The following is a 53,978-nucleotide window of genomic DNA, read 5'->3' on the forward strand; positions in this document are numbered from 1 at the left end:
GCATGATTGAAATAGTTATTAAGAAAAATTAATCCGAAAAAATAGATAACTCTGAAACCTTAACTGCTTTCTCTATATCTTATTCCCAACTTATTTATTTGCTTTTCTCCAATATTCTTGATATTGTTTAATGTCTTTGAACTCCCAACATTATTTTCTGTTTGCCTGACTAAGCCTATCACTCAATTATTGTTGCTTGATCCATCAATTCTCATGGGATCGACCCTCACTCACCTGAGGTATTACTTGGTACGACCCGATGCACTTACCGATTAGTTTGTGGGTTATAATTTTTTCACCATCTACCATTATCAGTGATAATGTCCATAGGTAACCCATATTGGTATATAATAAATTTCTAAATTAAACTTTGTACCTTGTCTACTGTTATTTTGGCGAGTGGCTGAGCTTCTATCCATTTCGTAAAGTAGTCAATTGCTACAAGTAGGTATTTTACCTGGCCTTGTGATACTGAAAAAGGACCAAGAATGTCAAGCCCCATCTGTGGAACGGCCATCCGATCTCTGATGTGTGTAGCATCTCGGCTGGGTTGTGTATTACTAGTGCACACTTTTGATAATTGTCACACCGTTGGACCTTGTTCATGCAATCTCTCTTGAGGGAGGGCCAATAATATCTTGCTCTTAGTAATTTTGCTGTTAGGCTTCGACCTCCTATGTGTGTGCCACAAATGCCTTTATGTGCTTCTGACATTGCTAGGGCGGCGTCGTCGTCTCCCAAGTACTTTAGCAGAGGTCGGGAGAATCCTCTTCTATATAGATAATTTCCAATAAGAGTGAAAAACTAGCTTTTTTTCCTGAAGATCTTTGTATTTTCCACTGTTGTTGGTATGGTTTCGTTTTTTAAATAGTTAACATATGGAGTTCTCTAGTCTTCGTCCTGTGACAAACTTAGAACAAGGTCGTTGCATATACTAGCTTGCTCCAGGGTTATCTGTGATAATTTTGGTGGTGTATCTATTTTTCTTAATGTACCTAGTTTATATAACATATAGGCCCAATTGTTTTCATGCCTATGAACATGTGTGTAATTTGAAAATTTTGAAATTATTGAATTAAATGTTATATCGGTGTTAGATATTGTTCTAACAAAGGCTCACATATCTGGAAGATATTGTTTACCTGTTGAACCACGAGTAAGGAGCCACAATAGACCTTGATGTGATGAATTCTGCTTTCTTTGGCTAGGCGTAGGCCGGCCAAAAGTGCTTCATATTCAGATTGGTTATTGCTTACTAGGAACATGTACTTTATTAATTGCTTAGCAGAGATCCCTGCTTTGTCTTTGAGCACAATTCTAGCTCCCCAACCATCTTCATTTGAAGCACCGTCCACATATAATTCCCACTCTGAATAGAGCTCGTCTATTGGGATGAATTCTGCAATGAAGTCGGCGAGTACTTGGGATTTAAGGGAACCCTGAGCTTGATAGTTGATAGCGTATTCAGATAACTCAACCGACCATTTTGTTAACCTTCCTACCAAACCGGGTCTTGCGAGTACTTGCCGCAATGGCTAGTTAGTTCGTACCACGATCTCATAGCTCTGAAAATAATGTCATAGACGCCGTGCTGTAATTAACTGAGCATAGGCTAGTTTTTTAATAGTTGGGTATTGTGTTTCTGCATTCTGAAGCATTTTACTAATAAAGTAGACTGGGTGCTGCTCCCCATCTATTTTTGTTACAAGCACAGATGAAATTGAATTAGCAGAAAGTGAAAGGTATAGATACAGTGGTTTACCATGTATTGGTTTTTTCAATATCAGAGGTGATGCTAGGATTTTCTTGAACTCGGTGAAGGCTGTTTCGCACTCGTCCAACCATACAAATTTGCTAGACTTTTACAGTGTGTTAAAGAAATGGCTTGATCATGTTTCTAGTGTTGGTAGGAATCTTGATAAGGCTACCAATATTTCTGTTAACTGTTGTACCTCTTTGATCGTTGTTGGCGACTTCATCTGTATGATCGCATTGCATTTTTCGAAATTTGCCTCAATTCCTCTGTAGGTTAACACGAACCCTAGGAATTTTTCTCCTCCCCCAAATGCACACTTTTCGGGGTTTAGACGCATGTTGTACTTTCTCAATTGCTTGAATACTTCTTTGAGATCGATCAGATGAGCTTCTTTATTTTGCAACTTGACGACCATATCGTCTACGTACACTTCCATATTTCTTCCGATCTGGTTCTGAAAAACTTTGTCCATCAAGCGTTAGTAGGTGGCACCTGCGTTTATAAGGCCGAAGGGCATTACTTTGTAGTAGAAATTCTCATCTTCGGTTATAAAGGTTGTTTTGTCCTCATATAAAGGGTGCATAAGTATCTGGTTATAGCATGAATAAACATCCATGAAGCTTAAAACTTTGTAACCAGAAGTGTTGTCCATGAGCTTGTCGATGCACGGTAACGGGTAGGAGTCTTTTGGACAAACTTTGTTTAGATCGGTGAAGTCAACACACATTTTCCATTTTTCGGAATTCTTTTTTACCATGACAACATTTTCTAACCAAGATGTAAAGCGGATTTCTCGAATGAAACCTTCACTTAGTATTTTTTGTGTTTCCTTGACGGCAACCTCTGTCTTTTCTTGTCCTAGGTGTTGCTTCTTTTGTTTTATTGGGCGAGCTTTTGGATCTAGAGTGAGTTTGTGGCATATAACTTCTGTGTCTATTCCTGGCATGTCGGTCGGGGTCCAAGCGAACAGGTCAGCATTTGCTTGGAGTAGATCAGTAATTTGTTGCGTATATCCTACAGACAAAGCGGAGCCGATGTTAGTGCTTTGGGTTTCATTGACGGTAATGCTTACCTTATGAAAGTTGTCGATCGGGCAGGTCGCCCCTCTATATTTGTCCGAGGATCTAGCTCGGCTAATCCTGGTACATCGTTGGTGTTGTAGACCGAATTGATTCTCGACATTGGTGGTTGCTTAATTTTGAGTCCGGCATTGTAACATTGCCCTGCTTCCTTTCTATCAGAGTGTACTGTTGCTATGGTTCCGTCCTGTAAGCAAAACTTAACACGGAGGTGAATTATAGAGACTATAGCTTTGAAAGCATTTAAAGATGGTCTCCAAAGTATGATATTATAAAGACTAAAGCAACCGACAACTAAATATTGAATATCTAAAGTTTTAGAATAAGGATACTCCCCTAGGGTGGTCCTCACCTAAACATAACCTGTTATTGACATTCTTTCTTCGGAGAATCCGACTAATTCGTCCGAGGATGGTTGTAACACCTTTTCACTTAGCTACATCTTTTTGAAAGTGGATAGGAATAAGACGTCGGCACTACTTCCTGGATCCATGAGGACCTTTCGGATTGCTAAATCTACTGTTGTTACCGAGATTACAACTGGGTCGTCAAGGTTAGGATTTTTGGATTGAAAATCTTTGTTTGGAAACGTGATTTTTGGGACGTGAAAAGTAGATATTTGTGATGTTGGGTCATCTTGAAATGTTAGCATAGTCCGGTATCTTCTTTTCCTGGCCGAGCTTGTGTCGCCGCCACGTGCAAATCCTCCCGATATGCAGTTGATGACTTTCCTTGGTGGGTGAGGTTGACTAGTGTTCTACCACTGGTCCTTTTCTGGGTTTGGTATCTGATGTTCTGTGGTTTCCGAGGTTGATGAATCTTATTGCATTTGGCCATTGACGTATTTGTCCAACAATCCCTGGCATGCTAGTCGTTCTAGAAGATATTTGGCTACCACACATTCATCAGTCGTATGTCTGAACTTCTGATGAAATGCGCAGTGCTTGGTCTTGTCCACATATTTTTGGTCCTGGTAAGTTCCTGCCTTACTTGGTGGCTTTATGAGTTTATTGTGAAGGATTTCCTTGATTATGTCCTCTATTTTTGTGTTAAATTGTGTGTAGGAGTTAAACTTCGGTGTCAGCTTGAAAGGCTTTTTGAGATCCTTGTTAGTTTGAGATTTGGGCTGCCTTTCTTCATCTCGGTGGCGTTGTTGTTTCTCCATTCGCCGAGCTTCGAGGAGTTCTTCATTCTTCATTCGGCCCGAGGCTTTTTCTCAGAATTTTGCTAGTATTTTTGGCTTGGTCACAACCTTAGTCTCCTGAAACTTCCCAGGGCGAGGCCACTTTTTAGTGCGTGCAAGTGCACCTCGGGACTAAGGTCGGGAATTTCCATAGTCGCTTTAGCAAACCGTGTCATGTAGTATTTCAAGCTCTCATGCGGACCTTGCTTGATGGTACTAAGGTAATAAGATCCGTGCACATAGATTTTTGAGGCCGCAAAGTGGTCAATAAAGAATCTCACCAACTCCTCAAAGCAAGAGATTAAACTTGCAGGTAACTTAGAATACCAAAGTAAAGCAGCACCATTTAAAAACGTTGGAAAAGATCAACAAAGTATAGATTCAGAAGCACCGTTAAAGAACATCATTGATTGGAATTTTGTAACATGGATACAGGGATCTCCGAACCCTTCGTATGACTTGAGTGTAGTGGGTAGTACAAAGTTCTTTGGCCTCTAGAACTTCACAATATCCTCTGAAAAAGGGTTAAGTATGGTTTTGGTCCCAAAGGTTTTCAGCCAGAATTCAAACCGTCTCTCATCTAATTTTTTCTTTAGAATCGTCATTAACGTTTTTTTTTTTCGTATTAAAATTGTCCTTTTAACTTTTTTTGGACAAAAATGCCCTTCACTACTATGAGCACCTTTATTTTCATCACCACCACCACTTTTGCCTCCACCACTACCACTGATACCTCCACCACCAAGAAAGATAACATTTCAACAAATCAAACAATCAGAAATTCAACTCAACAACCAAATCAACACACAACAACAATAAAATCAAAAAACAAATCAAAATCAGAAACTGAAGCAGTCACAGAAATAGAAGCAGAGGCAGTAACAGAAGAAGAAGCAGAGGCTTAAGAAGAAGAAGAAGCAGAGACAATCACAGAGGAAGAAGCAGCGCCGGCGGGTCCCCCTCCAAGCTTAGCCAGCACCGTCCCCCTCCCCCTCCCCCCTTCCCCCTCTTCCTTTCCCCTTTCCCCTCTCCCTCCCCTCCCCCTTCACATTTCCTTTGGGCTCCCCCTCGCCCCAACCCCCAAAACGCGTTTCCTTCCCCCCACCCCACTCTTTCTTGTTGCTGCTATAATCTGTGCTCCTTGGAGAATCAGATTAATTGCTTCCAGTAAACAAGTCTCAGTAATTAAAATCTAAATTCACTTTATCTACTATGAGTTAAAATTTTAGATTCAGAAAATTGAAGAAAAATATGAGGTCTAACATTTCAAGCAGAAGCAGAGAGAAAGGTTGAGTGAGAATAACAGAAAGAGAAGTTTTGAGAGCTTGAGAGGGAGACAAGAGGTTGTCTTCCCTGGAAAGGAGGCAAACAATATCAACCATGCACACTTTGCCAACGCATCTACAGCACTCTCCTCCTTCTACTTCTCCTTCTTCTTCCTTCTTGCTGCAATGATCGCAGGTCCAGACACTGATGTTGTCTTCAGAATTGTTGAGAGCAGCCAAGGCGTGTGCGATGTTGGAGGAAGCAGAGAGGGGCCTCAACGGTGGTTTTCCAAGGCAGAGGTTGTTCCCAAGGCAGAGGTCAGATACCTCGCGTTCCTGCAGAAAGCTCACTGCCATGCACGACGGAGCGAACGCGAGAACGCAACGGTGAGGAGCAACGGCAGAGGAGCAGTCGTGAGGAGCGCCAGCGCCGCCCCCCTCCTCTTCCCCCTTCCCCTTCCCCCTTTTCCTTCCCCCCACCCCCGCGTCCTTTCCCTTTCTCCCCTCCCCCTCATGTCTTTCTTTCTTTTTTTTTTATTTTATATTTTTTATTTAAAATAACAATTTATAAAAGAAGGATAGTTTTGTCATTTAGAAAAAAAATTTATTAAAAAGGACGATTTTAATACGAAAAAAAAGTTAAGGATGATTCTAAATCGGAAATTAGATGAGGGACGGTTTCGATTCTGGCTGAAAACCTTTGGGACCAAAACCATACTTACCCCTTAGAGAAATGAGAAGATTATATTGACGATGAAAGTGGGGTGGTGGAGGTAGAGTGAGTGGCGGTGGAGTGAGGAAGATATAGAGAGAAGATGTTGATGATGATGATGGAAGTGGAGAGAAATTATTGGAATGAGAAGAGATGAGAGAAGATGATATGATGTGATGATGAGTATGTGATAAAGATATAATTAAAAGAAAAGTTTTTTATTGAAAAAAATTAATATATTTTTAAAATTAAAATTATTTTAAATATTAAAAATAAAATTAAATCAAATTAAACGTTAAATATATTTTTAAAATTTTTAAAAAATTTAAAAGATAAAAGTATACTTTATTTTTTTAAAATATTATAATTAAGTGAAAATTTACCAATTTTCAATTACAATTGAAAAATGTAATACTTTTATATATGCGGGAACAAAATAACACACTAGACCAAATTAGAAGAGACCTAATATTTTTCTTTCTAATTTATTTTAACACTCACTGGAAATTAGGGGTGCACATGGGTCGGGTGAAGCCGGGTTTGATGTGACCCAGACCCGACCCGAAATATATACCGGGTCTATTTATTAGACCCGAATCCGGCCCTAGACCCAATGAAACCAATACACTTTCGGGCCACAATTATACCGGGTGAAAACCGGGTAAAAACCGGGTCGTTAACATTACATTACGTTGATACCTTCTTGTAAGCTAACATGTAAAAAAATTCAAATTTTCAAGGCTCCAACTATTAGTTAACATGGTAAAATTCACTTAGAAAAATATAACAAGAACCAACCCTTCTTCAAAATTAAAGCATAACCACAATCAATACTAAAGCATAATCACAATCAATACTAATATTGTCTAATAATACCAAATATTTAAATCAATACAAATAACACAATATTATGTATTAGTCTAAAGTCTTATACATTCTAAACATAAAACATTAATTTATAGTCTTATAATGACTAATAACACAAAATATTAAAGTTTACAATACTTAAATTCCACATAAGAATAGTCATGATCTATCACTAATAACACAAAATATTAATTGTGTATGATGACCGGGCCGACTTCGGATGACCCGAGCTATGGCCCGGACCCGACCCGAAATAATGACCGGGTCTATTTTTGAGACCCGTACCCGATCCTAGACCCGATGAAATCACACCAAATTAGTCCCTAAAGTATTCGGGACCCGGCCGGACCTTCGGGCCGGGCCGGGTCTGTGCACCCCTACTGGAAATCTCCCTATACTCACTTGTGTCTCTCTCCTCTCGAACTTCTATGCTACAGATAAAATTTTCTTATCCTGTGTTTACAATTCACTGTCACAACATGAATCACAAACTTGATTCTTAGCACATACACTATGGCGCACTACAACATTTTTTGTCTATTGCAACATATATTCAAAACAACACTTTAAAAATGTTGTCTAAAATATATATAGACAACACTTGATACCATTGACAAAAAAATAGAACTATAAAATATTTTAAATCAACACCTATAAGTGATGTCTTTGATAAATTAAAAAACACTTATTAAATGTTGCCCCATCAAATATACAAAAGCAACTATTATAAAGTTAATATCTTATTTTTTATACGAGTTGTCTTTAAATTTATTTTAAACTTTATTTTTTAAGTGTTGTCTAAAATTTTATCTTTAATACATATTTTAACTTTGATTATCATTTTCTAAAACAAATCTAACTTAATAACAAAAAAACAATAAAACACAAAGTTAATTAGGATTAGAAGATCAGAGAACACCACAAAAAGAGGATTAGGGTTCTCCATTGGACGGGAAAAAGAGAAGACAGAAGAAAAAAATACACGGTGAGGGAAGAGAGACAGAGAGTGATGAAGAGAAGAAAAGAAAGGAAGAACTGCCATCAAAGGAGGAAGAAGAGAAAGAAGGAGAAGAAGACGACGGAGAGAGAAGTTGCCACCGCCACTTTCTTCACCTCCAGCGCCGTCTCTGCCTTGCGCTGTTGTTGTTGTTTCTACCTTGCGCTGCCAGATCTGCCACTACTGTAATCCCTCGTCTCTGCTCGCCGTCGTCATGTTTCTCATTGCTCGAGCTCACGCCTTGTTCTGCTATGCTCCGTCGTGTTTTTCTGCTCGCGCCGTTCTGAAACATGTGCTCTGCTCCGCGTTCTGAAACCTTTGCTCTGCTCCACCGTGGTGCCGTGCTCTATCCTCTCAGGCAAATCGACAACTCTCCGCTGTTCACCTCTTTCACTCAAGCCTTTCGCCTCAGCCTCGGCCCTCAGCATCTCTTCCTCCATCGTCGTCGTTGAAGGCTTGTAGATTGATTTTACATACTACTTGATTAATTTAGTTGAATTGTTGAATTAATAACAATAGTTCCAGTATACATCTCTCTATCTCCATGCACATCTCTTTCAGTTTAATCGATTGAAGAAGCTCACATAATCATTTTCTTCTTTTCATTGTTTTTGCAGTTTCGAGTTCGATCATGTCGAAGGACAAAGACTTTACCGATGTTTCGCTCACCTTCAAATACCTCTTAGGTTTGATTTAAATTGTTGTTTCTTTTTTGAGTAATCACAATTTAGCAATGTGATTATAGTTTAATTGTTTCATAATTTTTATAAAATAGTATTGCATTCTTAGGTTTGTATTTTGTTGTTCTGTTTTGTGTTTGGGAGTGCTTAGTTGCCAATCTTTGAACACAGGCATCTTATGGCTCTGTGTTTTCCTCTGAAGGTTATCAAAGAAGTGTTACTAATGGTAAGCTTCAAAAAAAGATGAATGATGAAAAAAAAAAGATTACAAGGTGCTGCACTTGCTCTATTCTATTTATTTTTAAGAACATTGTCTTACTCCTCTACACAATCAGTGGTTTGAGTTATGTTCAGTTTATTTATCAATAAAAAGTTTGCAAATATTGATAGTGCACTAATTATATATAACTAATTCACATGAATTAATTTTTATGGGATAATCGATTTCCCTTTGTTCTTCACAATGCACATTCATGTATGGCATTTTACTAAGCTGATGAAAAGCTTTTTTGTTAGTTGAATCAAAATGTATTCTTATTTCATTTATTTATGTATTTTTTTCACTTTGTGTCAAAATATGGAAGATTGTGCATGTTGTTATGGTTATTGAAATTTTGTGTTGGACCATAGCAGCAATCCAACTCTGAAGCCCGTGGCCGACTTTGTCCATCTCCTCCGCAAACAAAAGCACTTACTTGTCTGGTCTGATTTTCATGTAAGAGACGGCATTGCCATATACATTTACAAACCTTATAAAAGAATGAAAATTGATGCTAGAAGAAAGGCAGAGGCATCAAGCAATAGCCAATTTCTTGCAAACATGAGGTTGATTTTCTCAGTTTCAATCTTATTGATTATACTAAACTTGTGTCTAGATTTTGGTATCTACTTTTGTTTTATCAAACATGTAATTAGGATCCTTCTTTTTGGTGCATTGCAGCCATGAATTGAGGACACCTATGGCTGCAATAATTGGGCTACTTGACATTCTTATGTCCAACGACTGTCTAACCAACGAACAGTGTGCAACGGTTACTCAGATAAGAAAATGCTCGACGGCGCTGCTCCGGCTTCTTAATAACATCCTGGATCTCAGCAAGGTGACATATTTAATTATTTTGCTCAAGAACATTCAATTATAAGTTCCTTGAAAAAAATATGCACTTACTTGTTTGGAAAAACTTTCTAAAGATTCATAGAATATAGGTGGAATCAGGAAAGCTAGTTCTAGAAGATGCTGAATTCAACTTGGGAAGGGAACTTGAAAGGCTAGTGGATATGTATTCGTTACTTTACGCGAAGCATATTAATATTTGCCATCATGTTATCTTATATTGTATTACATAAAGTGTTAAACACCATCTTAAATTATTGAAAAGCACCGTTAAAAATGTGATTTTAACATCCTTTTATATATTTCTTTTATTTTTTTTAAGTATGTTATACAAAGTGTTTTCTATAAATATACGCAGGCTTTAATAATACACATTATAGTTCCTGTATGTGGTCTTTAGACATGTTTTGTCATTTCATCTTATCTTTAATTTGATCTCCTTAATGCATCTAGATGTTAGTACCTGTCATACTTTGAGACAATTTTCATTAAGTGTTGCAGATTGGGCAGTAGTTTTGCTTTAGATCAAATGTTGATTTTGCTTATATCATAAAATGAGAGGGTGATAAATTAAATCTCTAATTAACTTGACTGTTGACAGAGTTGATGTTAGTCTATGTTGAGAAGGTATTTTGGCACTCATCAATAGATTATTAGCAATTGTAGTTTGTATTTATACAAAATATACAAATTCATATATATTACTCAAATATACTAATTTGTGAAAGATGAAAGAAGCAGCAACATGTTGATAGCTTGAGTAATTAGTAGAAAGGAAACCTTATCTGATATGAAGTGAGGCACAACCATGCATTGTGTAGACAAATAGTGTTAAGTATCAAGTTTGACCAATCAAACTTGGCACATGACGTCAGTTTGTAGGTTAATTAATGGTCCAAAATCCTTGTGGAGAATATCATCTCATAGAGGAAGAGAATCCAATCCGTTAAAATAGTTAGAAGCTCCTATTAACTCATGTATCCACCCTTGGTTTTAGTTTCAGTTTGAAGATTCTCTGAACCCTTGTGCACTGTGGTAGGTGATGGCCTTATCAAGCTCACATATACAAAGGTTCCTCTTGGGCAAGCTCCATAGTTTCAGTTCCAACTTGATAATTCACTATATGGTCTGCAGATACTTAATAAGAAGTGGATCTGTTGTTTTTTAAATTTTCTAAATGGAATCCTATGTGAATGAAAACACCTCATTTATGCTGATCCTGTTTTGAATGTTGGAAAACATAAAGTTTTTAGTCTTGTTCTATTTCAGGTTCTTTTGTCAATTTGCTCAATGTTGACGGATCCCAACTCTGATGATCCTCTTGTCCCTGAAATTACGCACATGTACAAGACTGACAGGGCTAAGTATGAAGCTACTGCACGTAGCTGAACACTAAGTGCAAATTGTGCATATAGAAAAATTGTTGCGGCATGACCTCGTAAGATATTTCTATCTTATACTTATTTGCTTTTATATGTTTATGTTATTCTTTTGCAATTTTTTATGTAACAAAATACTGATTGTTTAATTAAAAAAAAAAAGAGAAAAATTTAATATAGCAGCAACGTTATTTCCTTCCACACCAACAGTTATGTAAGTGAAGTCTCTTCCTGTGAGCTTGTTCCTTCTGATTCTATGATTCTAAATAAGAACTACTAAGCTAATACCTTTTTGGAGCAATCATCATTCTCTAAATTGCATTTCTATTTCTCAGTTTACTCAGGTACTTCATCAAACACATACCATGCATCATTTTCCGTTATTGCACCTTTTATGTTTCAATTGTTTTTTTAAATGCAACTTTAACTAAACCCCAATTCATTTATGTGTTTGTTTTTCATTTGGGAACTTCCGCTTTCATATGCTGTAACTTTATAAGTTGTTTCAATGGATTCTACACTAAAAAATTGAAGTATATGGATCCTGAATTATTTTGTTCCTTTGATTTTATTCTATTAGTATTGTTTTGCTATTTTATGGATAATCATAGAGTTAGAACTTAGAACAATTTGGGAGTTTTCTAACACCTGTATTTTCAGCTGACACAGGTTAAGAATTATTGATTTAATAGGGAAGTTTGATGTTACTCGCACATAGTTATTAGGGGAGTATAACAATGGCTACTGCAGCAGTTATTGGACTCAGTGGAGGCAAGAGGATTTTGAGTTCATCATACCATTACTCTGATGTTACCGAAAAGCTTTCATTTGGCACTGATTTTAGATCCACACACTATCAGATTGTTCCAACAAAGTTAAGCATGGATATAAAATATGCAAGTAGATTGACATCTTTTTGATAAATATTAATTACTATTTTGTTACGATAATTATTGTTAGACAAGAATTTTATTATTTTGTTGAGAATTATTGATGAACATGTATTTGAAATACTAATTGAACTTTTTAATATCTATTTTAATTAGAATTTTATTATTAGTTATTTTGTCTCTTTTATAATTTTTTTCTATTGTGCACAAATTTATTTATTAATTAAAATAATTACACATGTATGAACAAAAAATTTTATTATAAATTTTATTTTTTTGTATTTTTATTAGTTGCATATTTTGAATATTAGACAACACTTGTATGGTTGCATATCTACAAGAAAAAGCAACACTTGTATAGATTGCATATCCAAAAGAAAAGACAACACTTGTATAGGTTACATATCCAAAAGAAAAGGCAATACTTTAAAGGGTTGCATATTGAAAACTAATAGGCAACACTTCAAAGAATTGCAAATTCCAACTTATAAGCAACACGTAAAAGAGTTGCATTTTATTGCAAAAAGGCAACACTTTTTAGTAGTGATCAAAATACGAGAGAAGAGACAACACTGCAAAAGTGTTGTCTCAAACACACCTTCGAAGTGTTGTTGTTTTTCAACCAAAGGCAACACTTACCAAGTGTTGCTCTCAAAAGCGTTGCTTTTGAAACAAAAAAGTGTTGCCTTGATCTAAGGCAACGGCTGCATATGCAACACCGCCCAAAAATGTTGCCTTAGGTCCAAAAGTGTTGCCATAGATCAAAAGCAACATTTTGTCAGTCTTTAGGCAACAATTTTTAAATGTTGCCTCAACTTAAAAATGTTATAGTGGCGGTGCATGCAGAAGATGATGATTATTATTATTATTATTTTATTTTATTAGTGACATAATTATTATTCGGAGGTTTGATTGCGTTGCTTTGATTATTATTGTGGGTTGTCTTAAAAAAAATCTTCCGCCAAAATCCCATAGCTGGCTAAATTTTTTATTTTTTCACGTGAGATTTATCAACATATTAAAATTTGTTGGTAAATTTTGTCAATATATTAGTGAAAAGGAGAAATTATTAGTAATCAATTGAATAAAAAATACACATTTTTTTAAATACAAATCATTGGTACCGATTAGAATATTTAAAAATTTGATTTTTTTAATATAAACAAATTAAAAAAATTTGTGAAATTATAAAAACGTTTGTCACGATTAATATGAGGTAATAATAATAATAACCCTTCAAAATAGTTGAAAACTCTATTAACGATTTCATGAAAATTCAAAGGTAGTGTTTGGTAAATAGGACTGACTGAAAATTTGAGATTTAATATTGTATTTGGTAGTAAAAAATTGTAATTAAAAATTTTAGTTTTAGAACACAAAATTTAAATCTCTTAAGCACTGGAATGGCTGGTACAAAGTCCTCCAGCTTTTCATACTTTTGGAGAACTTCCAGCTATCAAGGAGACGAAAAGCTATGTGAAGTAAAAGAAGAAAAGGTCGCCGACTGCTACTAAGAACCTAACAGAACTTTTCCAAATTTGGGTTCCAACGAAGAAGAGTTGAGGACCAACTTCGACCTAATTTTAGAGTTAAGAAAGCAAGCACAGTTCAGAATGGCTACTTACCAATAGAGGATAGCGAGGTACTACAAGGCCGGAGTGCCATTTTGAAATTGGATCGAGCTGAGCCGGAGCAGCTCCTACTGACTATGACTGGACAGCAGTGGACTCTTTCTCAAGACCCTGCCACCCATCTTTGATTTGAGGAAGCAACCATCACTGAAGCAATGGATTTTGTAGCCAGCTCAACTCCATTTAACAGGTTAGTAGCGAAGGGTAAGGCTTCATTCCCGAGTGCCAAAAAGTGAGGACACAGAGGATTGAAAGTTTTTAGGACGATGACTAAAACATTAATAACATTTTATTCCTAAAATATCCTCATCCAAAATTTCATATTCCAAGTCTATCATTCACTTCCAATCTCACCCCACATTTCACTCCGCCACCACACCTCTACCACCAACAACAACAATATCGCATAAATCAGATTCAACAACAACACCACCACCAATCTCATAATAACTTATCGAATTCCACCACCAACAACAACAATAATACCAAAAATTACAACAATCTCGTAAACATATGTAAAAATCAGATTCAACAATCATAACATAAGAGAATTTTAAAATCAGAATAGAAAAGAGAAGAATAGAGGTGCTGCAGCAGACACAGTAGAAAACAAAGGCGGCACCGCAAACCACTACAAGAAAAGAGAGCTATTTTAACATGATTTTTTTTAACAGCCATAGTTAAGTGGAAAAATTAATATATATTTTTGACAAATATCACAAATGTCAAATTCTCTATTTTTTTTACGAATAATTTGATTGTAGAAAATTACTCCTCAATTTTGACACTCATTTGTTTTCAACTTATTCCATTATTCCTTTTCTTCGTTGAGCTCCGTCAATTTTGGCATCACACTGCTCTCAGTTTGGGATCATACTACTCATTCTTCATCTTCAAAATCTCAGTTTATTCTTCAGTTTCAAGATCTCATCTTATTCTTTGTTAAAAATTTTTGTTGAGAATTTTTTATGGTCAATAAGTGTCAAAATAAATGGTATTTTTGACGGTTAATAAGTATCACAAAAAATATATTCTCAAATTTTTCTAGCAAATTATTTTTGACGGTCAATATTTATCAAAATAAGATTTAAACTTTTTTTACAATTACTTATATGTTAAAAATACTATTTTTGACAAAACTTTTATTAACATATTTTCATAGTTAAAATAGTGTCAAAATTATTTTTTTGACGAATTTTATTTTTTTGACACATAATAATCCTAAAAAATAGTTTATATTGTTGTAGTGAACCTAAACAAAGCGAAACGGTCCGAATAGAGGCAGCACAGTGGCACGACATAACAGGAAATGGAACTCGAATATGACGGCACTCAGCAGACACGATGTCGTCGCTAGGTTGGAACTCGAACATGACGAAGAGTCTCAACAAACACGATGTCATCATAACTCGAACACAACAGTCGTTGTTGGGTGCTGGCGGAGAAAGAGGAGGACAGAGATGAGAGAAAGGGGGGAGAGAGAGAAGAACTAGGAAAGGGCAAAGGCCAGGGGAGGGGAGTATGGGGTGGTTGGGTGGCTGGGTCTGGATAGGGTTTTGTTTAAATTTTTTTTATTTGGTGAGGGTATTTTAGTAATTTTATATATTTACATTTTTATTTTATCTTAAATCAAACAAGATACTGAAACATAACTCAGTCATGTACACTTTATATCAAATATAATATAGAGGCTTGATTTAGTCTCTATCTTTGAGTCTTTGTCTCCTTTTTAAATACTACCAAAGAGTTCAGTTTGATGAAATATGTCCATATGCTTTGTTTTATTGTGGTCTTGATTTTTATTATAGGGTGATTTTATCTTTTTTGTTGCGGTAGAGTAGTAGCTTCTTTGAGTTTTTGGTTTGTGTACCAAGAAAGTGGTGGGGTTGTGTTTTTGTTTTTGTTTTGTATATTTGTAAATTATAATTATTGTTGCCCTCATGTCCATAATGAATTTTAGGGGGTGCTTTTCTTATAAGAGCTCTGCTAGGTAGACAACGGAAAATCTAAACAACGTGAATAGCGGGCAGATTTCTTGGTCCAATGAAGATAAAAAGAAAATTTACCCAAATCAAGTAACAAAAATCCCTTTTACCTTACCTTTTCAAATTTTAACCATCCGCCGTTACTGCCTCCTCAAGAAACCCTATCAGCGCCATTGCTCCCCAACCAGCCCCCTCACTAGCATTGGTCTCTCCTCACCGATTATCATCGTCGCCCTCTGACTTCTCAGTGCCGTCACTGCTTCCGTAACCAGCCCCTACACAAGCGTTGCTCTCTCCCTAGCCAGACATCATCAACGCCACCGAGCTCGTGGGTACCGTCGCTACTTCGCTAACCATCCCCCTACTGACGTTGCTCTCTCCCTCACCGGATACCAAGCTCATCGCCGAAAGGTTAGTTGATGGCTGGGATTTAATTGATAACCATCCACGTAACTATTAAAATGAACATCCAACAAATTTCATTGTATCTACTTAAATTCAATCCATATTAAATGAACACCCACTTTAGAATGAAAATAACTATCCACATAACTAGTAAAATGAACATCTACATCCAAAAAAGGGGAAGAAGAAGAGGAGGAGGAGGAGGAGAACCATGGTGGCGGATGGAGGACGGCGATGAGACAACGCGAAACAACCGCAGTGGCACATGGGGAATGCGTGTGATGGCATCATTTGCGTGGCAGTAGCCGACAGCGGCACCGCAACAACTCCATGAGAAAGTGACCTGACACCATAGCAATGCTGCCAGGGAAGAGGGGCATGAAAACAGCAAGACAACAACTGCAGCAGCAGCGCTCCTATACACGTGAATGAGAGAGACGGGAACAACATAGGAAGGTGATTGAAACAGACGGGTGTGGCTACACTGCGTCTACCCGGGCTGCGCGGGGGAGGGGGACAACGACGTTCCAGAGTTTTGTCACAGTTAAGGATGGCCTTTTGGTCTATGCCACAGAGTTGTGTTACTTCCGCCATTACCCAAGTCACCTTTTGAATCATGGTTGTCCCGTAAATTAAGAACAAACAATAATGTGAATAAAAAATTTTTTAAAAAGATGATTTAATTTAATTAATTCAAACATTGATTTTAAAATCTGATAATTAATTAATTAATTCAAAATTTGATTTTAAAATTAATTTTATTCTTCTTTTTTACTCCATTGTTCACATTATTTATAATATGCATTGTTCACCTATATTTTCTCCTCTTATAAAAACTAAAACGTTCTACATGATGAAAGAAGAGATGAGAGTGAATGTGTTTAAATGAAAATTAAACTATGTAGAAAGAGCAAATCGTAATTCACCGTTTTCATGTGCCATCTAGTCGTTACCCATGATTTTTTGTTGCACAAGAACGTAATTAAATCATCACTCACAAATCACAATTTCTTCCATAGTTATGTGTACTACACCATTCTAACCTAACTCATATTAAAATATTGTATCAATTTTACAGTCATTAAAAATAATTAGCGAGTTGCTGCCATCTTGATAGCACAAGAGTTTCATGCCTACTTGAAGATGCTGAGAAGTGTTCAGAAAGTGAAGAGGTTAGGCTAGAATTAGTGAATGAGGTGAGAGATGGCCCAAAGAGAGTGAGAAAAGTCCCAAAATGGATGGAAGACTATACTAATTGAGGGAGTACACTATACTAATTGATGAAGTACACAGTAGGAGATTACACTTGAGAGGTGAGATGGCTAGTTTGTTAGAATGATTGGAATTTATGATAAAAGGAAGGAACTATAGATTTTGAGAATAATTTGGAAATCATTGTGGAATCTATTAGGAGTTTCTCCCTCAACTCGAAGGAGGGATTTCTTTAGATTTCTTCATTCTTAAATACACAGTCCATTCATTCATTCATTTCTACCAATTGTTTCTTTTATACATTAATTTACATACAAATTATTATACAATTCTTCTTCTTCTTCTTCTTTGTAGTGTCCCTCGTGAGTTCAGAAGGTTGTCATAAGAATGACCTCCTCACTCATATAAATCAATCTTAGAAAAATAAGCCGCACCAAATAACTCATCTAATATCTCTTCTATGGTGGGAATAGGAAATTTATCCTTCACCGTGATTGCATTCAAGGCACGATAATCTACACAAAATCTCCAGCTCCCATCCTTTTTTTTTTTACCAACAGCATAGGGCTAGAAAAATCGCTCTGGCTCTCTTGAATCACCTCTGATTCTAGCATTTCAGCCACCAGTCTAGCCATTTCTTTTTTCTGAAAATGGGGTATTTGTAAGGTCGTACATTCACTAGCTTTGCTCCCGATTCAAGAGTGATTTGGTGGTCAATATCTTTAGTTAGGGGGTAAGCTGGTGGGTTCCTCAAAGACCTAATGAAACTCCTCTAAAATCTGTTAGACTTCATCCACCAGTGCAGTTACCTCGACTTTCCCTTTTTCCTCTTCCACCACTTTCAAGTGATAGAATCCGTCAACGACCTCGCTTGTCACCATCTTCTGCAACATTCTGTTACTAATTCCCTCTGATTAGAGGAGTCGCTCACCTTGCAAGGTCACTGAAACTTCATTAACCACAAAATGCATAGTGAGAAGTCCATAGTAAGTTGTCACAAATCCCAAGCCCATCAACTATTGCACCCCTAACACAAGGTCCGCACCATGTAGGTCTAACACATAGGCACCAATGTTAAATTGATAGCCCTGCATCACTAGAAACATATTGTCACATCTGGCCTTACACCCAATAACGTCTCCATTACCAATCAATACTTGAAGTGGTGTTACTTGTTGCATCGGCAAGCTGAGTTTATTGGCCACACTAGCCTTGACAAAATTGTGGGTGCTGACGCCGTCAATTAAAATCATAACAGGCTACCCCAAGTATGTTCTCTTTAGCCAAAAGGTGGTGGGATGGTATTGGCCCACCATAGCATTAAAGCTTATCTTTGGTGGGTTGGCTGGACGATGATCGGCTTCTCCGAATCAGTTGGTGCAACCACCGCTGGTTCTGGTTCTCGCAGAATTTTATGCATCTCCTCTTTTTCCACCAGTAAGTAGCAAGTTGTTTTGCATCAATGAGTGGGAGACCACTTATCCTCACAATAATAGCATAAACCCTTTTCCCATTTTTGTTTGATTTCTGCCGCGGTAAGCTTCTTGAATGGGTGGGATTGGTTTAAGTTTGATGGCTGGGGGTTATGTGGGGCTAAATGTCTAAGAGCGCCTGATTGGGGTGTCAATCTAACAGGCTTCAATGGTTGTTTAGGTGGTTATGGTCTATTAGTAGGCATTGTGTGATTGGGGTTATGGGTACTCATGATTTTTTCTGGGTTGATCTTTGAGGTTGCTTGGTGTTTTTGTTCATAAAGTTTAGCAAGGGAGACAACTGTGACATTGAAGGTAGGTTTAGCTAAGAGTAGCTCACACTTGAGGCAGTCTTGTAGTCCAGTCACAAACAAAGAAATTAACCAATCTTCGCTTAAACCAGTCACTTGATTTGATAAATCTTCAAATTGACTCTGATATTCAGCAACAGAATTCACCTGCTTCAACTCTTTAATAGCAGCTTTAGGGTCATAAAATACATTTTGGCCAAATCGAGTAATTAATGCATCTAAGAATGAATTCCAAATATATTGAATATTGTTATTGACTCCCTATTTGTACCAATTATAGGCAAGTCCAGTGAGATGGAAAGAGATCATACGTACCCTCATCTCTTCCGGAATCATATACCACTCAAAGTATTATCGGACCTTGAATGCCTACTCTTCCACTCCATCACCATCGAACAAAGGTAGCTCAACCTTAATTCCTTTCAAGGTCGTCAGCGAGGGTTGAATTGGCGATCTCGATGATGATGTAGTCCATTCCCATGGTGAGTCACACTTGACCTCCTTCAGCTTAAGAGCTCCCTTTAACGTAACATTGAGCTCTTTCAAGGCCTCTTTCATGGCAGACAATTGATTGTCATTGGATGTAAATTTGCTGCTCAGCTCGATGTGACTTCGTTGCAAGGCGCCAATCTCCGTTTGTGAGAGGGTGAGTTCATTCGAGATTCCCATACCAGAATCTCTCAATGAAGCACCAAATGATGGTTCTGATTATGTAAAGAAGAAGAAGAATTGTATAATAATTTGTATGTGAATTCAAATGTAAAAAAGAAATAATAGGTAGAAATAAATGAATGAATGGACTGTGTATTTAAAAATGAAGAAATCTAAAGAAATTCCTCCTTTGAGTTGAGGGAGAAATTCCTAATAGATTCCACAATGATTTCCAGATTATTTCCCAAATCTATAATTTCTTCTTTTTATCATAAGTTCCACTCATTCTAACAAACTAGCTACCTCACCTCCCAAGTGTAATCTCCTATTGTGCACTCCATCAATTAGTATAGTGTACTCCCTCAATTAGTCTAGTCTTCCATCCATTTTGGGGCTTTCCTCACTCTTTTTGGGCTATCTCTTACCCCATTCACTAATTCTGGACTAACCTCTTCACTTTCTGAACCATTTTTAGTATCTTCAAGTGGGCCTGGAACTCTTGTTGTGCTTCACGTTTCAAACATTATTATTATGATTTTTGTCTTTCATTGTATTTTTCAAAGATAGTGATGCGTGAGCATCTTGTACCATTTTTCCTTTATTTTCTAGTTGTTTTTAGTTGGAATTTATTAAGTTTTACTACATTTTAGTGCAAAAATCATCTTTGGATATTACTTTGAGTTGTTTTGGTATTTTTATTATTTCAGGTGAAATTTGGGCAAATTTGGCAGAGTTTTGTGCAAAAACAAAGGAAGAAAGTAGATGCTGTCAACCTTGATCTCTGTACATTCCAATGAGCATAGCTTGAGCTATAGAGGTTCAATTGATGCGGTTTCAACAGCGTTCGAAAGCCAACTTCCAGAGTTTTCTAACAATATATAATATTCTATAATTTTCTTCTGGAATCACTGCCAAATCTGCCACTAAACGCCGAGCCTGGCGTTTAGCGCCCAAAGAGGACAAAAAAAAAATGCTAGAACTTCCCCTTGCCAGCGCTAAACGCCATAAAAACGCCAGAATACGGGTCAAACTCACCCAAGAGAGCTTCTTTAGTGGGATTTAGATTTTAATTATTATCTTTTATCTAATTTTTGTAATTTTTACTTAAAAACAAAATATTTTAGATTTAGAATTGAATATTTTATTTTAGTTTCAAACCAAATTAGGTTAGATATATAAAAAAAAGATTTACCTTTGAGAGGGGCATCTTGGCTCTCTCTTCCGCACGTTTTTCAGAACCCTTGTTTTCTCTGTAAGTCATGAGCAACTAAACTTCTTCGGTGAAGGTTAGGAGCTCTGTTTATTTCTATGGATTAAGACTATTACTTTTTTATTTTAATTAATGTATTGATTCAGTTTCAAGGATTGTTTTCGTTCTTAATCTTATGAATCTGGATGGAACGAAAGTATGACTCTTATTCAACATGTGTTTTTGTAATTCTCGACAAAGCTATCACGCTTGAACAACAGCTTGAAAACAAATTCCTCCTAAGTTGCTAATTACATGAACTAATTGGGATATATGACATATAATCCTGTCAGCTTTGGGTAATTAGGGGTTTTGTAGCCATAAATTAGTTTTGAAGTTAACCCTCTAATCGGAATTAAGTGACTACGACGGTGGCGGTTAATGAAGGTTAAAGAAGACTAAATTACTAAGACATTAGGGTTTAGTCATTTACAGTTTGCCATGGAATGAATCTTGCATGATTAAAATAGTTGGTAAGAAAACTTAATTCGAAAAAACAAGCATCTCTAAAGCCTTAACTATGAGTAAATAGTCAAATTGGTCCCTGAAAGATAGCCCGATCTTCAAACGAGTCCCCGTAAGAAAAAGATAATAAAATTTGTCCCCGAAAAATTTAAAATTGGTAACGTTAGTCCTTCCGTCAAATGTTTGAGTAACGGCGTGAACATATGCTGACCTGGCCGTTAGTATAACACGTCAGCAAAGGCTGAAACGGCGTCGTTTTCGTTGCTCCCCGTTACAACGCTTGGGTTTTCATCAGAACCCCTGCAGTCCCTTCGTCTTAGTTGTTTCCTCCAGGAAGACGAAGCATTGAACGGCGACGACCAGGCTTGACCGACGACGACAGTGTGCTGGAGTTGTTGGTGACCGGTTTGCGACCACGTTGGTCAACCAAAAAGGGCACTCCGTCGCCTTGCATAAGAGGTAGGTTAGCTTTCTTTTCTTATTTTGTGAGAGTGATTGTGGTTTTATCTCCTGATCAATGTGGTTGTGTTATCGTTGGAAATCCATCTGATGAAAGAGAAAAGCAGAGTGAACTGATTGGCCTACTTTGTGGTTGCTTGCAAGTAATTATTCAGAAGCTAGGGTCTTCAAAGCCCACCAAATATGTCTTCCTGCAGTATGCTGATCAGATAATGGGGCTTTTCTACAAGGTTTTTGCTTGCAGAAACGCCACAGCACATAAAGAAGCCATGCTAGCCATTGGAGCCCTTGCCTATGCTATAGGCGCCGATTTTGCCAAATACATGCCTGAATTTTACAGGTTTCTGGAGATGGACCTTCAGAATTTTGAGGATTATCAATTTTGTGCCGTCACTGTTGGTGTGGTGGGGGACTTGTGCAGGGCATTGGAAGATAAAATACTGCCTTACTGTGATGGGATTATGACACAACTTCTGAAGAATTTGTCAAGTGATAATTTGCACCGTTCTGTGAAGCCCCCATTGTTCTCTTGCATTGGTGATATAGCTCTTGCAATAGGAGAAAACTTTAATAAATACTTGATGTATGCAATGAACACACTGCAGCTTGCCTCAGAGTTGTATGCCCACACATCAGGTTTTGATGATGAAAGGACGGAGTACATTAATTCTTTGAAAAATGGAATATTAGAGGCATATTCTGGGATTTTCCAAGGGTTCAAGAATTCATCAAAAACCCAGCTGTTGATTCCTTATGCACCTCACATCCTCCAATTCTTGGATAGCATATACATGGAAAAAGACATGTAAGAAAGTGAAAAATGTTACCTTGAGTGTTTTTGCTTTTTTTTTTTTAATACAATAACCAGTTTTAATGGCTTTTGTTGCCTTCACTATGCAGGGATGAAGTGGTTATGAAAACAGCAATTGGAGTCCTTGGAGATCTGGCTGATACGCTAGGAAGCAATGCAGGTTCTTTAATTCAGCAGTCTTTGTCAAGCAAAGAATTTTTAGATGAATGTTTGACCTCAGAAGATCATTTGATTAAAGAATCTGCTGAGTGGGCCAAATTGGCTATCAATCGTGCTATATCTGTTTGAGGTTCATCTGAGTTGCATATTCTTTTTCGTAAACTACCTGCATGCATTTGGGTGTCAAAATCGGTATTGGGAGATTGCATGAGTCAAGTTGTCACTAACACTTGCATCATCACCAATGCATCACTGACTTTTGCATGAGCACCATCGAGTCCAGTTTGGTCAAGAGGAAGAAGGTAGCAATGAGTTTGCAAATGCGGGTGTGGGTCTTCATGGGACACATAATTGGTTGCATGGCCGAGGGGAGGCGGTAACTGATCCATGATTGAAAAATTAAGATACCTTTGATGCTGGGTCTGAAGTTGGTCTTATTAGAAGATAAACCCATTATAGCCTGACAATGGTTTTCCCATAAACTAGCCATGGGTTGTTAGAATGGTGGAATTCACAGGGTTGAACTGGTTTTCATCAACACCACCAAAGTGCCTTGTTTCAAAAGAATCTCTTCCTGTTTCTGACTTTTAACACTGCATCTAGTTTTTTTTTCTCTTTAACATTGTCCCTCTGCACAACATTAGGGTACCAAATTGTCAAAATCCAACTCACTGTCTTCAGCCCACAAAAGCAAACTTGGTCGGAATTCTTCCTCCGCCACCGCAGCGAAGAGCTCGAGGCATGGCTTCCGTGTGATTGCGACACTTGTCCACTGCGACCCCCACCTATGCTACCCATCGTGCAACCGGTCATGAATTTTCGGCCTCTGCAGAATCAAGCTCAAGCTGCAGCAACAATGGCAATTTAAAACGAAGAGGGGATTAGGATTTACAGACCTAGGACTAATTTGACATACATATGGAAACATATCTTGTCACCAGCCACTCTGCGCCAAGTTGGCATGCTCATATGCCACACTGACAGCCACCTAAGCAACAGTTAACGGCGTCACTGACGGAATTGACGGAAATTTGACGGAAGGACTAACGTTACCAATTTTAAATTTTTCGGGGACAAATTTTATTATCTTTTTCTTACGGGGACTCATTTGAAGAATGGGCTATCTTTCAGGGACCAATTTAACTATTTACTCCCTTAACTATTTTCTCTTCCTATTTTTGCACCAACCTTTTAATTGCTTTCTTTATTCTCTTATTTACTGTTTTATGCGTTTTAACCATCAACAACCATTTTCTATTTGTTTGACTAAACCAATTAGGTAATTATTATTGCTTAGTCCGATAATTTTTATAGAATCAACTCTCACTTACTTGAAGTATTACTTAGGTGGCCCAATACACTTGTACGAGTTCACAATTTACGCACCAGATAGTAAGATTTTGTTGATACAAAAAGAGTGGTCCGAAATGGGCAAAAGGCAACAGTAATTATAGAAATATTCCACCAAAAAATAATCCTAATAGGAAATATAACTACAAATAAAATAAGACTTCGATTTGGGGGGAGAATGCTAAGTTCATCCTCTTCCTTTTTGTTTTGTTTGATGTTATATCAAAAGATAAGTTTAATATTTTCAAAGTTACCACAATAACATTAACAACCAAATAATTAGAGTTTGTTTGGAAATTTATCAATTAAAATTTATTTAAGAATTTTTTATTTTGAAACAAATAAAAAAAATAATTTAAAGCCAACAAACTATAATTTAAATAATATAATTATTCTGTATTTATTTAGAGATCTTGAATTCTTTTGAGAATTCTAGTTTTTACCTTTTTTTTTTCAATTATAAATCAGATCAAAATGAGTCTCATTTTAAAATTAATTCTCACACTAATCAAATTTAATAAATTTTATTCTTAAAAAAATAAATTTTTTTTCACTAAGTTAAAATAGTTTCCAAATAAACAAGCTTTTAAAAAGTTCTTAGCAACAAAATGTCTAAACCATTCCAATTAAAAAAGGTCACAAGCTAAGGGACTTTATGGCAACGGTGTAAAAAATGCATGCTCATCACCGGATAACAGACTAAACGAAAGATAGCCAGCTAGGTAGCAGTTGCAGGTGCTTTGAGCGCCACAAGCTTCTGAAGGTGATCAATAAGTTCCGTCAAAGTGTTGTATGAGGACCCACCTTCCTCAACCGCTTTCAAAGCCTTCTCTTGCAACTCCTTGGCTCTTTTCCTGATCTTCTCCGCTTCATCCCCTCCGTCCATCAACCTCTTCACCGCCTTCTCTATCATCTCCGCGCTCACCACTTCCTTCGGGGTGTCGTACTGCGATATGATCCATTCCACTGCACCCACCTCCACCCCAATACCGTGCACCTCACTTATCACCTTCTCAATGAAGTATTGATCCCCAGACGCCGGCATTGTTATCATGGGAACCCCAGCAGCTACCGATTCATTCACAGAGTTGGTTCCACAGTGCGTCAAGAACGCTCCAATAGCCGCATGATTCAAGATCAACGGTTGCGGCACCCACTCTTTTATCACCATCCCTCTCCCCTCCTTCTTCATCGTCTCTTCAAACCCTTCTGGCAACCATTTCCCTTCTGTTTCTTCAACTCTGTTGTTCTTGTTCCGCGAAACCACCCAAATAAATGGGTGCCCTGAGCGCTCCAGGCCCAACGCTAACTCGTAAAGCTGCTTATCAGTTAAACGGGTCAATGAGCCAAAAGCAACGTAAACCACGGAACTATTCTTCTTGGTTGAAAGCCATTTCAGGCACTCGTCTTCGCTATCAACGGCTCTTGGAACGGTTTTATGCACCATGAGATCCGTGGGACCGATATGCCATACTCTCCGACCCGTGATCTTCTCGTAGTGCTCGGCGTACTCTGCGTCAAGCTCCTTGAAGCTGTTCACGATGACTCCGAGGCTCTCTTTCTCTGCATCAATGGTGGGCTCCATGACTTTGTTGAAAGTCGCCATGGGCTTCACGGGGAAGGTGATCTTGTGAGGTAGGCCCGGGATAGTGTACGGGCCCGTGTCGGATTTCAAGATCTCGGGATGAGCTCTAATGGCTTCTACCACGCACATGTCAAAGATCAACAGAGGGTTGAAGGTGAGCCTCGGGATCTTGAAGCGTCTCGCGGTGGCTTGGCTCCACGTGAACATGATGTCGGCGATGAGAGCGTCCGGCAGGGACTCCTCAATGAAGGACTCCACTTGCGACTGGATGAGGTGCGATGCAATGCAGAGCTTCCGGGCGGCGGAATTGTCGGCGACGTCGGAGAAGTTCTCGACGCCGGGGGGAAGACCGACTTGTTCGGCGGGGAAGTTGATGGTGTGCATGCAGATGCGGTCGGAGGCGTTGTCATGATCGCCGCCGCCTCCGATGATGGCCTTGTCAATTAGACGGGCGTTGGAAGGGGTGGTGATGATGGTCACATGCTGTCCACGTGAGGCCAGGAAGCGTGCTAGGTGGACGACGGGGATTTGGTGACCCCGCGCGTAGTATGGCAGCAAGTGTATCTTCAATGGCCGCGACGTCGACGTTGTCATTTTTGTTGCACTCCAAGAAAACTGTTCCTGTGTTAATCTCTCAAATCTCAACATATATTAGACTTGGGAGTTGGACTAAAATCATTTAAAAGTGGCATTATTTACTTGGGAGTCAGTCTAAAATCATTTAAAAGTGGCTTCACGCATTTCGCGAGGGAATTGAGTCGGACTAAAATCATTTAAAAGTGGCATTATTTACTTGGGAGTCAGACTAAAATCATTTAAAAGTGGCTTCACGCTTCTCGCGAGGGAATCTATTCTATCTATCCTATCTATCCTATTATATAAAAATTAGATTTCTACATTTAATAATAAAGTTGATGATGTAATATGTTTTTAAAAATATCTTTTAATTTATTTTTTTAATTCATTAAATTTAATTAATTATTATAAATTAATTATATCAACTAATTAATTTAATTAAATATTTAAGTATCACACTATTTATTATAATTTATATCAATCAATTATTATCAATTATTTTAATTCATTACTTTATAAGACGCATAACAAAATAGATGATTTATTACTTATTCTAATTGAATATAATAAAATAACAAATACATATTAATTTAGTTAAAAAAATTACTATATCCTATATAATTTATTATAGATATTTTTATGTAAAATTAATAGTTAAAAATTATTAAATATTATTAAATTATCAACTGTATGTCAATTTTTGATTATCTTATTACATCTACATAATTAATAACCATGACATTGAGTAGGAAAAAAAATATTATAATGATATTAATAAAAATAGAAAAAAAGAAAAAATATTCAAAGATAAAATATTAATGATATTATATGAATATAAGAGATTAATTTGTATAATAAATATATATACTAGCGGCTCAACAGGCACTATCGTGTCTGTTCAGCCGCTTTTCTATTATTTTTTAAAAAATTATTTTTTTTGTTAATATATTATTCATTCTTTAAATTTTAGATAAACATTTTTGTCATTATTTTAATATTCTCGTGATCTTATTTATATCATATTTTTTTACCTTAAAATTACTATAAAAAATTTTTAAAATATTAAATTATAAAAGCACACAATAAAGAGGTATATATATTATCAGAAAAAATATAGTTAAAAAATTAATGATAATAATTCTATTCTGATTCAAAAAGAATATGTATAAATCAAAATACATGTTAGTTATTTATAAAAGATAATTTTACTTAAATGTCATGGATATTATTTATTTATTTTTTAAATTTATTAGATAAATATTTTTTTATTATTTTAATATTGACATGACCTTATTTATATTATATTTTGTTAAAATTAAAACTATTATAAAAAAATTTTAAAATGTTAAATTATAAAAACATATAATAAAAAAGTATATATATATATATATATATTTTTTTTCAAAAAATAATGATAATAATATTATCCTGATTCAAAAAAATTATATATAAATCAAAATACATATTAGTTATTTACAAAAGATAACTTTTACTTAAATGTCATAAATATTTATATTTGTCTTTATATTTTTTAAGTGGTAGGCTAAAATATGAATCTGAAGAGGTCTTCATTTTCTTATAAGTAATGAAAAAAAAGAAATGAAAATCTTTATTTTTTTATTTTTACATATCAAACTATAAGAATAATTAATAAATAAAATAGGAGAATATAAAAATTATGTACTGAAAAAAATCTTCGTAATTCATCATATATATCCTTATTAATAACTTTTTGAGTCTTGAAAAACTGTCAGATTTATTGACTATAAAAATAATTATATAAACGCTTCAAGATTATTCAATTAAATTGATTCCTTAATATAGTAGGGACAAATTCAATTAATTCAATTAATTATAGATTTGATAAAATAATTTAAAAATAAAAAAATATATTTAAAAATAAATATAGAAATTTTATAAGTTATTTAACTTTTAGGACGTTCAAAAATTATAAATTTAAATTAAATAAAATATTAAAAAATTTATTATGTTATTATTATGTGTAATAAAATCAAGATAAATATTTATAAAGTAATTATTTATAAATATTATAAAGTTTATTTATTTATTTTTTTAACAGTATTTAATTTGAAGCAAATATAAAAAATTTATATTTAAAGTATTTTTTTATTTTTATTCATAATTCTAATAAATAAAAAAAATAAATTATTTTTTAATTTTATATTCATAATAGATAAAAAATATTTTGTTTTTTAAATTTTATATTCAATTTATTAAATTATCTTTAATTTTAAGACTTTTTTAAATTATTAATGTATACTTTTATTATATCTTCTTATTGTATCACACACTATTATTTTCTCTTATTATTATTTCTATCGCACACTATTATTGCCTTATTCTCCTTTATCATTTTCTTCTTCTCCTCACACCTTTTCTTCAGCCAATCGTAATTAATTATCACCAAGTACTATTATCGCAACTTTTAAATTTGTCTATCACTTTGATCTATAATCATTTATTATGTTAACTTTTATGAGCCGTTGAAGTGTTATTAAAATAATTAGTTTTTGTGTCTTCTGAATATCTAAATGTATAAAAATAATAGTTTTTTCTTGATGTGAATTTTAAGTTGTCTTATTATTCTATTAAAAAAATATACGACATAAAACATTCAAAATTTTTGCTCAAATTATCAAAATTTAATGTCAATAATCCTTAAAAATAATATTAAAATATATTATTTCAACTAATATAATAAAAATAGTACATTATTTTAAGTTTTTAACTAATAATTATAAAATTAAGTTGCAATTTAATATAGGCTCTTAGAATGAAGACTGTCATTACTTCTTACATTTGACTACTATTATATAAGTTGTACGTTTGTTTTATTGTGTAAAATAATTAAACTATATTTTATTATTTTATTTTGCATGTTTTGAAATAATGCGATCCTACTATAAGAATGATATTAATTTTCATAATCTAATACGAACCTTCTTATTATTTTGTTTGTCACTTAAATACTTTCCATCAAAAATAGTTAGTTAAAATGAAACACAATATAAAGAGAGTCAAAATTTTTTTTTAATTCAGAGTTCTAATATGTTTCTTAATCATCACTTGATATAATGATATAACTCATATTTAATAGGTTAAAAAATTCTCTCTCTCTCTCTTATTCTTAACTTCTTCTATAATAAATTTTTTACATTATCTAATACATAAAATGTCATATCCTTACATTTATCTTAAAAATTAAAAGTTAAAAGTAAATTATATTAGTATTTTTTAATAAAATTAAAATAAAAAGATAAAAAACTACTGAAAAGAATAATATTAAGTTTGAGGTATGCTACGTGTACACCAAAATCAGCCACCAAAGTTCGCCATCAGTATAAAATACATGCTAGCATACAAATACACATTGAAAATAAATTAAACTACACATGTATTTATTATACACAAATACATTAGTAGCTGATTTTGGTGTACAAATAGTATTTTTGATTAAATTTTATGTTCTTTTGTATCAGAATATTACAATTTATTAGATTATTATATTATCTTTGTACTACAGAACAAAAAATAAAATTCTATATCTTCTTGTTGTTACTTATTTAATTTTATTTTTATTACAGTTTATTATATTATTATATTATTTTTGTACTATATAATAAAAAGTGAAATTCTATATCTTCTTATTGTTACTTATTTTACTTTATTTTGGCTATCTAAATTAGCCTGTATAATATTGTGAAGGTTGAAACTGTTAAAAAATATATAACAGAAAATTTAGATATTTATTATGTTATCAGGTTATTTAAAAAAACTAATTCATAGATGTTATTATCCTACCATATCTTTAATGTTATATGTCAATCTAATATTTAATAAAAAAAAAAATATTAACTAACATAGAACTGATTAAAATTTTAAAAAATAATTAACAAAATATCCATGAGAGTTTTTTCACTTTACTATTGATAGATACATATTTTTTTTTTGCATCTTTTATATGCCAATTAAATAATCAATACTATGTGCCAAAAAAATAATATTTAATTAATTAATTTTTTTGAAACATAAATTATTTATTTTAATTTAATTATAAACAAATTTGCATGTACTTAAATGTCAGAACTCTACATCGTTAATAATTTAAGAAATAAACATATTAATATTTTAACAAATCATTAGTAGTTGCAAAATTTTTTTTGTGTCTTTTTTATGTCAATCAAATAAGAATTTAATTTTGATGTCCTATTAGTATAAAATAGTTTTACACGTGCATATAATCACCATCAAAATTAAACTCATCAAATCATCAGGACTATATGCCAAACAAATAATATTGTGGAATACAAAATTACTAAATTTTTTGTTGTATAATTTATTTAATTAAATTTAAAAATAAATATTTATGTACTCAAATTTTAATTACAATACTTTACCTAATCAATAATTTAGAAAATTAAAAAAATATCACTAAATACAAAGCAATTTAAAAAAAATGAGATTTAACTAAAAGGTAAATATTGATGCACTTAAAATTTAAAAAAATATTCTACATAATCAATAATTTAAAAAATTTTAAAAATAATTTTATCTTGTACAAAATTGTTTAAAAAATAAAAAAACATTAACAAAATAATTTATGAGAGTTCTTCGGTTCATTATTGATAGGTATATACATGTAAAAAAAGTTAAAAAACAAATATCAGATAAAAAAAATAATTTTTTTAAAATTAAATTGATGAGAGAAAACTTTGGATGTGAAAGATAGATTAAAAATATATAAGAATTAATACAGTTTGGTAAGTGTTAGACAAAATATAATTTTTATAAGAAAATTATAAAAATAAATAATTAGTTATTTGGTAATATTCCTATATATAATATTTATATCTATTTTAAATTAAATTAGATCATTTGATAGTTGGTTATTTATTTAAATTTTAAAATTAACAGCAAGCAAGAAGTGCGGGAACAGCTACAAGAAATTCAAATTTCCTGCAAGTGGTGTACAAAGAGTAACTGCCCCATTGAGATTAGGCTAGTCTATAAATGGAGCTTTAGGAACACGTTGTAATCAGTTCAGTTCTTCTTGGAAAACACTTAGAGACCCAAAACGCTCTCAGCCCCTTGGCATCACAGAGTAAAATTGGGAATCTTAAGTAATTCCTCTGAACTCAAACACTTGTACTTTGCTTTCTTTCAGTTTTTATAAATAAAATTTCTTTACTTTTACGTCTTTTTCTCTTTTATGTTCATGTTTCTTCTTTCATCTTCTTTTTAATTTCCTGTTTGTTTTAATTTCTGCATTTTACTTTGCCTCCAGGCACCTTGTATGTTTTCCTTTTTATCTTTAATTTTACTTTCGAAACTACAATTGAGACTTTGAGACACCCACAAAAGGAGTCGTTTCTGCTCCTTGAATTAAGATTGTGAAACAAAACTCAAAAATTGTTGATTTATTTGTTGTTAACAATGGAACAAAAATTCGAGTAAAACAAATTGGCACGCCCAGTGGGACCTTGTCAATAGATTGTAGTTTGTCAAAAGAAAAATCAAGAGTTTTGAATTTGCATGTGGTTGCGCAGTGGTAAATTCGTGCGTCCAGAGCCAAGGAAATCAGCGTCAGTTGACATGTCAAATACTTCTGCAACATCTTCTTCTACTTCTAGTGATGAGATTAGAGGAAATGAATCCGGGAATTCTCCTGTGATTTCAAATGCAGAGCCTACCTTGATGTCAGTGAGGCATGATGGCGTTGGCCATGCCCATACAGGGTTAAATGCAACTCACATAAATACCATGGGGTGGCCGCCATATGGCTTGCCACCGGGGTATGTCCCCTCCATGGTGACACAAGGATTGCCTGTGCCTCTCTACTCAACTTTTCAAAATCCTCTTTATCAAAATCCATATGGCATGTCAAATGTACCTGTTTCTGGGGTGTCAGGTTTACACGTATCACAACAAAATTTTTCACATGCTATTAATACAGGAAATAACAGTGCATCTAATTCTACTACGTCCACTGTCACTAGGGTAGAAAATTCCAGACCTGTATTTCCTGACATGTCAAGAGCAATGCCTGTTAATCAACCTAGTCAAACTGTGGATCTTTAGCAAATATTAGGCAACAGATGGATGAAAGCCACCATGATCTAGTAAACATGTTAACTCATCAAATGGTGACAGTTTTAAATCCTCTTCTAGAAAACACAAACACTAGAATTGAACAATTAAATAGGCAAGTCAATAGGATTGCTACTGTGGTAAATTTAGAAGAAAATGATAACTTGGGTTTAAGATTTGATAATGTCAATCAGAACGGTAGAGCAATTCCTAATTATGATGTTCATATGCCTAGACATGATCAAAATGCTGATGATATGTTAGAAAGACTTAGACAAAATAACTTAGGGGGGCATTATAATCTAGCAAGAAATGTTGAACAAGTTTTAAACCGTTTGGGATTTAATGTTGGTTGCTTGAATAGGCCATATTTTGTGTCTGCTTTTCCTGAGTGTGTCCAACAAGCAGAGCTCCCAAGGGGTTGGAAAATTTCAAAATCCCTTACAAAATTTTCTGGAGAAGAAAATGAATCTACAGTAGAACATATTGCTCGATATACTGTTGAAATTGGGGAAGCAGCTTCTAATGAATATCTCAAGATGAGATACTTTCCTTCTTCTTTAACAAAAAATGCATTTACATGGTTCTCTAACTTGAGACCAAATTCTATTCATTCTTGGGCGCAGTTAGAGAGAAATTTTCATGATCAGTTTTTCCGAGGTGAATTGAAAGTTAGTATTACAGATTTATTCTCTGTCAAACGTGCAGAAGGAGAATCCATTGATACCTATTTGGCACGGTTTAGAAACATGAGGAATAAATATTTTACTCCGATTCCAGAATCTGAAGTTGTCAAAATGGCTACTAATGGACTAGAATTCGGAGTTAGGAAGAAACTTGTTAATCAACATACTTTAGATCTTTTCCAATTAGCTGAGAGAGTAAGACAGATAGAACAAATTAAGAAAGAAAAAGAAAATTTTAAAAGGGGTTCAAAAAAGGTTGCATATGTTGATTGTTTTTCCGATAGTAGTGATTCAGATGAAAAAGAGATTTATATTGCCGAATTACGTGGGGTCCTCCTTATGTATGCAAATCTTTGAAGCCTGTTAAAGGAAAGGAAAAAGTTTCTTCTTATTCTAAAGTTGAAAATAAGACTTATTCTTTTGATATTTCTAAGGCAGATCAAATATTTGAAGTTTTATTAAAAGATAAGCAGCTTATTTTACCTGAAGGAAAAAAGATGCCTACAACTGATGAAATAAAGAATAAGAAATTTTGTAAGTTTCATCAAGTATTTTTGCATACCACTAACAATTGCTTCCGTTTCAGGGTTTTGATACAAAAAGCAATTGAGGAGGGAAGACTGAAGTTTGAGGATAAAACTACTATGAAGGTGGACACTGAACCATTTGCTGCTGACTCAAATTATGTTGAGCCATTCTATTTGTCAATCAACATGGTAGAAGTTGATGCCACGATGGTTAGTGCTAAAAATGAAAATAAAGACCTGAGAGTCTTTGAACAAGATAAGAAGCCAGTTTATCCTCGTCCTGGTGAGGATTTGTTAGATTTTTTGTTAAGAATTAAAGAATCTGACAGCACCATTGCCATGTGGCCAAAGTGCAATGCTGTTTTTGACAAGGAAGCTGCAAAAGAATTTGAAAAGTACAAAATTGAAGAGAAAGAAAAGGCTGAGTTGAGAAAGAAGATTGCTGAAAAAGAAAATGAAACTAACGAGCTAAAGCGGAAGATAGCCGAGGGAAAACAAAAGTTGGGCGGTCAAACTCCTTTGAACAAGTGCGTCAACAACACTGGAGTACAACCTGTCAACCAGAAGATGAAGACTGTGGTCATGATTGATGGAAGACCTGATGGATTTTCTCAAAAGACAAGAGTTCCTCCCACCAAAATCTCAAACAATAAATGGGTCCAGAATGTGAGAAATGTGCAGAATCAACCTACTGCTTTTGCAAGAGGAAAAAACAAATGGGTGAAGCCTAGACCTTTCAAGCCCAGGTACTATGAGTCTCAGTTATGGAACATGAATCATGCACAAGACGGAGGTAGTATATATATTCCAAAAAATGCGCCTATTCCCTCAAAGCCAATTTATTCTTGTTATAGTCCTAATATGCAGCAGGTTCCTAATTATTCTCCTTGGCCAAATTGTCAAAACATTCCCAAATATTCTCTTTTTACAACTTTTGAGCAGAAAGAGAATATGCCTGAGTATGTTCCTTTGGATCCATACAAGGGACACGGAGTAGATTTTCCTCCTTTGCCAACCATGGCCAAGTCTGTAGAAACAGGCAATTCTTCTAATCACCCTAAATGCAATAAAAATGTCAAGAAGAATCTTGCTGGGAAGAGGGTGATGGTTGAAAACAAGGGAGAAAAGGATGAAGATTTAATTACTGATAATTTTGACACTGGTTTTGATGACAGCTTAGAAGCAATATTTGGTGTTAAGCAACCTATAGCTGTGGTGTCAATACTGCCTGAGGAGTATAGTCAAGTCCAGGAAGTAGAGTCATTAAAAGATGATTGTTATGATGTCTTTCCTGGAAGCGAATGTTTATTGCTAGACGACAATATGTGTGGTGGAGGATTATTTGAGAAGCCTACTGAAAATGATAAGGAACACTTGCGTCCACTGCATATCAAGGCTCGTGTTGACGGAAGGATAGTCAATAAGATTTTGGTTGACGGGGGAGTTGCTGTTAATCTCATGCCTGAAAGAATGATGGGAAGGCTTGGAAAGACTGAAAAAGATCTGATTAAAAGTAGCATTGGGATGACAGATTTTAATGGAAAGACTTCTTCTGTTAGAGGTGTGGTTCTGCTGTCAATTGAGGTTGGTTCTGTTAATAGGCCAACTCTATTTGTTGTGGTTCCATCAAAGGCTGGTTTTAACTTGCTTTTGGGACGTGATTGGATTCATGGAATGGGTGCTATTCCATCAACTTTACATCAAAAATTGATTTTCTGGAATAAAGATGGAGGAGTGGAAGAAGTTCTTGCTGACAATAGTACTTGTTACTACGATGAGATGCATGTGGAGTTCAGGATGTATAATCCTGGAGTCAAGCTGCTGACCGTTGACACCAATGCATTTAATCCTGAAAATATTGAGATGTACAGAATAGATATGAATGGTTTTATTTTCGTCCCTAAGGCCGGGACGGATGCGGCCTCAGAAGAAACTTAGATGAGCTTGACGAGCCAACTGGCTCGGCTGTCAGCCTATATGGCAGACAGAGAAGGGTGCATTGACAGTGTACCTTATGATTGTATATATGATGGTCCTTTAGGTTTTGAAAAAAATAATAATACTGACACTGTAAAAAAGGTTGAAGTGCAGGATCCTTTGGAGGAAGTAGATATTGGTAACGGTGATTATCCTAGACCAACATATGTGAACAAGATGCTGCCTGATTATTTCAAAAAAGAAATGGTGGAGATTTTGAAGGAATATTGCGACTGTTTTGCATGGGATTATGCAGAGATGCCAGGCTTGAGTCGTGAATTGGTAGAACATCAATTGCCATTGAAAGCCAACGTTAAACCTGTCAAGCAGCCACCAAGGAGATTTGCCCCTGAAGTCGTGCAGAAGATTAAAGAAGAGATTGAAAGACTTCTTAAGGCTAAGTTTATAAGAACAGCAAGGTATGTCAACTGGATTTCTAATATTGTCCCTGTCATGAAAAAGAATGGAAAATTAAGGGTTTGCATTGATTTTAGAGATTTAAATTCTGCAACACCAAAAGATGAATATCCAATGTCTATAGCTGATATGTTGATAGATTCTATTGCTGGTCATGAAATATTAAGTTTTATGGATGGATATTCAGGTTATAATCAAATATACATAGCTGAGGAAGATGTGTCAAAAACAGCATTTAGGTGTCCAGGTGCTTTAGGAACTTTTGAATGGGTTGTGATGCCATTTGGGTTAAAAAATGCTGGTGCAACTTATCAAAGGGCGATGAATAAAATTTTTCATGATTTTATTGGAAATTTTATGGAAATTTATGTTGATGATGTGGTTGTCAAATCAAATGCTAAAAAAGAGCATTTAGAAAATTTAAAGAAAGCATTTGAAAGAATGAGAAAGCATAAATTAAAAATGAATCCCTTAAAATGTGCCTTTGGTGTGAGTGCAGGAAATTTTCTTGGTTTCTTGGTGCAGAAAAAAGGGATTGAAATTGACAAAAATAAGGCAAAGGCTATCTTAAAGGCTCCTCCTCCAGCTAACAAAAAGCAACTGCAAGCATTTTTAGGGAAGGTCAATTACCTCAGAAGGTTCATTTCCAATCTGTCAGGAAAAACCAAGGTTTTTGCACCTCTGATCAAGTTGAAAAAAGAGGAAGAGCTCCAATGGAAAACAGAGCATCAAGAAGCTTTTGACAACATCAAGCAGTATTTGACTAATCCTCCTATTATGACACCTCCAAGGCATGGAGCACCTCTAAAACTTTATGTGTCAGCTTCTGAAGTAACAATTGGTGGAATGCTGGCTCAAGAAGATGAGAATGGCAACGAGAGAGTGATTTATTATCTAAGTCGAGTGCTAAATGATGTTCAGAGCCGTTATTCTCCAATTGAGAAACTTTGTTTAGCTTTATATTTTTCCTGTTTAAAACTTAAGTATTATTTAATTCCTAGGAATGTTTATGTAATTTCTAAGTTTGATGTTCTTAAATATATGTTGTCTTCTCCAATATTGCATGGTAGACTAGGAAAATGGATGCTAGCCTTAACAGAATTTTCTTTGTATTTTGTTCCTGCAAGAGCGGTTAAGGGTCAAGTTCTAGCCGATTTCCTGGTTGATCACCCTTGTATTGACATTGATGAGAATTCACTGAGTTTCGTTGGTTTGGTGCCTTGGAAATTGTATTTTGACGGTTCATGCCATAAGGGTGGTGTTGGTATAGGAATTTTAATTATTTCTCCAAGTGGTGAGCCAAGTAAATTCCTCTTTGAATTGAATTATTCATGTTCCAACAATGAGGCAGAGTATGAAGCATTAATAATGGGACTGGAATTATTATTAGAAAGAGGAGTTAAAAATGTAGAAATTTTTGAGGATTCACAGCTTGTAGTCCGTCAAGTATCACTCGAATATAGGTGTGTTAGTGAAAATTTGAGAAAGTATTTCAATGTGGCTACAGAGTTGTTGAGTAAATTTGATAATATCATTGTAAGGCATGTTCCAAGGGAGTTAAACCAAGAAGCAAATGAATTAGCTCAAATTGCTTCAAGATATAAGATCAAGCCCTCAACACTAGAAAAATTGGTAAGGATAAAAGACATATTTATGCCTTTGAGAGAAAGAGAAGTGTTGTCATTAGAAAAACTAGACCCAGAAGATTGGAGAGTATCAATTGTAGAATATTTAAAAAATCCAAGTCTTAGTGTCGATAGAAAACTTAAATATAGGGCTCAAAGTTATGTTCTAATAAGTAATGTCTTGTTTAAGAAATCTGTTGATGGGAACCTCTTGACATGTTTGGGAGAAAAAGAAGCGTACTTTGCTCTTGCTGAAGTGCATGAGGGAATTTGTGGCGCCCATCAATCAGGGAAAAAAATGAAATGGGTGATAAATAGGAGAAGATTATATTGGCCAACTATTCAAAAAGATTGTATAAACTATGCCAGGTCCTGTGAAGAATGCCAAAAACATGGAAGCCTTCAACATATTCCAGCGTCAGAACTGCATGTTATAATTAAGCCATGGCCATTTAGAGGTTGGGCTCTAGATCTTATTAGACAGATTCACCCACCGTCTTCTAAAGGTCATAAGTTCATTTTGGTTGGTGTGGATTATTTCTCTAAATGGGTAGAGGCTATCCCTCTAAGGGAGGTGACTCACAATGAAATAATAGATTTTATTGAGGAGCATATTGTGCATAGGTTTGGAATTCCTCAGTCTATTACCACTGATTAAGGAACCATGTTTATTGGGAAAAAGGTCATGGAATATGCCAAATCTAGGGATATAAAAATGCTTTCCTCTACACCATATTATGCCCAAGCCAATGGACAAGTAGAGGCAGTGAATAAAATTTTGATTGCATTAATTAAAAAACACATTGGAAGGCAGCCAAGAAATTGGCACCAAACTCTTAGTCAAGTTCTTTGGGCTTACCGAAATTCTCCAAGAGGATCTACTAGAACCACCCCGTATAAGTTAGTTTACGGTCATGATGCAGTGTTGCCAATTGATATTAATATGCAAAGTATAAGGGTGGCTAGACAAGATGAGATACCAGTAGTGGATTATTGGAATTCTTTGTATGACGAGCTTAATGAACTAGATGACGAAAGGTTAAGAGCTTTAGAGCGGGTGATTCGACAAAAAGAGATTATGTCAAAATCATACAACCGCCGTGTTAAAGCAAAGACATTTGCAGTTGGAGATTTAGTGTGGAAAACAATCTTGCCTATAGAAAGAAAGTCGAAAACTTATGGTAAGTGGTCTCCAACTTAGGAAGGACCTTATGTAGTGGACAAAGTTTACCCTGGAAATGCCTATAAGATTATTGAAATCGGATCAGGAAGAAGAATTCCTTCAATAAATGAAAAATATTTAAAAGTATATAGGCCAGGCATACATGAGATAAACATTCCACATGTTTAAGGATACAAAAATATCCAGTTGAAGTGTCAAAGGAAAAAGTAAAGAGCTAATTAATATTTGCAATTCAGTTTGTGTCCTTGTGATTTCTTTGAATTGCAAAGTCTACTGACAGTGTAAAGCATTAAGCTTATGAGACAAATATGTGTCCAAAGCATCAGGTTTAAAATCTTGGACAAAAATAATCTCTCATTGACATTTGGGTATGTACTTCATAAATATAAGAGCCTAATTGACTTAGAAATTCTGTTGAGTCTCTTAGCGCTTGGAGTCAAAACTATTAGAATGTTAGTGTGGAGATTTTATAGGATTAGAAATTTTATCAAATTTAATTGACACCTGGAGTTTAACATATGAAAGAAACGACTTCACGAAGTTAAGATTTTGTTACTTCTGAAGTTAGAAAAATTGTGTCAATTAAAATAATGAAAGTGTGTGTCAAAAAAAAAACTCTTAATTGAAATATTAAAGGTAAAAAAAAAGGTTAATTAATACACATTTAATGTACCGAAATTATAACAGATATCATTTGACACACTTAAAAATTTCATACAAAAGAATAGACCCCATTGACAGTTCAACTATTAATGTAAAAATTTTATAGACTTAAAAATTCTGTTAAGTCTATTACTAGTAGGCATTTAATCTGTCAAGCGGATGTGTCTAAAATGTCAATTGACTCTCAATAAAAAAAATATCAATAAACAACTAAGTTTTCTCACTTTCAATCATTACACATCTTCAAGTGAGAAATTTTGGGGGCATCTTATTAGACAAAATATAATTTTTATAAGAAAATCATAAAAATAAATAATTAGTTATTTGGTAATGTTCCTATATATAATATTTATATCTATTTTAAATTAAATTAGATCATTTGAGAGTTGGTTATTTATTTAAATTTTAAAATTAACAGCAAGCAAGAAGTGCAGGAACAGCTACAAGAAATTTAAATTTCCTGCAAGTGGTGTACAAAGAGTAACTGCCCATTGAGATTAGGCTAGTCTATAAATAGAGCTTTAGGAACACGTTGTAATCAGTTCAGTTCTTCTTGAAAAATACTTAGAGACCCAAAACGCTCTCAGCCCCTTGGCATCATAGAGTAAAATTGGGAATCTTAAGTAATTCCTCTGAACTCAAACACTTGTACTTTGCTTTCTTTTAGTTTTTATAAATAAAATTTCTTTACTTTTACGTCTTTTTCTCTTTTACGTTCATGTTTCTTCTTTCATCTTCTTTTTAATTTCCTGTTTGTTTTAATTTCTGCATTTTACTTTGCCTCCAGGCACCTTGTATGTTTTCCTTTTTATCTTTAATTTTACTTTCGAAACTACAATTGAGACTTTGAGACACCCACAAAAGGAGTCGTTTCTGCTCCTTGAATTAAGATTGTGAAACAAAACTCGAAAATTGTTGATTATTTGTTGTTAACAATGGAACAAAAATTCGAGTAAAACAGTAAATAAACTGAAGAGAAAGAAAAATGAAGTTGAAAGTTATGCGTGAAATTAATAACCGCAGTAAAACGGTATAAAATTTGCAATTGTAGTTAATAGAAGCGAGGAAAAGATGTAGGCGATACAATCACGATGTTGAAAGAAGGAGAATAATGGCAACAGTAATAATACAGAAAAGTGCACCTAACGGTGAGAGGAGAAGCACTAAAAATTGAATAATGAGATCAAATTGTTGGTATAAAGTACCCACATAAAGAATATACCCAAAATAAAACGATAAGATCGATAAAAAATTATTTATCACCCCTAATTATTTTTTTCCTCCTTTCATATATGGCGTCGAAAATCAACATTTAGTATAGTCATTATCTAGTTCAGAAAATCACAAAAACTTATCCAAATAATTGTTACATACAGAGAAGCACATTCAGAATTGGAAAGAGAAATAAGAAAAATTGAAAACAGATAAAATTAATGAAAAGGATAAATTATTGGAATAAAGAATTGAAGAAGAGGTTACAGTTCTTACAACTATCAGTGAAGTACAGAATAAAAATGAGATAGAAGAACATGTGTTGCTGGTAACGGTGGAAGTTCTTTTATTTAAATAACTCCGTATCGACATTATATATTGTTATAGATTTCTATTTACCTGTTCTAATTGTAGTCAATCAGGTTACTCCTGTGTTTGTGGAATTGTGTTTGGCATTGGAGTTGGAATTGGAATTAAAGTTGTATCAGTTGATATGACAACTTGTTTTCTTGTCGAATCATCTCCTAGTTAGGTGTTGCTGTCTTTGTTCTTCGGTCATGTTCTGTCTCTTCGCCTAGTAGATTCTGTCCAAGTGGTCGACGTTGACGTGATTGTTGATTTCGTGATAGCAAGATGCAGAGAAGAAAAATAGTTGCGAGACCAAAATTGAAAGTGAAAGAGTAATTTAATTCTCTTGGGGTTAAGTACGACTGAAGGTGGATCAGTTTTTTATTGAAAGTGGGTCAGTTTTTAAATTGAGTACGTGGTAGCAGTTTTTTTGATTGGAAGTAAATCAGTTTTAAAATATGTCGTGGAGTTGAAAGTGAATTAGTTTGATAAAAATGGAGGACGTAGTAACAGTTATATTGAATTCAGTGTTTAACAAACATAAAAAAAATAGGGATAAAATAGGGAGAAGAGATTGGATACCAAACTTTCCTATTCCATTATACATTAGTATAATTCATTATATATTGGTATAGATTTATTAAGAAGTACTCTTCTATATGTAATTTTTTTTAAAATATAAATAATAGACATCAGAAAAATATATAAATCGTGTATTGTAATTTAATTAATTGGTATATATTTAATTAAGGAGTACACGTTTATATGTAAATTTTTTTAAGATAAACAATAGACATCAGAAATATTTAAACCGTGTATTGTAATTTAATTAATTTTATTATAAAATATCAATAAATTATGTTATTACTTGAAATAAAATGAATCAATTTTAAACTGTGTCATGTGTAAAGCTATTTTTTTTTTTAAAATTAAATACGTGGTGACTTTTTTTTATTAAAAATGAAGTGGGTAAATCCTTTTCTTGAAAAAAAAAAGGATAAAAGAAGGAATTGGATACCAAACTTTATATATATATATATATATATATATATATATATAATTAATTTAGTGTTGTAAATATAATATTTTTAAATTTCATAATTATATTTACTTTCGTAAATAATAATAAAAAGAAAAGGTATGGAATAATGAATGTAATTTAATAGAATAAATTATTATACGAGAATCATGATAACTTGGTAAGAGATTATAATGTAAATATAATAAATTACTTTGATGGACTCTCCTTATTCTCGAACATATAAATACTTAATGCCTTCCAATGGTGGTTCTTCATATTTTTTCGAACGTGGTTTTTCGTTTTACTTTTTTTATTCTTTTGTCCTAAATAATTTCACAAACTATAATAATAACTGCATACAAAGTTGTTTATTTTATCCTTTGATTCTCATCACCATCTTCTCTTCTTCTTCCTTTTCTTCTTTGCTTTCAGGCTTATTATTATTATTTGTTTCTACAACACTCTAATAGAAAAGAGGTCATTTCTTATGATTCTCAATGCTTGACAAATATAGGTAATGAGGTGAGTTTTAATTTTCTCTAAAATTAATAATCACTTACCTAACACGTAACGATATTTACAAATTAATGTTGTATGATAAATTAATTTTTGGTCAAGTCAACCGTCCCATTGTATTTGTGACCAATAATATATATGTATGTCCTGATGAATATCTTTTTCTCTTTCATTTTTTTCCTCAACAAAATCTTTTTCTTTAATTTTTTGCATTTGAATCTCTGTTTCGTGTGCTCTGTTTCGTGTGCTCTATTGTTACCTAAAATGAGGAGTATTTTATTTATCAACAAATAATATAACGAGGATGCAAAAGAATAATACAACATTATTATTTTAGATTGACTTTTAGTTTTACGGTATTATCTTTTTTCTGCCTTGGCTCATTTCATTTCTTTTCTTTTTCCTTATTTGCTTTTGACAACACATCACAATGCATATATATTCCTGAATGTTTTACTTTGCTTCACATTATTTCATCGGATTTATCAAATGCTACATATATATATTAACAATGATTCAAGCACAACTATTTTAACAATAATAATGAGGTTTGTTTATTATCAAAAGTTTTTTATTTTTGCAATGATTTGATAACCTTATTTGTCTATTTCATTTAAGAAGGATGTGCACATTTATTATCATGTTTAAAAATTAAAATAAAGTAAGAACAATAATACATAATTACAAAAATATTTTTCTAGAGATCATAGGAACTATTTATTTCACCTTTTTACCTGAAATAGTGAAATTTTGAGAGATTATATGAAATTATTTATAGAGTTTGTATGCCATATTTTTTAGAGTGCTTTCGATTTGTTTTTTTTATTCATTAAGTATAATTTATTATGATGAATTAATTATATGTAATAATTAATTTGATTAGATATTTAAATGTGACATAATTTATTAAAATTTATTATAATTTATATTAATTTATTTTGGTATTATTTCATTCTTAATTTATTTTTTTAATATTTTGGTAATTTTTTAATTATTTTTTTTAATTTATTAAACCAAATAAATTATACTAATTATGTGTATTAATTAATTTAATTAATTTATTAGTCATTAAAATAATAAATCTATGAATAAAATAGGTAATTGAAATATTTTTATCTAAGAATTAAATCAAATCAAATGTATTGAGCAAGATTTGGTTCCAGTCATCGGACTGCTTTCAGTTATTGGTTTACTGGTTCAATCGAAATAACTATTTTATAATAAAATAATAAATAAAATATAAATAAACACACAAAAGTATAATTATAGTCTAATATAAACTTTTAAATATTATTCAAATTAAAAATACATCAATCACAATATCAGATAAAAACTGATTATGCTAATGTATAGCACTATATAAAAATGGATTAGATTATATTTATTTCCAATGAGGTAGGCGAGTTTAATTTCTAGGCCTAATCATAGTTGGAGCTGAGAAAAGTCTGAAAAATACTAATAATACAAACATTGTTTATTTTTAATATCCAATAATAATAAATATAAAAATTAAAACTAATATTATTTCGTACAAAATAATAAAACGTATATTATACTCAAAGTATATTCAATCTGTATCAGTTATCATTATTTATTAATTAAGTTTTGACAAATTTAGTTATTAAAAATAATTAAAATTAAAACACACTATTATTCCATGTGCTTTCTATTTTTATTTTATTATTATGAAAAGTCATATATACTAGAAGAGAACTTCATCTTTTAATCAATGGTTCTTCTATTCAGTAGTTTTTATAAAGAAAAGATGGATAATTTTGTTCTTTCAGTTCTTTAGTGTGTACAGAGGTAGGACACATAATAATATTATATTTGGCAAGAATATATAAAATTTTGAAAGGTTTAAGTAAGGGTTTGGCTTTTAGCATATTTGTAGATAAAGTGTAGAGTGGATAAAAATATGGTTAATAAAAGAATAAATGGTTAAATCTTTCTCAATACTAAAAGTTGTAGTACATCATCATGTTCTATAATTTTTTTGAATTTGATTGTTTCTTTATTATTGGATGTTAATCTGTTTAATTTGTGTTAAAGGGGCTTATGATGATGATCTTATTATATTAGTGTAAGGAGTAAGGTTATATTTATTTTATGTGCTCTTAAACTTTATGTCTCTGATATATATTTGTGGCTGAGTAATTATTAAAAAAATTTGTTTAATATCTATTTTATATTTTATTTAAATAATAATAGTGAATAAATAATTTTTTTTGCTTTTTTTTTCAAAATAAATAATTCAATTTTTTTTTATAAAAATAAAGTTTAAATAAGATTTAATTATTCTGTTGGTCCTTATAGTTTTGTAAAATTTTCAATTAGGTCCCTATACTTTTTTTCTTTTTAATTGGGTCCCTACACCAAATTTTTTTTTCAATTAGGTCCCTCTTAGTAGTAATTGGCTTCATTATATAGGGACCCAACTAAAAAATAATTGGTGCAGGGATTCAAATAAAAAAAAATGTAGGGACTCAATTGAAAAAAAAATTAGTGTAGAGACCCAATTAAAAGGAAAAAAAAGTATAGGGACCTAATTGAAAATTTCGTGAAACTATAGGGACCAACAAAGTAATTAAACATTTAAATAATTATGAGTTTAGAATATTCTACAGATGATGATAAGTATTTTGTCATTAGATTTATTATAAAAGAAACTTATAAGAATATTATGTTGTATTATATAATTTAGTTATATTTTTTTATTTCTAATTTAGATTATTTAGATAGAGTGACATATTTGTGGATAAAGTGTAGAGTGGATAAAAATATGGTTAATAAAAAAATAAATAGTTAAAGCTTCCTCAATACTAAAAGTCGTAGTACATCATCGATGTTCTATAATTTTTTTGAATTTAATTTTTTTTATTATTATATGTTAATCTGTTTAATTTGTGTTAAAGGGGCTTATGATGATGATTTTATTGTGTTAGTGTAACGAGTAAGTGTTATATTTATTTTATACGCTCTTAAACTTTATGTCCCTGATATATATGTGTGGTCGAGTAATTATTAAAAAAATTTGCTTAATATCTATTTTATATTTTATTTAAATGATAATAGTGAATAATAATTTTTTTGCTTTTTTTTTCAAAATAAATAATGCAATTTTTTTATAAAAATAAAGTTTAAATAATTGTGAGATTAGAATATCTTACTAATGATGATAAATATTTTGTTATTAAATCTCTTATAAAAGAAACTTATAAGAATATTATGTTGTATTATATAATTTAGTTATATTTTTTTATTGTCAATTTAGATTATTTAGATAGAATGACATATTTTTGAAAAGTGTTATTCAATTTTTTAAATTGTTAAATTAAATCAATTACAACTAATTAATTAATTTGATTAAATATCTTACAATTTAATATAATTTAATTTATATAGATACATAATTTTTACTATTTATGTCATAAATTTTAGAGATAATTTTTATAATTTATAATTTGTTTTTTTTATCTGCATATTATACTTTTAATAATAATTTTTTTATTTAGGAATTGATTATATATATATAATGAATATGTAATTTTATAATTTTAGACTATTATATAAACACTAATTAATATGATCTTATTTCTATTATTTGAGTATGAATACACTACAATAATCTTATGAATTTTTTTTATTGTATAATTTACTTCAATAAAAAATAATAAATTTTGATTTATGAAAAATTAAACTTGAGCACTTATTATAGTTGAGTTGAAATTTTAGTTTATTTTATTATATTATATAAATATTAAATTCTTTAATTAAATACTTATTTGATTATAATATAATATTATATATAACTTTATATTAGCAATTAAATTTCAATTGTTACATAGATGTTATATTTTAGATAATTGTATATTTTTTTATATTTTAAAAATTATTATATATTTTTAGGATCATTTAATTATATTTTTTTTAAAAAAATTACTATTATGAGAGAACAACTAATATTTGTGATGATGTAAAATTGAAAAAAATAAAAAATACAAGATATTAATAATTTAAATTTTTAAAATATAAATCTTAAAGTAAATATATATGATTATGATCAATGTCATAATTCAAGGCCTTTATTTTATTTCAACTTTTGTGAAACATGTTTACCTTACTTAATTTTTTTTATTAATTGCTAATTTTTTGGTACATTTAACTGTCATTAATTTATATCAATTAAAATTTATAATTTAAAAAATAGATATGTGTCTAAGAAAATGAACAAAAAAATATATTCTTTTAATAAAAAATTATGTCATTTTAATTTTTTTTGGCATCATATCTTATAATTTTATTATAATTATAGGTTTTATAGATACAACAAATTAACAATTACATTATTAAATATAATAAATTATTAAAAAATATATAATATTTAGGTAATTATCATAAACACATTTAAAGATATTTAAGTTATTTTCATATAATAAAAGTGATATGCTTCAAAAGATATTTGTATATAAAATCATTGATGTGTTCTAATTTATATATACATAAATATATTTTTTGAATTTAGTAATTTCTGTAATTTTTATCTCCAATTTGAATTTTTTCTTTTTCTTCTAAACTCATTTTCAGTCTCACTTCTCTCTTTCTCTCTCATACACACATTCTTTGCCTCTCAAGTCTGTCACTATATCGCTTAGTATCGTTCAAAAATATATGTTATGCTATTATGTTAGATTAGGTTTTTATATTTTTTTTCTTTTGAAATATTTTTTTCATAATGAATATATTATGAATTGTATTGAATTATATTGAATTGATTATTTGATGATTATTATATTATGTTTTTTTTTCAACAATGTCCAAATAATATTTGTAGATATTCGATAAAATTTGCGATTCCTAAATAGATAATTAAATAAGGACTTGCAAAGACGGAGACGGGACATGGATATTTTTTTAAATGGAAGTGAGGGACTGAAAAAGGCCTGCCACACTATTTCTGAATATCCATGATCATATCTAAATAGCAATCGAGATTCAATTTGAGCCAATTTGAAAGAAAATTTGTGGACTCCATTTACATAGGTCTTAAGATAATGAACCTAAGTCAAATTTGGAACCCTAACAATGGATTTAGGACTTAGGTTGATCTTGCTTTTTTTGAAGTCTTACTAAACTTAAAATATATTTTAAATTAATATTTTGAGTCAATATTATAACAAATATTATACTATTAAATATGATAATATTTAGTATATGCAAAAAAATTTGATATAATTACAAGAGAAATTTTTTATTCAAATTAAGAAAAATTTTTAATTATTTTTTATAATTTTAAATATTATTTACTAATGTAACGAAAATGTAAAAGTAACAACACTCACATAATTAAAATAGATAATCCTAATATATACATGACACTATATATATCAAGAATTATTATATATAATAAATATTTTTTTATTTTTTGTAATAACTATTTATATGATTTAAGAGACAAGATATTATTTAATATATAAAATAAGTAATTTAAGTCATCATAGAAGATAATAAGTATAAAAGTGTAAATACCTACTTATTTATTAGTATTAAAAAATATATAAAATGTATAAACTAATATTTTTTAGTAAAAAAATAATAATAAAAATTATTAATTAAGTTAATTATATAATTAAAAAATTATGAATAATTTTTTAAATAATAATAAAAAATAAAATCATTATTTTCACATACTACAAAGTTTATTAAAAAAAATTGACAATAAATCAACCTTCAATAAATTATATATTAGCCCTATCAAAAAAATAAATTAAATAATTAATACATTAGATATTTTTATTTACGTACTAATATATATTATCGATTATTAAGTTATAATTTATTTCTAATTTAATTTTTGGTAATTAAAATTTAAATGATCGAAATCATTAAATTCTATATATTTTGCACATAACCGATTTTATTTTTTTATTCAAATTAAAAAAAAATGAGTTGTTAATCAATTTTAAATTTAAATTTGATTAAAAAAATAAAAAAAATAGTTTTGAATTTTATTTCATTAATCATAATTAATTTCAAGATAAAAAATTATTTTGTATGTCATATTGTAAGATAGTGTGGTCATTTACTATTTTTTAATGACAAATATTATCAAATAAATATTGTAAGAAATTAGAAAAAAATATATTTAATAGTTCAGGTGTTAGGTTTAATACTTTTTATTAAGGTGGTTATTCCAATGAAAATTTCATGATTGTCGCCATGTGAGATACTTTATTTTGACTATTGGATGATAAGTTGTAGGATTTGATTTTTATTTGAAATAAAAGTATTATCATTATTTAAATGTTGCTAAACAAATAAATCACATTTTTTAAATAAAGATCATTATAAAAAGATATTTTTAACATTTTCATTAGAGTAGTTACCTTTTATTAATACGTAGTGAGTTGCAGTACTGTTTCTAGCTAGTGTGCTCTAATTTTCTTCGAGTAAAGTTAGAAACATAATAATTTAAAATTATTTATTTAATTTAATATTTATAATTTTATGTATATAATATTTAAAATTATAAATTTATTACATTTAATATTATATATTATTTAAAAATAATTAATAGATATAAAATAAGATAACTTTTGATTGATTTAAACTTGTTTTATTATTTTTTAAATATTTTCATTTTTTTGTTTGATCTCTGCATTATTGGCACTACTTTACTTAATTTAGAAATTAGGGTATCATAATATTGATTTGGGATTTTTATTTTTACGTTTTACACTGCAAAAATTAATTTAAAATGTTTCTAACGTAATATATCTTTAGAATTAGTTAGATTATCTCATTTCGGTAGTTACATGAGCATTATGCTTAATAAAAATAGGCTTCGAAAAAGACGATGATCACACTTATCAAATTTTAAAATTTTTTAAAAATTATTTTATTATTAACATCTTTTAAAATTATTTTTATCCGCGTCTGAATATTTCGAAAATAATTTGGCAATTAACTTTTATTAATATTAGTTAATATTTTGATTTAGTAATATATATAAAGAAAAAATTTTAATTACAGAAATGAAAAATTTTGGAAAGTGTTACAATAATATGATGTTTGAAAGGTGTGTTATAAAAGAGTATGAAAAACACGATAAAAAATATGTAATGTTTTAATTCATAATTTTTTTTTTATTTGTGACTGAAATAAATTAAACAAAGAAAAACAAAACAAACAAAATAAGGAACTGCCTAAATAGAGGGACAGTCCCGTTTAAGACTACTCTTAAACTCCTCCCAAGGTGAAAGAAGCTCCACATGCGAAAGTTGTAACTTCATCGCCATCTTTGCCATAGTATCTGCCACCGTGTTTGCATCTCTCATAATCAAACGAAAGTCAACCCGCCAATTCCAATGCATGATATCTCTTATTTTGAGCACCAGTGGATCAATAAACCCAAAACCATCTTGAGTAACAAGATTAAATGCTTCCACACAATCCGTCTCACAAATAACATCTCGTTGACTCACATCCCAAGCTAAGAGATATCCTCTCCAAATAGCAAACAATTCTCCTTGAAGAATACTATTACTCTCAATCATTCCCAAACACCCCCTTTGCCAGCTCCCATTACAATCTCTAATAACACAAGCAAAACCAACACTATCACCCGAACCAAAATAACTAGCATCACAATTAATCTTAAAAGTACCAATGGATGGGGGATTCCAAAAACCATTTAGAGTAGAGGGAAGGGACATACGTTGTAATTCAAAGATATTCCTAAGCTCCTTTTCTGAAGTTAATGCCAGACAAATCACTTTTTCCGGAGGCCAAGTTTCATCGGGATTAAAGATGTCATTATTCCTTGCTCACCATATCCACCAAAGTCCCGAAAAGAACTTGAATGGATGCTCTCTGCTATGATACAAGAACCAGTTCTTCAAATCCAAAGGATGACAAGAAATATCCAACCTATGCCAGACAAGCTGAGCTTTGGGACAATCCCGAATACAATGTAAAACCAATTCCTGGCTAGAAAGACATCTTGGACACTTATCCGACGACGACATCCCTCTTCTAAAGCGAAAACTTGCAGTAGGAAGAGCCTCCTTAAGACACAACCAAGCCAAAAATTTATGCTTTTCCGGAACAAGCTGGCGCCAAAGCCAAAGCCAATTCTCCCGCTCCTCCCAACCAAACAGCTGCTTACACAACCACAAGTAACCATTGCGAGAGTTATAGACTTTGGCAGCAGACCCACTCCAATACCAACCCACTTCCGGACCTGCTTGTTCATCTGGATTGTAAGAAAGAATATTATCTTTCAGATTTTGAGATAAAGGAGAATAAAGAGTATCCAAATGCCACCTACCAACCGACCAAATATCCTGTATCCAGAGATTCGAATCAGAAATGTGAACATAATTGATCTCATTAGATAACCGTCCTTCTTTTCTCCAGCTAGAAAACCAAAAATTCTGGTTCAAATCTCCAATACACCAAGCAAACCCATCCTTCAACACTTCCCAAGCCTTACAAAGACACCTCCAAATGGGAGAGTCCTTGTTCTTAGGATAACTAAAACAGTCATATAGAGATGATCGGTATTTGGCATCAACAATTGGACCCATAGCTTGTTTGGCTGCTGGAAGAAAGTCCAAACTAGCTTCCCAAGAAGAGCAATATTTACACAATAAGGATCTCTAATCCCTAAACCTCCATATTTTTTTGGAGTAACCAGTACCTTCCAACTAACAAGATTCAATCCTCTTCCATCAACTTGTCCTTTCCAAAGAAAATTCCTCATCATAGACTCCAATTTACTAATGATTCCTTTGGGAAAAATAGAGACCTGCATCTGGTACGTGGGAATAGTAGCGACAACAGAATTAACCAAGCAAAGTCTACCAGCCCGATTGAGTAAACTTCCTTTCCAGCTTGCTAGCCTACTCCGAATCTTATCCAGGACACCATTGAAAGCTGAACGAGTCACCCTAGAATGGCTAAGGGTAACTCCAAGATACTTGCCCAAGTCCTGGACAAATCTGATAGAGGATACCCCAGTGAAAACCTCTTTCCTTGTTGCAGAGACATTCTTGGAGCAAAGCGCTTTAGACTTCTCCACATTAATCTTCATCCCAGATGCTTTGCAAAAAGTCTCTAAAACCAACATCACATTTTGCACTTGTCTCTTTGTAGCTTTACAGAATAGAAGCAAGTCATCCGCAAACATTAAGTGGGATATTCTTGGTCCTCCTCTAGAAATAGCAACAGGTTCCCACAAGCCCAAATCAACCTGATGACTAATAAAGCATGCCAATTGCTCCATACACAACACAAAAAGATAGGGTGACATATGGTCTCCTTGTCTAAGACCTCGGCTAGGAGTAAAGCCATTCAGACGACTTCCATTTCAAAGAATAGATAAGGAAGAAGCAGTGACACAATTCATAATCAAATTAAGTGTAGGAATAGGAAAACCAAAGCTTTTAAGGGTATGAGCTAAAAACCTCCAGTCAACTCTGTCATAAGCTTTCTCCAGATCAATCTTAAATGCCAGTGTGCCTTTCTTTGATTTAGTCTTCTTCATAAAGTGGAGGACTTCTTGGGCAATAATGATGTTGTCAGGAGTTCCTCGTCCCGGAATAAATCCTCCTTGAAGCGGGCCAACAATCTCCGCAAGATGAGGACGAAGCCTATTAACAAGGACCTTCGTGATGATCTTGTAAACTACATTGCAGAGACTAATCGGCCTGAAATCTTTCATAGATACCGGTGATTCAACCTTTGGAATGAGAACTAGTAAAGTCTCCAACATTCTCGGATCAAGAGGAACACCGAAGAATGCCTGCTTAACCATCTTCCAAACATCAAGACCAATGATCTCCCAATATTCTTTGAAGAAGAAAGCTTGAAACCCATCAGGACCCGAAGCTTTAAAAGAGTTCATGTGAAAAACCGCTGCTTTGACTTCCTCCATAGTAACTGGTGCCGTAAGGTTATTGCAAGCTTCCTCATTTAGAGAAGGAAGAGGCACATCACCAAGGCAACCCAAATCAACATCATCCAAATGACAGAATAAGCTTTTATAGAAAGACTCTGCTTCTTGACTCAGAACCTCTGGATCAGTTTTCCACACTCCATCCTTGAGAAAAAGGCCATGAATCTTATTATACTTCCTTCGCGCAAGAGTTTGAATATGAAAGAATCTTGTATTCCTATCCCCGAACCTTACCCACTGCTCTCTGGACTTTTGGAACCATAGGAGCTCTTCTTGCACTAGAGTATTATTATAATCATCAAGCAACTGTCGCTCTTTCTGACGCAAATAAATACTATCCACCACTTCCAAACGCTTTTGTAAATAATTAATCTGCTGCTCTAATTCACATTTCTTAACAAAAATGTTACCAAATACCTTCGAGTTAAACTCTAGTGAATTCTTCTGTACTTCCGAAAGCTTGCCATGAATTCCTCTATTACCAGACCACCATGACTGGTTCACAATATCCCTATACCCAGGATGAGTAGCCCAAGCAGCAACAAATCGGAAAGGTCGATTCCCTTTAGGCTGAGGACGACCTTTACAACGCACCAGAATAGGGCAATGATCAGACTGAAGCCTATTTAAAACTTCTGCATAAGCCTCTGGAAAGATAGATAACCAACTATTATTTATACAGACTCGATCAAGCTTTTTTGCCACGTCAACATAATTTTTCACCCTCCTGTACCAAGAAAACTGCCTCCCAATAGTCTTCAGATCAAACAAACCACTATCCCCTAATGAAGTAGCAAACATGTCTGCTCTTTGATGAGAAAACTGACAGCCCTTAGATTCATGAGAAAATTTGACTTCATTAAAATCACCAAGAACAATCCAAGGTCCTTGAAAACCATGGATTGTGCATCAAGATAATCCCAAAGGAGAACCCTTTTATTAAATTGAGGTCTGCCATAAATACCACTACACCTCCAAATTAAATTATCAAAGTGAACCTCAACAGTAACACCCTGATCAAAAGCATCAATGAACTTACAACAAACACCCTTCATAGAGGATAGAAACCAAATACCTCCCTTATGCCCCTCTGCTTCTACTATACCAACAGAGTGATACCCCAATCTTTCCCAGAATAATTTTAAATGCTGAAAAGGGGAGTGAGTTTCAACCACAATAAAGAAAACAGGTCTAAATTTCCTAACAAGTTCCTTGCAATGCACACGGGCTAACTTATTAGAAGCACCCCTAATATTCCAAACAATCATATTTAAACTATCCATAGATAATAGGGACAGAATAAATAAGAACATAAAACTCTAAACAGAATCACCAACCTCAATAGGTGGTTTGTCCTGCGGTACTGGCACACTCTGATCCTCAATAATTGCCACCTTCGGACCTCCTGACACTGCACCTGCCATGCTTCCATCTACTAAGGTTTCCTCCATTGTGCCACCATTTTTATCAACTGGCGAGTTCTGCAAGGAGGAA

The 53,978-nt window shown here is 32.9% G+C and overlaps 6 protein-coding genes across 23 annotated transcripts; 5 read left to right on the top strand and 1 right to left on the bottom strand.

Moving 5' to 3' along the window:
• The first annotated feature begins 7,767 nt into the window (after nucleotides 1–7,767).
• Nucleotides 7,768–12,092, top strand: LOC107617591 (histidine kinase 1). Of its 18 annotated transcripts, none has more exons than XR_015899532.1 (8): nucleotides 7,773–8,313; nucleotides 8,477–8,545; nucleotides 8,742–8,811; nucleotides 9,173–9,364; nucleotides 9,480–9,639; nucleotides 9,746–9,807; nucleotides 10,923–11,091; nucleotides 11,693–12,092. XR_015899532.1 is itself a non-coding variant. In XM_088498649.1 (7 exons), exons 2-6 carry the CDS (start codon nucleotides 8,491–8,493, stop codon nucleotides 11,040–11,042), a joined length of 597 nt encoding a protein of 198 aa, XP_088354775.1. In that variant the 5' UTR covers nucleotides 7,768–8,313; nucleotides 8,477–8,490; the 3' UTR covers nucleotides 11,043–11,091; nucleotides 11,693–12,092. The 18 variants fall into 18 exon arrangements, 16 of the variants coding, with proteins under 16 accessions (XP_088354775.1, XP_088354782.1, XP_088354777.1 ...); XR_015899531.1 differs by having other exon boundaries at nucleotides 7,814–8,313; nucleotides 9,170–9,364; XM_088498649.1 differs by lacking the exon at nucleotides 9,746–9,807 and having other exon boundaries at nucleotides 7,768–8,313.
• A 9,942-nt stretch (nucleotides 12,093–22,034) lies between these two features.
• On the top strand, nucleotides 22,035–22,861 carry LOC110266999 (importin subunit beta-1-like). The gene is made up of 2 exons (XM_021112119.2): nucleotides 22,035–22,567; nucleotides 22,663–22,861. The coding sequence occupies exons 1-2, from the start codon at nucleotides 22,086–22,088 to the stop codon at nucleotides 22,859–22,861; spliced, it is 681 nt and encodes a 226-aa protein (XP_020967778.2). The 5' UTR covers nucleotides 22,035–22,085.
• A 1,743-nt stretch (nucleotides 22,862–24,604) lies between these two features.
• On the bottom strand, nucleotides 24,605–26,354 carry LOC107617590 (UDP-glucose flavonoid 3-O-glucosyltransferase 7). The gene has a single exon (XM_016319381.3). It carries the CDS (start codon nucleotides 26,313–26,315, stop codon nucleotides 24,801–24,803), a length of 1,515 nt encoding a protein of 504 aa, XP_016174867.1. The 5' UTR covers nucleotides 26,316–26,354; the 3' UTR covers nucleotides 24,605–24,800.
• A 6,005-nt stretch (nucleotides 26,355–32,359) lies between these two features.
• On the top strand, nucleotides 32,360–33,394 carry LOC148544016 (uncharacterized). Its single transcript, XM_088498830.1, has one exon. It carries the CDS (start codon nucleotides 32,360–32,362, stop codon nucleotides 33,392–33,394), a length of 1,035 nt encoding a protein of 344 aa, XP_088354956.1.
• A 287-nt stretch (nucleotides 33,395–33,681) lies between these two features.
• Nucleotides 33,682–35,502, top strand: LOC148544017 (uncharacterized). Its single transcript, XM_088498831.1, has one exon. It carries the CDS (start codon nucleotides 33,682–33,684, stop codon nucleotides 35,500–35,502), a length of 1,821 nt encoding a protein of 606 aa, XP_088354957.1.
• A 2,745-nt stretch (nucleotides 35,503–38,247) lies between these two features.
• LOC148544018 (uncharacterized) lies at nucleotides 38,248–41,138 on the top strand. Its single transcript, XM_088498832.1, has 2 exons — nucleotides 38,248–38,764; nucleotides 41,056–41,138. Exons 1-2 carry the CDS (start codon nucleotides 38,248–38,250, stop codon nucleotides 41,136–41,138), a joined length of 600 nt encoding a protein of 199 aa, XP_088354958.1.
• Nucleotides 41,139–53,978: the final 12,840 nt, after the last annotated feature.

The sequence above is a fragment of the Arachis ipaensis genome, chromosome B9, assembly GCF_059453495.1.
Source record: "Arachis ipaensis isolate K30076 ecotype BB chromosome B9, ASM5945349v1, whole genome shotgun sequence".
Lineage (NCBI taxonomy): Eukaryota > Viridiplantae > Streptophyta > Magnoliopsida > Fabales > Fabaceae > Arachis > Arachis ipaensis.

Bases quoted from the DNA above. Each gene is read 5' to 3' on its own strand.
- LOC107617591 (XM_088498641.1), top strand. From the start codon at position 8,491: ATGTCGAAGGACAAAGACTTTACCGATGTTTCGCTCACCTTCAAATAC. The intron at 8,812-9,169 runs GTGCTGCACTTG...GTTGGACCATAG, and splicing joins GAAAAAAAAAAGATTACAAG to CAGCAATCCAACTCTGAAGC. The intron at 9,640-9,745 runs GTGACATATTTA...CATAGAATATAG, and splicing joins ACATCCTGGATCTCAGCAAG to GTGGAATCAGGAAAGCTAGT.
- LOC110266999 (XM_021112119.2), top strand. From the start codon at position 22,086: ATGCCTGAATTTTACAGGTTTCTGGAGATGGACCTTCAGAATTTTGAG. The intron at 22,568-22,662 runs GTAAGAAAGTGA...TTCACTATGCAG, and splicing joins ATATACATGGAAAAAGACAT to GGATGAAGTGGTTATGAAAA.
- LOC107617590 (XM_016319381.3), bottom strand. From the start codon at position 26,315: ATGTTGAGATTTGAGAGATTAACACAGGAACAGTTTTCTTGGAGTGCA.
- LOC148544016 (XM_088498830.1), top strand. From the start codon at position 32,360: ATGGATGAAAGCCACCATGATCTAGTAAACATGTTAACTCATCAAATG.
- LOC148544017 (XM_088498831.1), top strand. From the start codon at position 33,682: ATGAAGGTGGACACTGAACCATTTGCTGCTGACTCAAATTATGTTGAG.
- LOC148544018 (XM_088498832.1), top strand. From the start codon at position 38,248: ATGTTTATTGGGAAAAAGGTCATGGAATATGCCAAATCTAGGGATATA. The intron at 38,765-41,055 runs GTAAGTGGTCTC...TTCTAATTGTAG, and splicing joins AAGAAAGTCGAAAACTTATG to TCAATCAGGTTACTCCTGTG.